At 36.2% G+C, this 67,159-nt stretch overlaps 1 protein-coding gene across 3 annotated transcripts; it reads right to left on the bottom strand.

Annotated features, from left to right (window-relative positions):
- Positions 1-6,513: 6,513 nt before the first annotated feature.
- LOC107671962 (protein FAM19A1-like) lies at positions 6,514-50,536 on the bottom strand. 3 transcript variants are annotated; one of them, XM_016464978.1, is made up of 6 exons: positions 50,295-50,536; positions 49,268-49,397; positions 14,946-15,086; positions 7,989-8,113; positions 7,433-7,505; positions 6,514-7,174 (listed from the first exon to the last, which is right to left on the bottom strand). In XM_016464978.1, exons 1-5 carry the CDS (start codon positions 50,301-50,303, stop codon positions 7,479-7,481), a joined length of 432 nt encoding a protein of 143 aa, XP_016320464.1. In that variant the 5' UTR covers positions 50,304-50,536; the 3' UTR covers positions 6,514-7,174; positions 7,433-7,478. The 3 variants fall into 3 exon arrangements, with proteins under 3 accessions (XP_016320464.1, XP_016320463.1, XP_016320465.1); XM_016464977.1 differs by lacking the exon at positions 7,433-7,505; XM_016464979.1 differs by lacking the exon at positions 7,433-7,505 and having other exon boundaries at positions 14,946-15,083.
- Between the last annotated feature and the right edge of the window lie 16,623 nt (positions 50,537-67,159).

Here is a 67,159-nt window from a genome sequence, read left to right as displayed (position 1 = left end):
ACACACTGCCTGTCTCTTCATTTTCATCGGACTGACTTAACACACCACCTGCGAGTGGAGGCAAGTAAACATGAAATTTAGAGCAAAACAAGCCCTGTTTGATATGGAAATAGAACAGAGGAGTGTGAGAGTGTGTGTGTTTATCTGGATGTGTGAGGAAAGACAGATGGAGAACCAGACTATGCTGGAGCCCATGTGCTCCTGAGTTGTAGGTCATTTTCATATTAGAGTTTACTAAAATTTTGATTCCTTTTTTTCCGGGTTTGGGGACATAGGGGGCTCAGCTTCAAATTATGACTGTAAAAAATGAAATTATGTATTAGTTTGCTTACACAAACACATGTTGGGGATCACTGCAGGTTCCAGTCTGTTATTAATTCACACCAGGGTCACCGCTGACTGTTTTGAATGATTTATCATGAGGCTATTTAAGACGCATGACAATTCACGGAATTAATTTGGTTTACATTCCAAATGTAAAACTCTGAGATTTTTTCAAGTGTTAATGAATAAACATTCATTATTGAGGTGTCTCTCTGTATCGTTATTTAACCATGAGGAATGTGGGTATTTTTTCACCTTTTCGCTCTGCAGTGCCCATAAAATTATGCCTGACAGTTTTAAGTGGCAAGAGGGAAGATGAATTTGAATGTTTTTCAAAATAAACACATTTCAATTTTAATGACACAGAACTCTCCTGGAGAGAGTAATTGTTCTGTGTGGAGATTCAGAAAACGGCATTACTTATGCATGCCGTGCCTGGCATCTGTCCCCTGGGGAGGGCCAGCTTTCTCCTGTAGTGTTTTAGAAGAACCGAGGACAGTGGATGTAAGCATACCTGCTTGAATTTAAACGGTGTTGACGTCCATAATGAACTTAATGGTGGGGTGCTTGAGTTTTACATTCACACTCATCTGTTTGCGTGGCATCGTCAATAATAAGAGTGCAGCTGAATAACTCGATGTGCCATTGTTCGCATACTTTAAAATAAGGAAATGAGGAACTCATGCCAACACGCTATGCCAGCATCTTATTACATCCAGCAGTGAGCGGAGGAAGACAGAGAAAATTGTTTGGCTCTGTGGGAAATAAAAAAATTCAAATTATGAACTATTTTAGACCAGCAATCTACCATTACCAGGTTCAGTTGGATCCATCTTTTTGGAGGAGAAAATTAGCGGGAATGGATGTGGGGACAAAACATATCCAAAATGTGTGTTCATTGGTCAGATAATAACCACAAATCCTTACTTACATCATACTCACAGTGGGACAGAGGAAAGGAAGGAGAGGAACACATAATGTCACATCTGTGTGCTATTAAAGACATAGTCCATCTATAAATTAAGATTCTGTCATTGTTTATTCATCCTCATTCCCAACTTGTATGACTTTCTACCATCAAACACAAAAGAAGATCCAAGCTGCTCTTTTCCATACAATCAAAATGTGGCAATGTCTCCAAGACATTTGAAGAAACATACCTACAAAGCTGCCTGAAAAACAATGCGCAAGTGTACCAAGGACAAAAGCTGTTTTAAACGCAAAGGGTGGTCACACCAATTTTTGTTGGTGAAAATACTAATGGCTTTTTTTTTTTCGCTAAATTTCTCCAAATCTTCTCAGATGAAAACACAAACTCATCTGCATCTTGGATAACCTGAGGCTGAGTACATTTTCTTTTAATTACAAACTGAATTGCTATTCTTTTAATTGCAAACTGAATGTAGTTTACAATTAACTGTAAATACGTTATAGTATAGATTTAGAGAATTGGAGAACTTCTAAGTTGAGAATCGTCCAGTCAGTGGAAATGAATTAACTGTACAGGTGTTTAGCAAAATTAATTGAGCAATGATGCGCTCCATCTGTTTTGGGATTTGTCTTTTTGTATGATTTAGAAAGATGTATCCGAGTTTCCATACATGGATTGAGTCAAAGTCCAGAAATGTATTCTATTTAGTATGTTTTTACATGCACATTAATCATAAAACTCACTCTTATTGATGTGTAGAGCAACGCAGACAAAACTGATTGGTTGATCGTTTTTATTAAACTTGTTTTGTTTTGTTTCTTGTTTTATTAAGTCTTGTTTTGCTTCACATCTGCTGGGATGTTCTTCTTGTGAGGGAATATGCTTTTGCATGTGGCTTTGAATAGAGTTGGAGTGTGCTTATTATTTTAAAGTGGTAAATTGTTTTTACAGCCCTATACATTTTCATTTGTGATGATTTTTATTGACTAAAAATGTTTACAGCACAGTTTGTTACTTGAACCAATAATTACAACACTAAACTGAGCCCCATGCACAATAAATTATAAATAAAATAAAGAAATTGACCTTATTGAAAAAGGCTTGGGGTGTTCTAACCTCATTGAACATGTTTGTTTATTTATTTATTTCACTATTACCTCAAAATTGTGCTCGCTTTAAGTTTTGTGTTTCATGAAGAACTACTCAGACTCTATAATGAGCTGTCTAGGATGCTTTGGGTGATTTCCTTTTTTGGCTGCTCCTTCTGATCAAGTGTTTTGGTGTGTGTATGTTTGCAGTTGAGAGATACCTGTCTTGTTTGTGTAACTGGGTGTGAGAGGAGGCTGTGAATTAAGTGACGCGAGAAGGTGAAAATGAAAGGTGAGAGCGAGTCTTGGGTTCGCATAGTCTATCACCACAGCCTGTGCTGTTCTGATCTTCAGGAACCATGATTAAAAAAGAATAATGATGGCTGGCATTTTAAAAAACAACTCAGACAACTGTGAGATTTGAACTGTGAGCATTTGCGCATGCCTTAAACATGTTTCAAATTTGGAAATCTCTGCTTTTTTTCTTCTTCTTTGAATTATTCAGTGTTACCCGTTACTTGATTTGGAACGACTCAGAGGTAGTGATTTTATTGCTGCTTGCATGCACATTTCCAAACAGCACACGTTGACAGCTCCTGACTCTCTGCTGGTCATTAATAATTGTGATTGAGAGCAGGGTGTGTAAGAAGCTCCTGATGTCAGGTTAAATTAGAGTCAAAAAGAGGGACTTTACCAACAAAAACAAGGGAGCTCATGTTGTGATCAGCACTCATGCTGCAGTTAAACACAAGTAAGCAGACACTGTTACATTGTTGACCCTGTAATTTGTTTTTTTAAATAATAGTTCATCCAAAAATGAAAATGTGAAAATTTACTCACCCTCAGGCTATCCAAGATGATGAGTTTGTTTCTTAATCTGAACAGATTTGGAGAAATTTAGCATTACATCACCAATGGACACTCTGCAGTGAATGGGTGCCGTCAGAACAAGAGCTGATAAAAACACCACAAGTAATCCACACAACTCCAGTCCATCAATTAACATCTTGTGAAGTGAAAATCTGCATGTTTGTAATAAACAAATCTATCATTAGGATGTTTTTAACATCAAACTATTGTTTCCGGCAAACATATGAGTCCTCTATTCATAAAACTATCCTTTTTAAGATCAATTATTTCATTTCATACATGAGAATTTCAGTTAGTGCTTTCTGTATTTCTTTTGAATCTTTCATAGAAAAAAATACCAGCTAGTTATTTTCAAAAGGATCCAATTTGCAATCTCGTTTGCCGTCCTTTTAAAGTGTTATATAAATGACTTTTTGTAATGACATTGAGACTTGCAGAGAAGACAGAGAGCCTCACAGGAGCGTTTCAGACTTTCCAGACCTAGAATTGTCTCTCTGAGCAAATATCAGTGCAGTTAACTCTGTGGCAGTGAGGAGGACATCGCTGCTTTTATCCTTCAAAGCTCCAGCGGCTTCATTGTATCAGAAACTGCTTTGAATTCTTAATAGCCTCATTAGCTGGACCTCAAAGAGCTCAACAAGCAACCATCAGCATGTGTGTTATGTTTTTTCCAACACTTTCTGAAAAACTCACAGTGCATATGAATACCTTTGCCTTTCCAAAAAAATAAAAAAAATAAAAGCACTGTAGGTTGGAAGTGGTAAAAGGACATGGTAGAAATCCTGGGAAATATGTGTATGGGTTATTGACATGAAACACTACAGCAAAGTTAATGTCCTGTGGTGTGACATGCTACACTTTCCCAACTGTGTTTAACTGCTTTTTTCTGTTGTAATTATTTTTCTTTTCTGTTATAATTATTATGCATGCTGTTTTTGTGAGCTCATATTACTGACAGACTGTTTCAACTATTTAACCATTTAACATGAACTAACAGAGGCAAAAATGTGATTAAAAAGTTATTTTTTTAAAGAAATGGTGACCCACATATACACTTTCCTTTATAAAATTATGACACTGATTCAAAAGATCCATGGACGCGTTGTCAACTACCCATATGCATGTGATTAAATTACAGAAGGAATTGCTTGTTTGAGAGTTTTGATGATTTAATGGCTAACTTATGTGGCAAAATGTCCAGTTTCAGTAGATAGAAATCTGAAAAATTGGTAGGTGTTTTATAATGAAGCAATATCACACAGGCAGAAGGGCTGTGATTCATCCATATGAACGAGGCTGCAGTGGGAGATATTGCTTTTATACAGTTCAGCAAACAAGAAACATGAATATTAGACACAGTATTGTCAGTTACTTGCTCTGCCAACGAAAATATGAAAATCAGTCAAATCAGAATCATTTCCTAGCAATGGTGTCCCTGAATGAGTGCTTTTGAACGAATCAGAGTAAACTATACAGTGACTCACTCATTACAGCAGGCACATATTTAACTCTTAAATGAATCATTGTTTTATGATTCACACATAAAGACAGTAGCTATATATAAATATGCATACATCCCTACAATATAGTAGGCAAAAAAAAAACGTATTTGAAAAGATCAGTATGTCTTTATTTCTCAAAACAAAACAAAACAAAACACTATTTCTAGTAAATTTCTGAAGTTTGCATCAGGTGAACACTTTACTATCCCATGAGGCCACGGGAGAGGAGTTGTGAATGGCAGTAAAGCAATGCAACTGATGCTAGTAGGTCTCATGACAGTGATAACATGACAAAGGCCTACGACTGGATTACACATACTATATAGAACATATTTTTTAACGGTCGCAAAGTACTTATTCTAAAGAAGCACCTGCTCACTAGGGTATGCAAATTCAGACACAACCATTTCCTGAATGAATCAGTTCTTTTGATCAAACTTGAGTAAAATGATTTAATGAGTCACTTGTTTTTAATGAATCAGTTTAAATGATTTAGTGATTCACTTATAAAGACAGTCACTTGTTATGTTTCTGAATGAATCCATTTTTAACAAATTGGTTGAATGAATCATTCAGTGACTCGCCCTCTCTCGCGATGATGTGAACTGCGGGAAGAAACACTGTGAAATCCCCACTATTAATGCACAATTAATGTTTTGAACATGCAAACACAGACAAGTGGAGTGATACAAACAGTGAAAAGTCCCAGTGCTGCTGGGCTGTATCATCAGCACTCTTGGAACACTGCTCAGCCAATCAAATCTGAGCACGGAAACTATTGTATAATGATGTTGAAGACTGGAATTAGATCAGCTTATTCCTTCCATTTATGTTCTTAAAAATAATACTGTGATTCCTCTTGATCTTTTCAAAAACACAAAATAACTTTTTCAATTTAGCAAAAACCATACTAGCAAAAGCTCAGCCTGTCAGAGATAATGCTGATATTTGCTGAAGATTTCCTTGTATTCATTTTCCACTCTGATATTCTGTAGTCAACTGTTTGAAATTCCACTAAAGCTCCGCTGAAGGTGAGGGCTAAAGTTCATCCTCTGCTGTCCCATGCGGAGGACTGTAAATGTAGTGATCTGTATTCACTCAGCCTGTAGTTAGAGCCTCCTTTCTGCATGCCGACAGCAACACGGAGGCTCTTATGTTCACGGCTCCCTGCTTAAAATGCTGGAGCTACATATTCAGAGTGAGTGCGTGCTCTGGCCCTCAGCTGCTTCGAGCAGAGAGGACTATTTCTGAATGTAAACCACAGGTAAATGTCCCAGCGGGTGTCAGAATTTCCACAGTGTCCTTCAGTGTGGACTGCTTGCCTACACATTCAAAGACCCTCCACCCGCTTACCTCGGGTCCATTCAAATGACCAGATCCCCCAATATACAGAATGGTCTTAATAGGTCTTGTACCATTTAATGAAGGTATATTTGAACAACGGAAAATGAATTTGATTCAGAATATTTAAATGTCATGGTGTTTTATATGTGCATGCACCAGCATATTTCAATCAGGCTTCATTAACTTCAGTAATAAATCCACAACTTTTATATATTGCTGCAGCCAAAGTGACGGTCTATTAGTTTTTCATTAAAAATGTAAATTCTCAGAACACTTCAGCTAAGCCTTGATGACTCAATTTGTCAAAATATTACTGAAGCCCAAAAATAATAATAAAAACAGCATCTTTAACCAATCAACAGAACAGCGGACAAGAATATGTAAACAAGACTGTTCCTTTGCACTTTCCCACCCATTAAATTCACATTAAATTATTGTTTATTGTAAGTCAAATACATTTGTAACATCATTCTCACCTGTTTTGAATTCATTTTATTTATGTAAAACATTTCCTTCACCTATTTTTACAGCTTTACAGAAATCATGCTGAAGACTTATTTGGTTTTAGTATCACCACCAGAATTCATTCTGAATCTGATATAACGTTCCAGGAAACGGAGGAACATTTCCGGACTGGATCGGTCATTCCATGTACATGTGCTCCTCAGCATTTTGCTCACAGTCGATGCACAAAGTGTCTTAATTAAACTTGCTTGATGAGGATCAATCCCCTTCTGAAAATCCACATGAACAGGAAGCCAGTTTCACTACATACAGTAGCGGAGACATAGGAACATCCAAGAATATTACAGTTGAAGATTATTTCAGGCAAGGTATAGCTGGTTTGAGTGCACTCCACACAAAGGGATACGAGTTTAATTATCCAGGACTCATTGAGAGGAAACAAATATTTGACAAATGTCAAACAAAAACAAAACAACGAAAGAACCAGCAGTGTTCAACGGCCACAAAGATTTTCTTAGAAAGTCTGGTGTCCGTGTTACTCAGAGACAGATGGATTTATGAGCAGACGACTCCATTTCAAGTCATTAAACACATGTCTGTTGGTTTAGAGTTGAGAAGACTTAATTCAGCTTGTCATCTTGGATGTTTCCCTGAAAAAGTACAGTAAATAAAAGCTGGATGAGTAATACGAAAGCAATCTGAGAATGAATTTCATGTTTGAATAATTTGCAGCAACATAACAAACAGGCTAACTAAATGCGATTGGAATTATCAGAATTTATTATAAGTTCACAAATGGACCATAGTGCCTATGCCTCTGAAATCCATAATTTGTCTGTTTTCTATCAGTCATTTTATGCCTTGACTGAATCACAATTGTGACAGAAAGAAGGAATAATATCAAAAACCTTCGTAAAGTTCCTCCGTTATGAGCTTGCAGTAACATTACATCTGCTACAAGGATGTGTAAGGGTGGGTATTCTGTAAAAAAAGAAAAAAAAATTCACATCTGCTATAGAAATGACCTTATTGGTTACCCGAAGAAACACTCTGATTGGCTACTTTTATTTAAAACAATTATTTGAGTGTCATTTTCTGCTTGAGGGAAGTTACATGACCGAATCACTGCTATTTTAATAAATATTGGATTTCTAGCGAGATCCAGCAGTGTGCAGCTCTTCTATTTTTATAATACTTCCAGCGTCCAACACACCTGCCTGCAGCCATTCAGGTGTAGGAGGGTTGTTTATTTATTGTTCTGTATTCTGTTTTTTATTTATAAAATATTTCAGTGAAATAAAAAAAAAAAAAAAAAAACACACACACAGATGGGGCACACACACACACACACACACACACTTATTAACATCATGCAATCACACGCTGCACCACCAAGAGTCTTGTATTGTTAAATACAATAGCTAAAGTAACACAATAAATGCTTTTGGTTGCTCTAAATCTTACCCTGGTGGTTTTGATTTTGTTTCCAGAGTAGCACATCCAGCCGGAGTTATCTGGTAGAGTCTTGCATTCCTCTCCCTCCAGACACGGCTCCATCTCACACCACCACTTCCCAATCACTATGGAGGCTGTGAGCAGATCATAATTGGGTTAGACTCTCACTGGCATCTGACTTAAAACAGAGTAATGTTCCATTCTCCATGATCGACTGCTCCTTGACCATCTGACATATAATATTTATATGTCAGAGGATGCTTCTGACATAACTGACTGCATTCTTAACTGACTGCATTACTCCCAAGTGTTTTAGTATAGATCTGAAGCATTTATACTTTAAGCAATTTAAGCGTTGTCTAAATTCAATTCAATTAATTTTATTTAATTTTAAAATAAAAATTCCGTCATCATTTTCTTTCTTCTGTGGAACATGAAAGAAAATATTTTGACAAATGTTTTGTTTTGTCTATACAGTGGGAGTCAATGGTGAGTAGATTTATTCAATGAACACATAATAGCATATACAAAGCACACTTACTGTACATATAATATGTAACTATAATATTTGTCATTATTGTAATATGTGACCCTGAACCACAAAACCAGTCTTAAGTCGCTGGGGTATATTTATAGCAATAGCCAAAAATACATTGTATGGGTCAAAATTATTGATTTTTCTTTTATGCCAAATATCATTAGGATATTAAGTAAAGATCATGTTCCATGAAGATATTTTGTAAATTTCCATTAAAAATATGTTAAAACTTAATTTTTGATTAGTAATATGCATTGCTAAGAACTTCATTTGGACAACTTTAAAGGCGATTTTCTCAATATTTTGATTTTTTTGCATCCTCAGATTCCAGATTTTCAAATAGTTGTATCTCGGCCAAATGTTGTCCTATCCTAACAAACCATACATCAATGGAAAGCTTATTTATTCAGCTTCGAAAAATTGACCCTTATAACTGGTTTTGTGGTACAGGGTCACATATGTGCTTTGTCAGAGGAGGATGGCTTTTTCCAGAAGGATCTGGTTCCTCTCAAGGAAGCTTTTCTCTTAAACATTTTATGGATTTTTGTTCTTGCCACAGTCGCCTTTGGCTTGTTCATTGGGGCTTTAAGGTACAATTTTCTATAAAGCTGCTTTGAAACAGTATGTTGTGAAAAGCACTATACAAATAAAATTGACTTGAATCTAATTTGCTTGAATAGCCTCAATGGATGTCTGCGGTCAGTAGGAGCACAGCCATTTCGCAGAGTGGCACTTTATGAAATGTATTATTCTGAAATGAAATCCCATGCCGATTCATTCACTTAAACTGCTTCACCTTGTAGTCTTAGGAAATCTTATGAAGAATTACATGGTCCGTATTCTATATTTATATAAAATAAAGGTAATTTTACTGCCATTACAATGGAAAGTTTTACATCATTTCAGTTGCTTGAAACAGAAGCATCCTTGTAAAACTATCACTTTTCCCACTTTGTGAAATTTATGATCATTACCAGATGGAGAAAAAGTAGAGACCATTAAGGAAGCAGGTGCTCAGGGGTTTGAGAACATCTTATCTTTGCATCAGTATGAATATGTTAGAATATGATACAATAATGCATCACGGTAATGCTATCTAACATCCAACACCAAAGGTTTAAGGAGAGAGTGTGACATGAAAATATAATATAATGCACTTACGTTATTAATATTCTGACAAGTATGTGACAAGTTTATGACTTACTCCTTGTCCGTGATAATGGGTGAACTTAAGTCACATACATTAATATTGTAAAACCCAAAAGCACTCAACCAGTAGTTGTCTCCTTGCAAACAGGGCATTAAAATTTGATTTGCCTGTGCTCAACACTTTCTCCATGGATATTTTTAAAGGGTGAACAAACATTCATGCTTTATAGACTTTGCACGCATGTAATAGTCACAGCACTGGCTGAGGCGAACCTAACACTGTTCCTTCCCGTTTTTGCCAGTTCAGCATGGACTGGACACAGAGCAATAAAAAAAAATCCATGGAAAACATAACCTCAGGCAAGAGCTCTGTTTTTTGATAAAAATTCACTTTACTGAGGCCTCTTATCCTCCAAAAAGTAAACAAAGTCTCATACATAACATGTGGCCTTCGATGTCATGTACTCCTTTGACAGAGAGAGAGAGAGTTAGCCTTCAGCCTCATATCCTAGAATATCAATGTGATGAGAGGAGAACGAGAACATGGACCAGTTTCAATGGCCATCATCTCAGTGACACCTCAGTAAATGTGTCATCTCGGTTTAACTAGGAACCAGAGATCATAAAATGCAACAAAATGTAGCATTTTTAATCCTAGTTACTGCTAAAATATTATATAGCTACTTCAGTAAATGTTACTGCTGCAAGACCATAATAAATGAAAATAATTAAGAAATTAATGTAAATAGTCACTTAAGTTAATGTTACTGCTGCAAAAACTAAATACATTATTACAAATATTAGTTTATATTATTTAAGTTTATATAAAATACTAACACTACTTCTGTTAAAACTGATTATTTAAATAACTCATAAGATTCGAAAGTAATCATAATCAGTTAATAATCCGTTATAAGAAATAATAATAATATGGGAACTTCTTCAAAAACATGGTTAAAGCTTCCAGAATCTTTCTGCCGTTGTTTTAAATAACTTTTTTGGCAGAATCTGTATATATATAATATATTAGCCTATCGTTACTTGCAGTTACTGCTGGAACGATTACATTTAATGAATGTATTACTTAATTACTTCAGTTTAAATTACCGTTTCAAATCGTAAAATCATTATATGGGATACCTTTAAAAATGAATGTAGGAAGGATTACATTTAATAAATGTATTACTTAATTACTTCAGTTAAAATGACCGTTTCATTATCATTATATAAAATCATTATATGGGATACCTTTAAAAATGTGGATAAAGCTTCCAGAATTTTTTTGCCATTGTTTTTTAATTACTTTCTTGGCAGAAATTGTATTTTTTTAAAGGTAAACCAGCAACAATATAAAATTCCAAGTAAGTTAAGGCATCTTTGGACCAAATGCCTTTGCTTTTTCCCGTTGCTTTAAATAAATTGTAAGGATAAAAGAAACTCAGATACTTTGATCTTCTGAGACAGACAATACACACACAGTGCATTAACATACAGTGATTTATTCTGACTTACTCTGAAATTATTTTCTCAAGTAGATTAAGTGAAGGCGTATGTTTCCGCAACTCTGCGTCTAGGGTTAAGTGCATACTAGATCTCAGGTTAGATGGAACATGGCGCACATCAGGTGATCGTGGAGCCCACGCATAGATGCCGTGAGGCATCCTAAGCGACATAGATTCCTAATGAACGAGTAAATATAAAGTAAAGAGTTAACTAGAATAATCAAATGTCAGAATAATAGTAATAATTAAAGACAGACAAACAACCAATTTGCCTTTCAACCTAAATTCGAGGTCATACTAAAATGGAGCCAGATTAGATAATAAAATGGAGTCAGATTTGAGTTAAACCTAAATTGAATAACTTTACGCGCTGAAAAGACCGAACACGCGAGAAACCTTCATCCACCACTGGATACCTTCCTTGGGCCAAGTGCGTGGACCTTACAAAATCAAGACTTTTTCAGAGCACAGACCATCCTTGTGTATTTTTCTTTTTCTTTCTTTTTTTTTTGGGTAACATATCAATTACAGAAATCACACACACACACACACACACACAAATATCAGGAAAAAGTCCCATCCACACACACACCTCTGCCTCTGAACTTTATTAGACCAGAATAGACAACACACTACGGCCTTTAAAGATGGAAACAGCAACTGCCTATATATTTATGTCTTGCAGAGTTTGTACAGAATTTTTTTTTTCAAATCATGATGCTAACCCTTGATTTAGCCCTTGCTTTTTAATGAAATACAGCCTCAGTCACCGTTCATCTTTTTTCCATACAATGACATCGAATGGTGACTGATGCTGTCATTCTGTTTAACATCTCCTTTCCACAGAATAAAGAAAGTCACAGGTTTGGAACGACATGACGATGAGTAAATGATGCTAGAATCCCTTAAAGCTAAGCGTTTAGGTGTTTTAATCATAGACTGTATAAAAACATGGACGTAGTGTCCGTGACGTCACCCATAGGTTCCTGAAGAGGTTTTTGAAGCCTAAAGTGGGCAGAGCCGGCCGTCGCCATCTTGACAGCACGTCACTCCCGGATAATCGAAAATGGGCAAAAAGGCGGGAGCTGGTTGCTGAAGCCACGCCCACCTAGCTCGACGGTGGTGACAGCAGCGGCAATCCACCTGTCACTCAAGTGGCCACGCCCTTAATTATGCAGAACTTTAAGGCTTAATATAATTTAAACGGATGACTTATAAAAAAATTCACCCCCCTCACAGTTGTCATGAAGGGCAAAATTAGCTATATAAACCAAAATCATTTTTTGAACCAGGCTATAAACATGTTTTTTTTCTGCTGTAAAGTTGGGCATTTTAACATGGGGAGTCTATGGGATTGACTCCCTTTTGCAGCCAACCTCTAGCGGCCAGTTGATGAATTACAGTTTAAGTCACTTCCTTGTTGGCATCACGAGAGAGAGCGGGAGGTTGCCGCTTGGTTTTAATATCCAAAAAATGACACATTTTCAACTTTGGGAATAGAATATCCTAACGAGCTTGAAATGGGGAAAAGGTTGGATGCTCCTCCGCGAGATTCAGTGAAAGTTAATGTTCTTTGATTATCTCTGGGTGCGTTGCGAGTGAGATGTTCTCCCAGAAGTGTTAGTTTACAGCAGCTCGTTTGTCATAAGGACAGAGCATTAATAATGAAAAGCCCTGAGGATCTGAGCTTTTCTAGGGCAGGGACACTGCAAGAGCGACCCTGAACAGAGTTTCTTCAAACATACCACACCTTAAAAAGCTCCACAGTCTTTTGGAGCACCTTGCAGCTTTACACAGCTGCACAGAGTGTGTTTTAAGCACAGCTGCACTGTGCAAGCCTGTTCACACACTGCAAAGCTGCATTGAGATAGTTCAAACAGTCGAGCATCTGTTACATTTCTAACAACATAAAACAAATGACATCAAAGATGTATAGGAGTTTAGTTCTTGGTCAGAACAGATTTGGTGAATGTGTGCTGTCAGAATGAGAGTCCAAACAGCTGATAAAAACATCACAATAATTCACACAACTCCAGTCCATCAATTAGCATCTAGTGAAAGGGAAAAGCTGCATTTTTGTAACAAACAAACCCATCATTAAAGGGGTCATATGATGCGATTTCAAGTTTTCCTTTCTCTTTGGAGTGTTACAAGCTCTTGGTGCATAAAGAAGATCTGTAAAGTTGCAAAGACTAAAGTCTCAAATCCAAAGAGATATTCTTTATAAAAGTTAAAAGTCAACCACGCCTACCTAAAACGGCTCGTTCTAACACGCCCCCACGTCTACCTCACTATGTGGGAAGATTTGCATAACGCCGCCTAAATGTTCACACAAAGAAAGAAGGCTTAACTTTTATTCTCGCAGTAGTATTGTTGCTGCCGCCACGTCGTGAAGATGCTGTGTTTTGTTGTGAAAGCGAAACTACTTTGTTTGGCCTTCCAAAAGAGGACGATATCGCTTCGTCATGCCTGGAGCTGATCCGTGCTGGTCGCTGAGGAAATACATCAACTTCGCCAGTTTCAGCTGTTTCCATGATAGAACATCATTATAGTCAGATCTGAGCCTTATGCAAAACTCTTGTTTAAATCTCTCACCACAGTTTTGAATTCTGGATAAGACTGATCTCTCTGTATCACAGTGTTTCCAAGGGCTGACATTCACTGACCATACATACAAACACACCACAGGATAAATACTTAAAGGAACAGAGCGTCTTCACGGTAGTCTTATTTGAAATGTCACAGTTACTACAGTTCCTTCAACTAGACTTACAGTAATTAAGTACTTTGTAGACTCAGTCCTGCACATGGTGGTTAGAGTTAAAAAATGCAGACATGGTTTTATGTTTACACGGCGCGATGCAACACAACGCGTAAAAATACAGTATAAGTCATTATAATCCGTAATTATGTCCCCACTGGATGCAACAAATGCCTCGTTTATAATGGGTTTTAATGTTTTTGTCTCGTCGCTCCGGCCGTACAGGGCATCACAATGTGGTAGTGTGACATTTCCGTCACACACTTGAGGTATTTGGCCAATCACAACGCACTGGATAGCTGGCCAATCAGAGCACACCTCGCTTTTCAGACCGATGAGCTTTGTAAAAATCAACGCGTTTCAAAAAGGCGGGGCATAGAGGAGAAACAATAATGTACAGTATGTGGAAAATAATGTGTTTTTTGAAACTTAAACCACATAAACACATTTCATTACACCAAATAATGTTCTTTTTTAGCAACGTCATTTGACCCCTTTAAGGCATTTTCACTTAAAACTGTCATTTCTGGCCAAAACAAAAATCTAAACAAAAACTATAATCCATTACGTTGTCCTCTCACATTAAAATCCACCAACATACATACTTGTTTAGAACTGTTTTGGACTATTTTTGCTTGTAAACTGTGATTGGTCTGTGCATATTTCTCTCCTGATTCAGACGAGATGGTATTTTCACTGAAGAAAGCAATTTTATGGATAGTGGACTTAATGATGAAAAACGTCCTAATGATGGACTTGTTTATTAAAAACATGCAGCTTTTTACTTCACAAGATGTTAATTAATGGACTGGAGTGGTGTGGATTACTTGTGGATTATTGTGATGTTTTTATCAGCTGTTTGGACTGTTTTGGACATTCTGGCGGCACAAGTAAGAAACAAATCTTCACCTACATCTTGGATGACTTGGATGTGAGTACATTTTCAGCTAATTTACATTTTGGTGTAAATTATTCCTTTAAGACTGCATCCATGGTTGCCATGTCTATTCACTTACCGTCAACACAGGAGGGTTTATTCCTGGTGGTTCCTGCCACTTTCCCTGGTAAACAGGAGCACTTCACTGTCTGAGATCTCTCTTCAATCTTGTTTTTGTTACAGCACCTGTGTGCCGCAATCACCTCGCATGTCCCTCCTTCTGTCGAAAGACAAAGCCATTAGTAAACAAACAAAAACTCCTGACTCGCCACGTGGATCTACATTTACAATCATTATCTCATGCATGTCATCTTTCATGGTCCCCTTATATTGCCACATAATTCATCATGCATTTCAATGTAGACACCGCAGACACTCCTTAGGGAGGATGAGATGAGCTAGTGCTTTAGAAGCAGAAGAGAAAAGACATGAGGGCAGGGGCGTAGATTACGCGGGGGATGTGTCCCCCCCACTTTTAATATCATGTAAATTCGTCCCCCGCACTTTTTCGGGCAAGTGTGTTCGCATAGAGGTTTTCAAGAGCCGGTGTGAATAAATATAGATTTAAATTCAAAGAGACAGGATAGACTGTGCATGATCTGATGTTTTATTCGGACCCAGAATAAGCGAGATCTGTCCCCCTCACTTCTGAAATGATGGCTACGCCCCTGCATGAGGGAGTGAGATATATATGAGAGATGAGACACATATTTTGTACAGGTATATATACCAAATTTTATTATCTGATTTTAATATTTTTGTCTCTTTTTTTTCCTACATTGTTCTTACAGTATATTAACCTTATTACTTTTTCTGTTATTTGTTTTCCTTGTCACTTTCCTTTATTTTTTCATTCAGTTCTTTTGATTTAGTTTATTTGTTCCTTTATTTTATGTTCCCATTGAAGTATTCTTCTTTACTTAATTTATTATTTTATATTTCTTCCTTGTCCATTTTTAAAAGTTCTCCTTCATTATTTCTTTATTTACATACCATTATTTATTTATTTATTTATTTTTATTTATGCCTTGTCCCTTCCTTTTATTTTCCTTCAATTTGTCCTACATTAAGTTAAATTTTTTTTGCTTTTATTTTCTACTACCTTTCTTGTATATTCCCATTATTTGTCCTTTCATTTATGTTCCCATTATATTCCTTTATTTACTTAATTGATTTGATTTTTCTTGTCCCTTTTTTAAATCACTCCTTCAGTACTTTCTTATTAACTTTACTATTTCTTTTTATGTTTTCCTTTTATGTATTCCTTGTCTCTTTCTTTTATTTTCTCCTTTATTTCTTTCTCTATTTTACCTTATTTATTTTCTGAATTGTCTATTTCGGTACAGCAGTATGCTCTGTCAATACTGTAAATTCTAACAATCATGCTAATAAAGCATTGCTGACTCTAATGGAAGAGAAAAGGCTCTGTAGGATCAGGACAAAGGGAATTATGGGTAACTGCTGCAATTTGTCTTAAGAGCACTTTAACAATGAGCGATCTAAAATAAACCGAAGTCCTTTAAGAATGACGGCCTGTAAGTTCCTGTATTCACAGTGAGATATGACAAAACACTGCTAATCCAGCCTTTAGAGACAGATAGATCAGAGAGAGATGAAAAATCTTCAGTTCATGAGCAGATTGGACCTATTGTTCACTGAACTGAGCACCATTCTGCAGTGCTCTCTGAATTCAGGGTTACCTGAATAGACTGTTATTTTAACAAAGATATTCAGCAAATACACTGAACAGCAAAGGGAAGACTTGCTACCATTTCAAAGCATATAGGCTACTGTACATTTGTGTCAAAAACAGATTTGTGCGAAAAGGTGAATCAAATGACAAAACCACATCAGCCCTGAGAGAAATGAAAAACTCATTATAAAACTGATAAAACAGTTCAAGTAATGTTTATATCAGTGCAAAACACCCACATAGACCAATTATTAAAGGGATAGTTAATCTAAAATGGAAAATTGTCATATTAACATACTCTCATTTCGTTCCAAAACAGTATGGCTTCTGTTCATTTTGAAGATTATCCTGATCAATCTTTTTTTTAATAAAACAGAAGTGAATTGTGAGGGGGTTGTCAAGAAAGCAGCTCTATTTCATACCCAACAAACAGAACATTCCCCTAATGTTCCCCCCTTTTTTTGGCACAAAATAAGAACGTTCTATAGGAATGTTCCCTGCAAGTTCTTTTTTAAGAACCTTCCCAGAACGTTGCCTGCAGATTATTTTAGGACGGTCATTTGAAGAGAACATTTCCCGAACGTTCCCTGCAGGTTATTTTTAGTTTTGTTTTCATAACCATGTAAACTCATTAAAAATTTTGCATATGTTTCTGAGTGATGACCACCAACAGACAGATAATTCTAATGCGGATATGTGCATTTTTTCATAAATAAACTATTTGCAAAATAGTTTGCAGATGTCTAAAATAAGCTTTTAATAAAGTGTAGAAATTAAAGCAGTCAAATCGCATTATAATGATCAGATCAATCTAATTATATAGCTAAAATATTAATCCAAGTTAAAGCGTAGTCTGCAAAAGAAAAAAAATCATAAACACCTGGGTTTGTTTGTAGCCCATCTTCTTTCTTTACTGCACTCCTCTGATCTGCACGCGCTTTCTCCGAGATACTGCTTTCTCCTGTCTTAAGGCGGGCGGACACGGTGCGATTCTGAAGGTCGGAACGTCGTGAGCTCTGGCACATGTCACGATTGAGTTTATCAGAAAATCGTACGGAGGCAGTCACACACGACACGAATTTACTACGATTTTACAAACTCTGACGTAAGCATTACGTTTCGCGCCATTCATAAAAATATGGATTCTGAGGACGAAATAGTTTTCTTTGTGGCAGGCGGCTTGTGACGTCCAAAAAAACAACAAAGACAAAGTACATGGCTAAGAGAATGGCTGAAAAGCAGAGAAAAGCATGGACTTTCTGTTCTTCATAAAGAACTAGAGGGAGTAGCCTAGGCCGTTTCTGAATTTCTGCTCGTTTTGCCGGAAATACAACAGGCATATTCATTCATAAAGCTGAATGGCAAATTTGGCACATTCGGAATAACAAATAAAAGATAGAACTGTATAATTAAACTAAAATTATTATAGACTATATGGTTTTTGTCATCTTCTGATTGGTCAACTTCAGATGGATCGCAAAATCTTCTCGTTCAACCGCACATACACCACGAATTTAAACCGACAGCATCCGATTTTTTTTTACATGTTTGAAAATTATCGGGAGGACGGGAGGTGCTCGTAACGTCTCGGATCGGCCCGTAATTCTTCTCACACGGTACGAGCCGCGACCATGCGAGCATCTGCGATTTTCTCCCGAGATAAAAAAATCGCCTGCGAGCTCGTACAACAGCAAAAATCGCACCGTGTACGCCCGCCTTTAACACAGAAAGCGGCGCAGTCGCGTAACTTAACGGTCATTTCATTTTTCTGACCTGTGCACTATATTTTAAGTCTGATGAAGTGACATTAGATTTATGTGAGGAAAAACTTAAATTAAGGTCGTTATTCACTGAATGTTTGAAAATCTCCCTGCATACATTCTTGTAACAAGCAAGCAGTGTCGTCCGATTCATGAATGAATCGTTCTTTTGAGTCGGAAGTTTTAATTGAATCGGTTGATTCAGTTCACAAAGCCAGTCTAAATGATTCATTCGCTGATTCGGTTCCCGAGTTCATTTCACTCACTCAAAGATCCGGGAACAAAAAATAACATCACCAACAATTTGCATTTCAGTCTGTTTCTCGCACAAAGCTATGGTATGACTTCAGAAGACCAGCACACGATTCAAATAGACCACTTTTATGGTGTTTTGTGTTATTTTTAATGCCTAAAAGCCCGCTGACCGTTTACGTATGGAAAGCAGCAAATATTGAAAAGCTTCTCCCTTGGTCTTTGGTTTAAGAAAGAAAGTCCTGTTGATTGAGAATAACATTATGGTGAGTAAATCATAATTTTAATTTTTGGCTTAATTCTTTTCAACTTTAGCACCACCAGCAAGCTAGTCGTCAGGGACTATTTAACGTAACGTACAGCGGAAAGATATGGCACCTGTTGAATTTGCTTGATAAAATAATGATACAGGTTTTTAAATAAATAAAATGACGTTCAATTTTTTTCTAGTGTTTATGTATTTTTATGTAGCAACATATAATGGATACACACCAGCGTCATCTAGCACGCCCTACCAAATTGTGTAATTTTACAAGAAATAATACAATAATTAAAAAAATTAACCTTCATCTTCAGTCCAGAAAAAAAGTGGTTTTCCATCCTAGTCCTCTTACAGTCCTAAGTGGTCAAAAATTATCCAGATCCAGTAAGGAAAATTGCATAGTACAATATGTGCACATGCTAACAACACAGTTCCAGTCATGGCCGTACTGTAACTAGAAGGTTTGGCTTCGAGGAGTCAGACAGACAAATAGCATTGTGGAAATCAGGAAACAATAATGCTCCACTGAGAACTATTGTGGATTGTTGAGTAGGCCTTGTTTGTGCTTCTTTAATTATGAAAAATACTCCATTTCCCGGTGGGGCTTCAGTCAGAATTCACAGGGGTTTGTTTTCTTTAATGCCTAGTCTTAATTACATAAGACAGACCCAGTTTCCGCTTTGAAAGAGAGGGAGAAAATGCAGGAGCTCCTGACTAAAATATCTTCACTCCTCAATGAGCGTAAACAGAGCAGTGGGCCTCTCATTCGAGGATTTGAAAAGAGTGGGGGAAAGGGGAGAAAAAAATGTTAAATGCACTTTTAAAAAATCAATAAAAATGTAAATAGCTTCTCTGTCTCCAGCTTCTTAGGCTCTCATTACCTCTAGATTGAAGTTAGTCAAAACAGGAGGGGAGAGACACACAAAGGAAGACAGGAACAGAACACTGCCTGTCGACTGTTTTAACAGCACATCAGAATATTTTAGAGCGCTTCTGAATGTTTAAGCAGGTGACAGTGGACAGCTCAGATCCATGCAGGGACGTGATTGCTTTTTGTATTCTGTCACTTCGTGCGACTCGCTAAAAATTGATTGCTGAACCTCAGGGGCTTAACGTTATCTCGTATAGGCCTCTGTGTGGCTCCTTCCTACTCAACATATCAAACAGAGGTTCATAGGACTTTTAAAGCTGTGGTAAAGCACTGTCAAGCAGCTTTCATTAACTGGACCTTATGTCAGTGTGTGTGCGGTCATACTGTACACTGGAACCAAAAGTCTGAGGCCACTAGTGAAAATTATGCTGTTTTGATTTTTTTTTCATTACAAATTGAGTGAAAAGTTGAACTGAAAAATTACATTATTTTGTTGTAGAATTTGTTCTCTTTTTGCTTTAATAACTGCAGCTCTTGAGCTGCATGAACTCCATAAGATTGTGTAAAACCTGGTATTCTCCAGCATGATTTGAGATGATCCAAAGAGCATCTTGAGCTTTAGTGGAAGCAAGAACATCTGACCATCTGTAGTCACATGTTTACTTATCTGATTAGTGACCTAGAAATAGTGCAAAATCTCAAATAGGCTTATGTCTTAATCATTTTACGTCGTAACGTAGGGCTACCCATTTTGTGGGAAAATCAAATTGTGATTTTTTTTTTTAGATAAATATTGTGATTGCAATTGTGATTATATATCAACATGACTATAAAAAATAATAATAACTATTACTAAATAGTAAACAAAACAAGAAATATGACTATTGTCATATTTTTCTGTAAAATAAAAAATGAATATTAAAAATATAATAATAATTTTATTTTACAGTACAACTGTAAAATTAATATACTAATATTTAAGTCTGTCTTAATTAATTTACAAACTGTTGGGAAGCTTGTTGGTGCATGTTGCATTCCTACAAAGCAGATGCAGAGAGGCTTTTGTGTGGAATTTTACTGTGAACCGAGCCGCTTTGAGGCGCTGAAAACACTGTATCATGAGCTGTTTCCGTGTAAAAGAACACAGTGCTGCGCTTCACTCTGAAACATGCAGCACAAATATTTGACTAAATTTTACCCTTTGCGATTTGATAATTGCACTAAGCAAAATTAAGATTTAGATTTTATTTTTATGAATCATGCAGCATAGCATTTATTTGTCCTAAAATGGTTTATGGTCAGATTTAAATTAGATTCCCATATGCTCAGATTTTGGACCTCACTGTGTACCGTCAACCAGACTACAATACTGCATTTTCCAATTCCTTATACCATTTTTAGCACTTTTGGATCTCTTTTCTGGTTCCTTTCATCAAATTTATATCTGAAATTAGATCCGGTATCCATTTAAATGGAAGAAGCCAAAAGCAGTCTAGCACTTTTGCTGCCATAATGTTCACTAACCTCTGCTGGAACGTCTCAAAAACATCCCGAAAATTCAAATTAAAAGTCTCGTGTATAATTCCATGAAATGTTAATGACTAAGCAAACTTAGAAAACCTACAGAGTATCATTGAATGGTGCTGAGTATCATATTTTTAAAAGACATAACATACGGTCACCCTGAGGGAGTGTGGGCTACACGGCGGATGCGCTGATAGCTGCTGTGGTAGGGAATCCTGCATCATACTGCTTACTACAAGGGCTATTTCAGGCACTTATTCAGTTTAATGGATATGAGACCAGGCCATCGGGGACCAATAAAAGCTCATTTTCCTGCAGCAGCCAGGGTGGGGAGAGAGAAAAATAGACAGCGTATTTCACACGGGCTATAACTTTGACTCTTCTGCTGTCTAATTAGCCAGCTGGAGTGTGTGTGTGCGTCGTGTCTGTCTGTCTGGAGAAGGCGTAGTGTGTGCATTCGGCCTCAATTGTTCCATTCATCCACAGCCATCTGCGTGAGAGTTTCCCCTGACTGGCAGGTTATATCACAACCTCTCAACAGCAAACAAACACGCTTTCAGAGGATAAACAAACAGCGACAGATGAGCAGGCACAATACGGCTCTGACTATAAACATATGAGCCTGGACAGGAAAGATTTCAGTCACATGCTGCAAAACAGCTAGAAGCGAAACGGGACGATGAAAAGAGGAGCCAGTCTGGGTGAGGAGACAGAAATGCTGCACACTGAAAGCAAAATCCTGACAGGATCTGTTCCCTTATAGTTATGCTCCTTAAGACGAATTTACGGTTGAAGTGTGTAATTTGTTTGATGTCTCTTATCAGAATTGATTGTACAGAACCATCTATAATAAAAATTACGTCACCTTTCTGACAGAAGTGTAAACAGTTTTTGGCACTTTGTGTGAATGAATGGTTCGACGTGTCAAAATCTGGCTCAACCAATGGTGTAAGTTTTTGGGCGGGACAAACTGTTGACAAATACTGATAAGCGGGGCAAAGGGATGGTTACAATTTCTTGGGAAACCCTTTTGGGAACAGTAAGTGCTTGCAAGGCAGCAATTTATTATTATTATTTTTTTGTTGTTAAAGTGTCTATGTATACTAAAGTGCAAATAGCCGGTCTATACTAACTCCGCCCACCATTGTCTGGTTGAGCCAGACAAAATTACAAAAGAAACCCATCCAGAACAGAAGCACTGGCATGCAGAGTAATGGTAAATGTAGATTTTGACATGATGAACTTGAGTTCGATCCCATTCTTCTCTCTTTTCCGATTACATATCAGTTCAGAGAGGCATTCATTTTAAATAAAAATTAAGAAAATATTAAAAAAGTGGAAATAAAGTGCCTAATGGGTATTTAATAGGCCTAATTGAAATTGGATGTGGTTGTGTTGATCGGACATGATGTGTGCAGCTCATATTGTTACCATCTTCCTGGACCTTTGACTTGAGGACAGTGAGCAGATGGATAAATATGGTAGAGGTGTAGGAGTGGGTTAGAGTTAGGCATAGGAATAAGATAGCAAAAATGTAATAAATAAAAACTTATATGTATTATTGTTAATATTTTTTGTTGTTGTTATTGCATGCTGTTTTCTAATGTAGTACAATACACTGAGGTGGAAATAGTATTTGCCAGTCTTTGCAAGTAAAAATAGCATCTAACACTTTTTATACAAAGAAATACTGTTATTTTCACTTAGTGTAAATAGCATCTATCGCTATTAATGTTAATAACACTTAACACTATTTGCATTTAGTGCAAATAACCTTGTTTTCTCCACAGTATTTTGCAATTAATTCAGCTTGCTTAATGTGCAGACTCTATTTTTGGTAAATAATTTTAGCCTTAGGTGTGCTATTTATTTATTTATTTTTACAAACATTTATATTTTATTATTTATATACTCTTAAAAACACTGGGTTAAAAACAACCCAACTTTATTTTTACAATAATAATAGCTTTTTTTCATGAATTACTTACAGACGTAATTTTACTTTGAAAGTAAAAAGAGCCATATGATGACAATTGCGACAAAAACAAAGCCAAGGGGCTGCATTTGTTTGAATATTTCTCTTTTTTAAGGTCTCCTTCCTTTTTTAAAGTCATCTTTCAAACCCAGTACACACAGAGACTGCTTCCTTACAGTTATTTTCTGTCACTTTATTATTCATCCTATCTCCCTAAACCAGGTCTGTTTAAATCGAGCCAGCAAACAAGAATGTCTCAAAGCCCAAAACCAGAAGGTTTCTTAAGGTGACCTTGGCAGAAGACAGGTTTTAGCCATACACTCTGACAGTGCTGTCAACAGCAGTTGATGAGAGAGCAGACTGATGACATGCAGAAAAATCACAAGCTCCACCGCTATTACACACTGGCCAGGGGTGTTTATTCCTGTGGGTGTTACATCACAGAATGCTGTCACTCTTCTGGGAAAAGCTGAAATTGGTGAGTACTGTTCACTGATGAATTGCTTTATCCTCGCAACCCTCAAAACATATTTGTCACCGACAGAAAAAATCCTGTTTCTCACAACCAAGCTGCTTCCACCAGGGCAACGAATGAACTCTGAGGCAACAAACAGAGGTTATCTATTCCAGTGCACATGAAACGCATCCCTAGCAGTGTATTTTTACCCAGAGGAATAAAGGCTAACAGGGGTTTACTGCTACAGAAAAACATCCACCAATAGAGCAGAATTATTACCCCGTGAAGGAAAAAAATAAATTTAATCAGTATTTGTACACAAAAGGTTGGAGTCAATGAGATTTTTTAACAATGTTTTTCTCTTATGCTCACCAAGGCTGCAATTATTTGATCAAAAATACAGTGAAAACATATTGCATATAAAATATCTGATCAAATGCACATTATTATTCTTTAGTTTGGGTTAAACAAATCAATTTTGCTTGGTTGGAACAGCAGCTACGCTAATTATGTCTCTTATTTGTTTCTCTGTTTTTGCCATGGTTTTACACAAGCTTCAGTCTGGATCCAGAACACCTGAGAAGAGATGATGCCAACCCCTCAGAGGACCTCAGATGATGCCAACCCTCAAACAACATACAGAACTACCACATTTTGCTATAAGTTTGATTGCATCATATAATAATTGTTGTTAATTTTGTTTGATTACGTCTTTAATTGATTTTTCCGTACATTTCTGCCATATGTACATTAACTGACAGTCACCACTGATAAGCTACTACTAAATATTGTAGAAACTTAATTTGCTGTAAATTTGCTTTGCAACGATTTGTATCGTGAAAAGCGCTATACAAATAAACTTGAATTGAAATTGAATTGAATTTAAAATAACTCTTTTCTATTGTAATAGGTTTTAAAATGTATTTATTTACATTTATTTTTGTGATGACAAAGCTGAATTTTCAGCAGTTTTCTCTGTCATGTGATCGATCAGAAATCATTCTGAGTTGCTGCTCAAGAAACATTCCTTATTACTGTATGTTGAAATCAGTTGTAATGATAAATATTTTTGCAGAAACTGCAATAATTTTTTTCAGGATTCTTTGATGAGTAGAAATTTTAAAAGAACAGCATTTTTTTTTTTTGACGTAGAATTTTTATTGTAACAATGTCTTTACTGTCACTTTTAATCAATTCAACGCATCTTTGTATTACATTTTACATAAAGTATAAAATAATCTGACCCCAAACTTTATATTTTTTGTTACACAAATTTGCTTCCCAAATATTATTCTTTAAGCATGTTTAGATTATGTCTCTCTTTCTGTAAAAAAAAATGAAGTATATCATTTTTGCAGCAACAATAAACTGCAAAGGCCTTTTTCTTCTGAGTCGTGTGAGAATTATCTTTGTACAGAAGTCATTCTCATTCACTGTTGTATTGAGGTCTGGCCTCTGACTGAACGATTCCACACTGTAAAAAATGACCGTGAATTTAATGGTAAAAGACTGTAAAAATGCTACAGTAAAAACCTGTTAAATGGTTAACGGTAAATTCCCCTACTATATACGGTGAAAAACTGTATTAAACATTACATGTATTGGACATTAATTTTACGGTAGTATACCGTTTTTGGAAGTGAAAAAGACCGTATAATTTACAGTGAATAACCGGAATTCCCTGCGTTACATTTCAAATTTGATGTTTTTTTGTTGAAATAACTATGTTTCTTCTTAGTTTTTTCTTATCGGTTTTGTATATTAGGGTTGTGTGTTACACCTAATGTTGTTAAATTAATGTTTCTTGCATTATTGCAGTTTCATGTGTGTTACCATGATGGTGTTTAGTGTTTGTGTGAATGACACTGTGCACCTTCTATATATGTTCTTATTTAAAAGCTGCTTGTGATGGGCTTTGGTTCATCATGTGACTTTCTCATCACCACCTGCATTTGGTGGTTATCAGTGTATCACAACGGTGCAAAACAGATTTCAGTACTTCAGTAGGTTGGTATATTAACATTATATCAGTTAATGCAATTACGGTATTTAACTGTAAATTTAAGTTAAAACCGTAAAACCAAAAACGTTGCTACCGTATTTTTTACGGTAAAATTCCGGCAACCACAGCTGCCGTTTTTTTACCTTAAATTTTACGGATTTTTTTTTACAGTGCAGGACATTACACACTTTGATTTTAAGTCACTTCAGTGACTTTTGTTGTAAGTTCTTCCTGTAGGAAGATGAATCATCTTCCATGTCCCAGAGCTCCTTACTGCGCCACCAGTATTTTTCTACTTTGCTTTTGATTTTGTTCTCTATCCATTTTCCTTTCGCTTTTTTATGAGTTTTCTGGTCCGTGCCGCAAAGAGAATCATGCCTCAAGCGTGATGTTGCTTCACAGTAGGGATGCTGTGCTCATTGTGATGTGCTGTGTTAGGTTTGTTCCAATATAGCACTTTGTATTAAGGCCTGAAAGTTGGAATCTGGTCTAACTACAGAATCCTCTTCCAAATTGTGAGTCTCTCCTACACGCCTTTGGGCAAAACTCCTGCTGAGATGTGATGTGTGTGTGTGTGTGTGTGTGTGTGTTTTTCTCCCAACAAAGTTGTTTTGGTTGTACCAGGCAGATTTCTGAACTGTGTTTGCTATTGTTGTCTCACATGCACAGTCTTCCATGTTTATCACAGAGGACTGTAACTCTGTTGGTGTTGCCGTGTTTGTGTTGGTATTAATGACCTCTGCTTCTGTTTCTCCTCTCACCCAGACACTGTTTTGGAGAACAGCCAGTTCTGGACGGATTCATAGTTGTTCCTCGTGTCCAAGCCATTTCAGTGATGGAAATCTCTCTGCTCAGAGGTACATTAAGTTCTTTGGGTTGCCTTCCACTGACTGATATTTTTCAAGAACCTTGTCTCATAATTACTTTTAGTGTTCCTTGGTGTTTCTTTTGAAATACAATATCTCAGTGCAGCTTGAAATGCACTCAAATGGATTCCTGTCAAGTCATTGTGTAACTTGGCAAAGGGTAATTAACTCTTATAAAAGTCATTTGTCAAGCAAAGGGGTGTATAGTACTAAATTATTTTCTTTATAGTTTATTTTTAAATTAATTAATATAATAGCAATTTTTTCCATTACAGTGCAGTGAGTTTAACTAGTTTTGCTTTAGAAGTTTACATTGGATATCAAGAAAACCAACAGAGAACCAAAATCTGATTTATTGCTCAAATCCAATTTTTTTTCTTGGCTGTTTACATTATTTTTGTTTAAATTATTTGTGTGTGAACTGTGAACTGATCATGGTCCTGAACCGACTCGCATGCGCAAAAGAACTATAACAAAGACGGCAAGCAGGGCTCTGTCATGCAGAAGGCCATTGAAGTCAGTGTTTACACATGAATTTATAAGGTGATATACCGTGGAAGCCTACGAATTTGTGCACAGGCTATAAGGAGGACGAAGACAGGGTCGAGGAGATAATAATTAAATATTTATGATATGACCGAGTTTTGCTGGTATAGAGCTGTCACTGTAATACTTATGAGTTCTAACACCTGACTGTCGCTCCACCGTCTATTTCAGCAGCTGTCTTCCATATTCACCAGTGACCAAATAACTACTGGTATATAAAATCTTTGGGAGGGATTTTGGATTTTGGAGATCACATTGCAAAACATCAGACCTGTACCTGATTTAGGAGCACATTTGGAAATGGACCACATCAGAATCGAACAGATGTTGAAAGTAAAAAAATAGAAGCCTATTTCCATCTCAAACTAAAAACAGAAAAGGTAATTGTGGACTTAGGTTTAAAATAAGTAATAAAGACAGAACGGTAGATAGTCGCAGTTATCATACAGTATATAAAGTCACAATGCAAGACATAAAGTCAAGGTTGAGAAATACACTACTGTTTAAAACTTTGGGGTCTGTAAGATTTAATTAATTAGTTTATTTATTTATTGCTTTTATTCAGCAAGAATGCATTAAAATGATCATAGGTGACAGTTTTCTATTTCAAATAAATGCTGTTCTTTTGAACTTTCTGTTCATCGGAATCCTGAAAAAAATGTATCAGTTTCCACAAAAATATTATGTATAAACGTTTCCTGAGCATCAAATCAGCATATTAGAAGGATTTCTGAAGCATCATGTGACACTGAAGATTGGAGTAATGGCTACTGAAAATTTAGCTTTGCCATCACAGGAATAAATTACATTTTATGATTTATGAACATTTATTTATAGTAATATTTCACAGTATTACTGGTTTTACTGTATTTTTAATCAAATAAATGCAGCCTTGGTAAGCATAAGAGACTCCTTTCAAAAACATAATAAATTGCTACTGAACCCGAACAAAAATGAAAGAGATACGCAATTGCAAACGTCTTTTTTCTATATAATTGTCAGGTGGAAACTTTATTATATTATACTGTTGCTCCATCATATAAATCTGGAGATTAATTACTTTTTACAGACTTTCATAGACTCTGAAAACAATATGCACTTCCATAACATGCTAGCACTAGCTGAGAACAAGCATTTGGGAAAAATTTTCAATCTCTCTGCTGCCGCTGCTGGCATGATGTCAGTCTGATGGAGTCATGCTGTTCAGAGCTTTGAGATGAAGCTGATTCACAATGAGAGATTTCACATGAAGGGCAAACGGAGAGAGACGCCCCAGCACACACCCCTTTAAAATGCACGGCACCACGTCTTAAACAAAATACGAATAAAAAGAAAGATGGTATTGAAAGGTATACTCAGTAAACAAATGCAAGATGTATTCTGTTGAGGCATCTCTTCACCTCTGCCCTGAGTGTGGTTAAACACCGAGGCAGAGCAAGGCTGTTTTCTGACCCCGACCACTAAAGAATAAGATATTTGAACTGACTAGCAGCTAATGCATTTTTTGCCACATCTCTGTAAGCAACTCATCTGTGAATATAATTTTTTTTTTTTACTCGTTCCAGTGGCTGTTGGGCATGGTTATATATCACGGCTAAAATTATGCAAAAACTCTGACTGGGCATATTCCATTTATTATCTCTGTCGTAGATTCATTTTCCCGAAACAATGCTCTTTCAAATGGCGGGTAGGTTTTTTTCACACTACGATTTTTACAACACGTGTATTTTACACATGGGTGAGGCAAATATCAATAGCGGGACTGAAAGCACGAATCACAGAAGACAAATGAAAGCTGGTGGTTTATAAAACTACACATGCCTCCGAGCACCACTATCCAAGCGCTGAGTGAAAAACAGCCTGCCAAGGGAGGCCTGTATAAAACCGCCAATGTTTTATTAAAATGCCGTGCAACTACAAAAGGCGAGAGCTGGTGTTGTTTTAGATGAATAAGAATGGCATGAAAAGGGGTAAAGAGAGAGGGGACTGAAGAAGAGAGAGGGAGGAGAAGGAGAGGGGAAAAAATGATAGAGGTTGGGGAAGAGAGAGAGAATCCACATCAGTATGCGTTTCCTCAAAGGCCGTCAGTAGGCTGTCACATTTAGAGGGGACTGAAGCTTCAGACAGTGGAACTGATCTGGGGCATGAAATCATATTCTGAATCTCCTAAAGGACCTTAAGAGAAGCTGGTCGGCCAAAAAAAATGTGGGTGCTGTTTGTGCACTAGATTCACCAGCAAACTGGCACATGCAGCACTGCCAGCACTAGTGATTTTACACCAAACTTCAATGTGAGAGACATATCCGAGAGTGATGGTAGTTGACCATTACTAGTAGTGGTAGTTGTAGGTTACATTAATGTGGACATTCAAACACCATATCTATATGGAGATGCACATGAATCCGTGTATCATTCGTTCATTCGTTTTTTGATTTAATATTGAAAGTAGAAAAATGGAAGAAAAAAAAGGCTCCTTTTTCGGGTTTTTTTTTTCAAAAAACGAAAAAATGAGAAATCGGCTTAAATTTTTGTTTTTCGTTCAGGGGTAGAAAAATTAATAAACAGCTTGAATATTCGATTTCTACATGTGGACTGGAATTAAACGCCCCTTTCTGCTGATTGGTCAGCCGAAGATCAAACCATCATCTGTCAATGCCGTCATCAGTTCTTCCGAAGTACCACGCAGCAGATTAATAGTCCTCTGCTGCTGCAGTTGTACGGATTCTTAACGCATTCATTGCAATTACATTTCATCTTATATATATAATGTTTTTTTTTTATTAAACCAGGCAAGCAATCTCATTTTATTTATGGTAATTTATAGGTTTATATAAACATTCACAGATTTGCAAACAGAAATATAATTTTAATAAACCCAACAAAATTGCAACTTGATGTCTAGTGATCACCTTACTTTCCATTGTATGGAAAAGAGTGGCTTTTGACAACTTTTGTTGTTTTCCAATAGAATAAAATAATGAATTTGCTGTATTGCCATGAGAGTGGGTAGATGACCAAATATTCAGTTTAAAGGGTTAGTTCACCCAAAAATGAAAATTAGCCCACAAATTACTCATACGTCATCCGCCCGGAGCTGCTTCCGTGTAGGACTGGCGCAAGCTAGATTAAAGTGATTATTAAGTTTTGAATATGGATATTTTTCTTACAAAAACGCATCGATTCGCTACAGGAGGCCTTTGTTCACCCGCCGGAGCCATGTGAGACACTTTTTTTTTAATGGATGGGCGCATTTTATTTAACTTATTTTGGACTGATGCATGCAACACCCGCTGAGTGGCATTAAATTTAAATTTTTAATATAACTCTGACTGGATTCGTCTGAAAGAAGAAAGTCATATACACCTAGGATGACTTGAGGGTGAGTAATTTGTGGGCTAATTTTCATTTTTGGGTGAACTAACCCTTTAAAGCAGATGATCTGCAGAACAAGGCATGAGTCAACTGGCCTGACTAACTTTAGACGTGTGGATGTGTTCTGCAACTTAATTATAAAAGAATTAGAATTATTTTTGAAGTTCCATTTGAAATCCAAAAGCAAGTGCCCCGTCAGGTTTGAAGCGCATGACGCTTATGTGCTTGTTGAACATTTTAATTTCAACACCACGAGTATTAATAGAGAGTGGATCCTCCATTTGCTTCTATAACAGCTTCCACTCTTCTAGGAAAGCTTTCCACTAGATAACGGCTGTGTGGAATTGCTCCCTTTCGGTCACAGCCATCACTGAGGTCAAGTGCTTTAGATTCTCAAAGGTGTCCAGTGGAGTTCAGGTCTGTGCAAAGCAGTCGAGTTCTTACAGAACCCAGACACCATAAACCATTTCTTACGGACCTCACTGTGGGTGCAATGTCGAATTCCGTCCCTGTTAATCTCTGTCTAGGGAAATTGTGTCTGTATGTAATGGGTGCAGCTGAAACAGTCAGTTCTATCTGGTTGATCAGTATGTGATCTGCGTGCGAGCGATTCCCTGTCCTCTTTCTAATCTCTTCCTCTCCAGCATCCCCCAGTCTCCACAACAGAGCTCATCTCATCTCCAGAAGAGGCTGGCGTGTGTGTGGAACATTTGGACCTGGCTGCTCTTCACACAGCTGTCTCATGCTCAAGCGTAATCACCACCAACATGACAGACCTAGACAGACAGCCTTGTGGCCCGAGTAATTTTGCCGTTAATTTCGCGAAGAAGTGTTTCAGACAAACACAATTACGTGACGAGATTGTCTGCCCACATGCATGAATAACCAGGAGATGAGAGCTTGAACTGGTAGAACCGAATTAAGCCGCTCTCGGTTATGCTGCTCTGGATGCATTCAAGCACATAAGTATTATCTACTCTTTTTCTAAAAATACACAGCTTCTGAACCCTGTTGAATACCTGTCTTCATGGACAGAGCAATCTGTTTTCAGTACTGCCACACTGATCAAAGCGGCCCACTCGTGCTGTATAAATGCGTCGGGCTCAAATTGTCCAATGTTAACACTATCAAACACACGCGCTCTGCTTTTCCTCCGTACTCCATTCACACCTCAAACAACCTCTGTCTAATCCCTTCATCCTCTCATAATGAGAGAAATGAGCTCGGGCTGCAATAACGGCCTCGTAAGTCCATGAAGGTGAACTCGACAATGTGTGGGTGCTAAAATACACATGAGGAACTGAATAACAACAACGGCCCTAATCACGTACCAAGCCCCAGATCGGGTTGCTCATTATCTTGCTAATTTATGAAGTTTCCATCCCTTTTGGGCTCATTTTCCAACTCAAGATGTTTTCTTCGGAAATAATAAGGTAATTAAATATATATATAATAATGGTAATTAATTTTACAGTTTATTCCTGAATAAGTCTTATTGGAAGAATGCAGATTCAGTGAAAATGCGTCTCATTGAAATTTATCTGCAGTTTCCCAGTGGACTTGAATGGAAAATAACAGCATATCTCAACAAAACATAATGCGTATCGTATTTATGGCTATGACATGGTTTACCACTCATTTTGTTTTAAAGTCCAATGATATTCAGCTTTAATGAGTCCTATGGCCATTGTGGGTACAAATAAAAAGGGTTAAAAGAAAAAAAAGAATATGAATATAACAATATAAACATGTACATTGTGGTTATGGACACAGGAGATCATATTTGTGAGAGTGTCCAGTTTCATTATTCCTCAAAAGAGATCATGCATCTTGCCCGTAAACCATCATTACCGTGTATTACTGACAAGCTAATCATTTTGCATCAGAGAAGCACTAACAGCATTCTAGCTGTGATTTAGGTAGTGCTAATCTTGCCGTTTTGCTTGCAGGGCATACAAAACACAACTCACAGTGGGCCTTTTAAACTCTCATTACGAATATTCACATGGCCTGGGGGAAGAACACTGAACTGATGTGTTAATTCAAGCACACTGATTTCACAACTCTGTTTAATTCCTATTATCTCTCGCTTTTTGCACATTTAGTGGGGAATTGACTTCTATTTTCTGGTCATTTCCTGGTGTGATGAGTTTTTCCCTCACTGTGGAAATATGGTTCAAATCCTTGCAAATTTTACCAGTGGCGTAGGGTTATTTTGAATTTACTGCTCTTGATTGCATATCGAAATGTTAATCTCATTAATGTTTACGTTTTCTTGTAATGTGAGCAGGTTTAATAGTAGGGGAGGCTGGGGAGTGATGTAACATGGGGTGAGTTTAACCAATTAGAAATGAGGTAGCGGGATGAAATCACCGCCTTACATTACCGTTCAAAAGTTTGGGGGATTTTTTTGAAATCTCTTGCTCAGTTTATTAACTCCTCTTCAATGTCAAATGATCCTTCAGAAATCAATCATATGATGATTTTCTGCTAATGAAGCATTTCTTATTATCAATGTTTAAAATAAAAAATAAAAAAAAGGAAAATAAATCTTACTGACATCGACCTTTTTAATGTTTTTGAGTGTATATGAGCTTCCTTAGGACTTCTGCTGAAGTAAAATGTAGGATAAATATAGTTTTTTGGGATGCAAAACAAAACAAAGCTTCTTCAACCTTCATATAGACAATTTATCAGATCAATGCTTTGTCATGTTGACTTGGAAATATATGTGCTATAACAACCATCCCCTGATAGTATCACTGTTCACAGCAACACTTACTAAAGTTATAAGCAATTTTAATATATTATATTTAATTTTATGATGTTTTCAATGATATAGGCGATTGCATAATATTCATTTTGATCAGGTAAATTTGCTTACAACAATATATTAATAGATAATCATTTAAATTGCATCCCATGTTTTGTAATATTGTTTCAGCCCTAGTGTGAAAGGTTGTAACAGCACTCTTTGTACTTGACACTAATTTATACCATTTATGAAAAAGTATTAGGTTGTACCAGACAACTATGGGAATATTATATTAAAGTCTGACACACATAGCATAAAATTACACTGTGCACAGACATTAAAACTAAATGTTACATTGCTGCATCATTGCAACTGTCCACTATTAATGCTTGGAGTAATCATTAAAAGTTCAACATTAACTTGCTTGACTTAATTTTTAATTTGTCTATTATTGGGACAATTTACTCTCTCTCAAACATTCCGCATATGAATTTGCTGTTTTTTCGCCCCACAGATAGAACACATTAATGACACACTAACCTTCTGTCCATTTCCACTGTATGCTGTAGAATTCATTAGCTCGCACTGAATTCTTGAAACTGGAGGCCAGAAAGGAGAAAAGTCCTGCCCTTGCTGAAGTGAGTCATTATGTGTATAAATGAATTCAGAATTGCCCTCAAACCCATAAGTACTAAAGTGCTCTCTTCTATTCATCTGAAGGGCCCTTAGTGTGTTCAGACGTGTGCTTAGGGCTGTGTGATATGGACAAAAAATGTAAACACTATTTTTTAATCTATATTTTGATTTCAATTTTAATAACGATTTTGACATAATATTTTATTACACACATGCTTTTACATTCATAAATGCATTCTGGTATTTTTTGAAGTTCAGAAGGAATCCAATTGCTTTATCAAAAAGTTGTAATTACATGTCTCTAGAACAGACATATAATAAACACATCTTGAAATCATCATTAATAAAATGCACTGTAAAACTTAAGTAAGGCTCTAATGTTCTGCTTCACCAAATATCTGAAATAGTTGCGGCTTTATTGATAATTTTTGTGGGCACCGTATCTGTGCATAAATGATACGTGATGTCGTTGGTTATTTCTTTATGCCTTTTTTGAGCTCTTTTATTATTTTTTTATTATTAAAGTGGCTTAATGTCCTAAAACAACAACCAGGGACAACCAATTTTCTCACACATTTCTTTTGTTATAACGGAACCATAATCCGGAAATGGAAAGACAATGTTAAATGTTTTCTCACCCATAGAAAACTGTTGCAGAGAAAATGCTTATGCATTAATGTGACTTAATTCATTAAGACAATGATATTAAAAGACTAAATTTGGTACACACTTTAATACTAAAAAATTCTACTGTATCTACAGGAAAGAAGATGAGCCCAGAAGTTGAACCAAAACATGCAAAGTTTTGCGTTGTGTTTTCCTCCCATTTAAAAAAAAAAAACATTTTAAAGTGGCTTAATGCATCGTAACAGGAATGTCTGATTGATTCTCAGATGTTACCCCAGAAATTCTGATTCATTTCATCCTGAACGGTCTTCTCTGTTATATGCAACATATTTCAAAGTATAATTCATTTTAGTGATTTGGTTCATCCTGAATAAGGTGACCAGATTTATGAAATGGAAACCGGGGACATTACTAGTTTTGTGGTCCAAAATTTTTTTAAATCTCACGTGTTATTATCTACAGCAGTGAATCTCAACCTTTTGGTGTACCGGACCCCAGTCCAATTCAGAACCATCCTCAAGGACCCCCAGAACAAAATTGACTCATCTATGTATCATTTGTGTCTTTGTGAGGACCAAATGCAGTCAAGTATTATTCAAGTTAGTTGACTTGTCCAGTATTTTGGCCATTTTTCTTTCATGGGAACATGTCATGTCAAAATATACAAAATGTATACAAAAATTCATACTTTATACGGACCCCCTGGCCTTGCGTCAAGGACCACTAGGGGTCCACGGACCCCTGGTTGAGAAACACTGATCTACAGTATAAATTTAAAAAGGGGGACAATTAATTTTAATGAGTTTCTGTTGTTTAATTGTTGTGGGTTTTGTAATGATTAATTATCAAACTAGCCCTAACTGGTTTAAATATAATTTACCAAAATTCATTCTATGAAAAATAGTAAATAGTAAGCATAGTAAATAGCAAATAGGTCAAAACATTATTATAACTAAAATTGAATAAAATTGTGACTTTACAAAACACACATTACAAAAATGAAACAAACATGAAAACAGTAGAAAAATGGTATTTAACATTTTATTTTTAATATTTAATGTCTTCATTTTAGTCAACCGTTTCGTCCTGGACTGTCTTCTCTCTGTTATGTGACATTAGAAATTCTGATTAATTTAATTGAATCAGTTCATCTTGCACAGTTGCTCTGTTTTATGTTGGAATGGCTGATTCATTTTTTTAGTGAATCGGTTCACTGAATACCTATTTCAGACCAATTAAAACTTGTGCTGCGTTACACTACAAGTGATGTTGAACGGCTTAAAATTCATTGCGCAAGATTTTGCTTCCTCTCAATGTGGTTTTCATTTTCCTGCCTGCACGACGGTTTTTGATTGTTTACTTCTCTGCATGGCTGATGGCTGCAACTTTCGCATGCAAAACAGTTAAATTGCATTGCCACATCTACTGCTGCAGGTATGAAGAGGAATTGTATGAGAGAGAGTAGGTGTGAGAGTGGATGCAAAAGAGGAAGCGAGAAAGAGTAAATGAGAGAGCCATATACAGAGAGATGGCATGTTTATTATTGCATGGGGATCCACTTATTGGGTCTTTGTGGCTGTGAGCGACATGTGAGGACGAAGTGTGGTGTAATTAATTAAGCTGTAGGCGACCGAAATCAATTTTTCTCAACCACCGCCTGTACACTTTCAATTACTCCTGCTGTTTAAACAATTACACACAAACACATTCTTGACACACCCTCTGAATTGTTCATCAACTCCAAAAGCGATTTTTGACTGCAAGCCACAAACTCAAACTGGTAACTGCTATAGAAGACTCTGAGAAGTGGAGATGCTTTTTTGTTTTTGTGATCAGTGTTGGGAAGTAACTGAAAGTAGAAATCATTACCTAACTAATATTCCTTTTGAAAGTCTGGTCCATTCAAGTGAAATGGAAGGTCTTGAATGGTCTTCTCTCTCATAAAGTGTGTCACATTGGAAAGTCAGTTTTGTTTTAAAGATTTAGTTTGTTCTCATTTCATGCAAAATGTGATTTATTCAAGTGAAAAAAATCAGTGCTTTGAATCTTGATTTGAGCCTTTTTAGGCTTTTTTAAACAAAATGTAGTTAAATGGGTGATTGTCAGGACATTTTTGTCCAGATTGCAGTAAAGAAAAAAAGAATATTATAAGCCTGAAATTGTAAATTAAAATTGTAGATTCTTTTATTTTTATTTCTTTAATATGCATTTAGTGAAGGAGTTTGTTTAAAAAACCTGTATGATTGTGTATCTAGGGCAGTATGTCTTTAAAAATATTATATAGTTTGACCTTTTTTATGAAAAGACAAGGTTAGTTCAGGTCAAATAGATTAACCCCAAGAAATTGAGTACTAAATGAGTATAATTAACGGCATTCAATATGTAAGGAAAGTATTTCATTACATTTAATTTGACATGTCATTTAAATCAGTTAATTTTTCTATTGAAAATGGTGTTTGTTTGATGGATGAATGAAACCAACATGAATACAGAGATTACATTTCTAAGAACTTGGCACTTGCACTGGATTTTTGAATTACTGTATGCCTCCTTTTCGTCTCTGACATATTTGTCACAATACAAATAAGAACGTCAGAGAAATGTAAACATTTAAAAGATGAAAAAGAGGAATTGGGGAGATTCGATCAATTATAAATAATTTATTGGTATTGTGTGAACAATATGTAATCATGTAATCAATGTAATCATATATAATCAAACATGTATATTATTATTTTTCCTTTTTTTTTTTTTGGTTTTGCACAGGTTTCTTATTCATCCCACAACAGTGGTTTACAAATCTGCCCAGTTACACAAAGCAACACTAATATTCTGTCCACATCATGCTGGACTCGTATATTGATTCTCATCAGCTATTCCCAGAATATGATTCACAAATCACAGATGGGTTGTTTCCTTACACACAAATTATGCAGAAAATTTCCATGGCAGGAAAGTTGAATTGTAAGCGAGACAGCACCACACTGTCCTCCACACCTGAGTCTGTTGCTCTGTCTATATTTGTTCTAATTCTGGAGCTGTCATGTTTTGTTTCACAGAAACAAATTTAAAACTACAACAAAAAACAATAAGGGCAATGTTTGGCTATGCATCAGCAGCTCAGTTTCTGTTCCTCCCTGCTGAATATCTGAACATCAGCCTGCAATATAGATTTCTCACTTGCACACTGGAAATTGTTTGTTTTGAAACTGATGGCACAAACAAGCCTATTAAACTTCAGCCGTTTGCGAGATATGAAATCAATTAGAGGAGATTAATGGATAGAGCAGATCAGTGTTTTACTGTGCTGTGAAGACTTTGATTACCCCAGCAAATCCCCCTTGAAACCACAAATCATCAAACGGAGAACGCAGCTTCATATCATCAGTTTAGTGTAGCCATGACAACATCAGTAATAGGTCACTTTAAGTTCTACGCTTATTGCATCATGGGAGATCTGGAGAGCATTAACACATTGAACCAGAACGAGATGAGAGATAATGTAACAACACAACATACAGATGAAAAGTAGAAATCCTCAATTTATATCAGTTCTCTGGCTTTTCTTTGTGACATTTAACATATTTAACACACACACACATATATATATATATATATATATATATGCCATATAAACAGTTCTCACTGATCTGTTTTCATGTTGTATTGTTTTACAGAAATTAATCACAGTGGACTTAATTTGACCTTGTTGCCACTGATATATAGAAAAAGACTCACTTTATTATCTTAAGTGAAAAATGGTCTCAAAAAATAAATAAATAAAAATTAAAAAGCAAAATAATTGCTTTCTTAAGTATTCACCCCTATATAAAATATATCTAAACCATTATTGGTATAGGCCTGTAAATAATTGAATATACTGTATATTAAAAATAAATTAATTCATATTAAAAAATTACCTATCTATCAATTTTTCACATTGTATATTATAATGTTTTGATGCCTGAATTCACTTGTAATGTTTAAAATGTTCGTTTAATGTTAGTTTCATTTTTTTTTTTTTTTTTTATAGAACTGACTCAAATCTGCAAGACACCTGCACCTTGAGAGAAGAAGACCTCAATCATAAAACGACAATGATAAAGTCTTGGATTGGTCCAAATCTCAATCCAACTGAGAATTTTTGAGTGGTTTGAAAAAGGCTCCACTCACAATCTCCATGCAGCCTGTCTTGAGCAGTTGTTCAAAGAACAATGGGGAAAATTGCAGTGGCCAGATCTAAATCCACATAGACTCAAGATTAGAATTGCTGCCAAAGATGGATCTACTAAATACTTGATTTGGGCTTGAATTTCTTTTGCATATGATTATTTTTGACTAATTTGTAGAAATTCTCACTTTGACATACAGTATAAGAAAAAAAGCCTGTTCATCAGTGTGTCATAAAAGTCAAAATAAATCTTCTGTGGTTCAGTGTTGTAAAAAAATGAAACATGAAAACTGAATATTGATTTTGTGTTCAATGACTATAATTAAATTTGACCAATTTGTTTCTAAGGGGGTGAATACTTCTTTCATAGGCACCATCAGTGTTGGGGAAAGTCACTATTAAAAGTAAATGCATTATAATATTGCATTACTCCATAAAAAAGTAACTAATTGCATTACTTAGTTACTTTTTATGGTAAGTAATGCATTACATTACTTTTGCGTTACTTTTGTCACACCTCAATAAAAAAAAAACCAAAAGTTATATTTTTGGCAACTGTAAAAGGCCCTTTCACACCAAAAGTGAAATCAATAAGCCTCAGGCTGAAGTCTGCACCTCACTCCCAATTTTTCTAAACACATCGACAGGAGAGGTGTCAGTGAATAAATGGGAAAACAGAGTAACTTGCATAACTTATTTTAAAAAGTAACTCACTAGTTACTTAAAGTAATCTGATTACGTAACTTGCTTTACTTGTAATGCATTACCAACACTGGGCACCATATTGTTGATACTGAAGATGTAGTGTTACTTATAGTAAATATATGTTTGGCTTTGACTATGCATGTTTAACAACTTGAAATGATGAAATAGGCAATAATGTGCAGAAGTTTTGTGTTTTAAAGAAAAGAAAAATAAATATAAATCTGTCTCTTGGTTCAGGTAGCTCAACAGATGTCACATGTCTAGTAAAACTCTGATGTAATAAAGTTGATATAGGACTTCCTCCGTGCTCTGGCAAGGGTAGAATTCGGAGGTAATATGTGGTTGTATGTGTCTGGTGGCTTCAGGTATTGTGAGGTCAGATTGGCATTCATAGAAGCGCTGTCTGGAGCAGAGAGAGAGAGTAGTGTAACAGAGAGCAGATGGAGGACAGCCCAGGGGCTGAGACTGTATAAAGAAAAGAAAAAGAAATATAAATCTGTCTCTTGGTTCAGGTAGCTCAACAGATGTCACATGTCTAGTAAAACTCTGATGTAATAAAGTTGATATAGGACTTCCTCCGTGCTCTGGCAAGGGTAGAATTCGGAGGTAATATGTGGTTGTATGTGTCTGGTGGCTTCAGGCATTGTGAGGTCAGATTGGCATTCATAGAAGCGCTGTCTGGAGCAGAAAGAGAGAGTAGTGTGACAGAGAGCAGATGGAGGACAGCCCAGGGGCTGAGACTGTACGACTCTCCCATTGTTCCTATAGGCGAGCTGGCACTGTCAGGAAGATTGGATGGAAGCGGGAGAGATGGACGGAACGTCTCTGCTAAAATAATGTGCCTTTAGGAGCTGTATTATATAAGGCTATTTAACTGTCAGTGTGTGCTGGCGTACATGCGGGAAGATAACCTTTGTTTTGCAGCAGATGAAAAACACATTCCATGTTTGTTTTGATGTAGCTACACCATGGCCTGCATCCGTCGGTGCGTGTGAGGGGGAATTATCACAGATGACTGTCTTCTCTCTTATGCCGCCGAGATATATTTAATACAAAGAAGGACAAGCAGGATGCCGTGCCGCAGTCGAGCCCTGATTCTGTCAGAGGCACTTTGTAGGAAAGTCTTCAGGCGGCTTCGGCAGCCTAGAGCTGCAGATGGAGAACCGGCATCCAACGTCACCTCTGTTACTGAGCTTTATTGAGCCCTCCTGGAGATTTACTCCAGAGAAACTCTAATGGCAGAGCGGAAACCAGATGACGCTTCGATTCAAAGAGATCCAGGCATGTCTTTATTGTAGCCTGGGAAAGATGTGAAATATTGCCAGATCTCCCGCAATGAGTGCATTAAACTGTTAACAATGTTAAAACAGCGTTGGGTTGGACTGTTTGTTTGTTCATTTGTTGGCAAATAAATAGATTTATGTGATACCTGGAGAGAGCTATCCGTTAGAATTCCCATTTATCTTAGCGGCGGTTGCTCGGCTGGCATCGGGCCAGGTCTGGAAGTACATGACCTGGAGGCTGCCATCTTCATGGGTGCTCAGTTCTGCTGCCAGGTTGTTTTGAGCCAATTAACTGAACTTAAACGGCATGTGACTAATGACTGTAGAGCCCAGAGGAAAATGATGTCATGATCACACTGATTAGCTGATGGCAACACAAAAATGTCGCGAGTTGGGAATTTGGAGCAAAAAATATATTTAGGAGCCTCTTAAAAAGAATCAGGCTCTGGTTAATCATCTACAGTAATAAATGAAATATTTGTGGTTGCTTGTAAAATGTTTTATTATACACTTCAGCTCTACATTTTTTCTGAATGTCTGCAGATATCTCCCTTTTTCATGCTTCTTTCATAGAAACCTTGTTAATATTATATTGATTTCATTTAATTGAATTCTATAAACAATATAGTTAAATATGATTCAATGTTTTATTAAGGAAAAAATATATAAAACAGACAAATCTATTTGTCTTTTTTCCCATACTTTTGTTTTTAGGATGACGTTTTTCATGTTGAAATAAGAAGCGTCTATCCAGCTGCATCAGTTTTGCTAATTCCAATTTATCATCCATATCATCTCGCTTTTATGCATTTTTTTTTTACCAGCAAAGTGAACCAGAAAAAATCCAATGTATGAACCAACCTGCACTGTACAGATGAATTATCCTATATAGTGTGATAGTTCATACTGCTAGTTCACACAATATGCTCAGTCAAGCAGCAGTAATAAGACATTTAATATTAATTTCAACAGAGATTTTAGTAGATATTTACCTGTGAGAATATCTGTACTGACAGGAGATGCTTTTAACAAAGAGTACACTCTATAAAAAGAGTACAAGACCTACATACAGCAGTTGACTACACTGAAGAAGAAAAAAAAAAATTTCTTAATCAGTGTTTTTTAGTATCTGATAGTTCCTAAAACAAGATGCATTTACTTGAGAGACAAAATGAATTTTAATATTAATAATTTTGTTAGATTTGTATTTAATTTGCCAGTGAAGTAAGAAAAAAAAAGGGTTTTTTTTTTATTATTATTTTTTTTTTACATGAGTATACCAACCATTACTAAGACTAGTAAAAGAAGTGCATACCTTTTATAGGCATTGATCTGATATGTATAGGCCTATATTGTATCATCAATTGTTCAAGCCTCAGCTTACACAAATAAATGGAGATGTGGTGTGATGTATATCTGGTGCCTTATATGACCATGTCTGGATGTATGTTGATACATATTGCAACATGTTATACATTTTCACAGCTTCATGTCCAGGAAGAGCTACATTGATCAAGAACCTAACAAGTAAAGTGAATCTGACAGACAATCTATATTTCCCAGAAACTCCACAAGATTGATATGATATCTGCCCTCTAAAACCACAGCAAGAATCTCATAAGTCACAGTTGTGTTGCTGTTAAAGTAAAGAGGCAGCCGAACCACAGTTATCGGATTAGCCTGCTGTTATTTTCAACGTAATACAGTTAGCCGCCTGTCTACTATTAACACTTGCACTTCTCTGATCTACCCAGGTCGATTCCGGTGTGGTTGGTTTTGTAATAGCCTACTTGTCCTTGGACTTAGTGATGGTCTCCCAGTGGCCCAAGAATCTGTGTCTGTGTTTGTTTGTAAAAGGTTGGTTCAGGTCTCGGGTTTGTTAAAGATGGGTTATTTTCTACATCTGGAGAGTTCAGACTCATAACACTAAAACATGGCAGCTATGCATGTATGACAAACACAATTTGCTTAGTGCTGTTGCAGCTGTCAGAGCTGAATAAAGACCTGGTCTCATGAATCACCCATCCTCATCTGTCTGTCTGAGCCGGAGAGCATGAACAGCCGGCAGCACATCTGTGAGAAGCGCTACACGTTCCTCTCTCTGTCTGTCTCTCCGTCTGTCTTTCGTTCTGTGCTTTTCACTCTCTCTATCCCTCGCTTCTTACCCATCTCTACATTTAAAACACATATAATCATCGATTCGCATCGCATTGCAGCAGTAAGTAAATCAGGACCTGTGAGCCCACAGAGCAGCCGATGTACACACATCATGTAGACACTATTAACTGTATGCACTATGTTGTTTCAATGCATATAGCTATAATAATTCAGATTCCTCAATGTGTTTTGCAAAAATGCTTGTCATGTAGAATTTTTTGTCTTTGTTAGATAGTAATAAAATTAAATTGTTTTACTGTTAACTGCACTTTATTTTCTAGTTATTTACTTATAGCAGCTGATGATTTAGAAGTATTGCACATTCACAGAAAATAGTTTACTATTTACTGCATTGCAAAATAAGGTGGATAGAACAGATAGTTCCGGTCCTGGCTCCAGATTGGTCAATACATTGTTCCACTTCCAAAGAAGGGTGCACTCAAACCCCTCACCAACATAAAGCTCTATACTGTTTTCTGTCTAAATTAAAACTAAAACTCAAAACTTTCCGTAAGTCCTTCGCTCTGTGCTTTTCACTCTCTCTATCCCTCATTTCTCACCCATCTCTACATTTTGAAATACATATAATCATCGATTCGCATCTCAGCAGCAAGTAAATCAGGACCCTTGAGCCCACAGAGCAGCCGATGTACACACATCATCTAGAAAAAATAAAACAGATGCAATCACTTGCACTATGGGCATGGCGTTTCAGTGCATATATATAGCTGCAATATTTCAGATTCCTTGATGTGTTTTACAAAAATGCTTGTCAGAAGTTAGATAGATATGTAGTCATCTATATTCAGCCTTTAAATGATTGCTTTTGATTTATTAAAGCAATAAGCCAGAAGAAAGTGTGCTTTGCAGTGATTTTACCTGTAAACTTTGACTCTGAGTGGCTTATACTGTAGCTTCACAGCACTATGATAAAAGACACCAATGCTTAATACACAGTATAAATGTATTTTGTTTTTGTTTATAATATATATAATTATTTAATATTTATAATAGTTTATAGAATTATAATAGATATTTAAATACATATTTAAATAAATGTAAATTTATTGCCAATTATTTAAATGAGTATAATATTATTTTTAGCATTATAGAAGAGATAGTTCCAATCCTGGCTTCTGATTGGTCATTACATTGTTCTAGTTCCGAAGAGGGGGCACTCAAACCCCTCCCTCGCATTAAGGTGGTGATCCCAGTTGTGTCGACCAATCACAATATAGAAGCAGCTTTGACCTGTTCATCACATCACTCCACAACTCCCATAGTGGATCATTATTTTTATTGCATAGCGTTCTGTTATTTCAGGGAGTTCATCTACTAGTAGGAATGCTCCGATATTAAAATTCTGGCTGATATCAATAATTATTTTCTTGTTATGGCAGATAACCGATGAATGATATTGAAGTTCTATACTATTTTGTTTGAATTAAAAATTGAACTAAAAACTAAAATCAGTCATTTTAAATGCTGCAAGTTTCTTTAGAAATCATAACATTATAATGTACATTATGAAAATGCATATTATTTTGAGATGTGCTAAAGATTACATTTATCAGTGTAATTCAATTATTACGTTTTATACGTGAACCTTACATGAGTGTTAGATGAGGGCAAAGCTTATCTAAAAATAATAAAAAACAGAATATAAGAATTAACAATTAAATATTCAACACTGTTACAATATATATCCAATATTGTCTGATACCAATCAATTATCTCTCACTTAAGCTAGTGACCATATAATGTCCATTCCTATCTTCTAGTGTAATTATTCCCTTAATGAATTTGCTAAAATAATGTTTAAATCAAAAATTGTGTCCTTAATATTTTTATTGTGTGGTTGATTTTAAAATCTATGCTGTGTCTACCAGCACCTTTTATCTATGACTGTATTCGCTATGTTGCACATCTTCTCAAACCTTATTGCTTCAATTTTGTTCATTTTTCTAACTATAGGCTGTTTGCAGTTGCCAAGCGACATTATTTTGGCACATTAATATGTGCAGTTTATACTGCATAACAGTCAATACTGCATAAATCAAACATATGCTCTCATAAACCTTGACCTCCAGGGAAATTCAAATACAAAATTAAAATTCGCAGTATAAAAAAAAAAAACATTTTCGCAATGGATGCAAGCTCAATTCATCAGTTTGTGAACAATACCGTTTTGCAATTTCCTGCAGTGATCTTGGTCACTAGTCACATTGATGGTTTTAATGAAAGCAACGGTACCACAACAATTCATGACCTGTCAACCCTGATACTCAGGACAATCTACCAGCCTCAAAGCACTCAATACTTAAACAAATATCTCTTTGTAACACAACACACACATGCACACACTCCCACCCTCTCCAAAGCCACAATCTCACCCTGACTGGAAACAGCATTACAGTTAGATATCACACTTGTCATAACATCAGAAATGTCAACATAATCACACAAGGTTTGAAAGCAGAGCAGATGTTGTCAGTTTGGCTGATCTTTAAGCATTTTTTTCTTATATGATTGGCAGTTTGAGAGAATGTTTGCTGAGCTTGATATTTTTACAACATGCAAATGCATCCTGGAGCTACTACAATCGGTGCCGGTTGTTTGTGTTTTTCATATAAGACAAGTGGTAAAAGTAAATGGCTGTGAAGATGTAGTTTCAGAAAACATTGATATCTCAAATTCCTTCCTTTGGAAATGAAGTAGTGCAGAAAATATGACCATAAATTGACATCTTTTGGAGAAATAATCTCTTTGGAGCAGAATGGGGACTTAAATATGAATTATTCAGTGCCTCTTTTTATACGCAGTCAAGAAACATCTAAATGCCTCAGTATTGTTCATCTTTTGAGAGAACATATGGACACTTAAACGTAATCTCTGTCCATTCATTCCATCCAGCACCAAATGTGAATTTTATGCAATGTCACCAAAGCTCATAAAATCCCAATCTGTGCAGTTTGTTTATCTGCTTTGATATTCAGATTTAGGGTAGTGGAATCCCAGAGTGCTCAGTACTGGTGAGCCAATATATAGCCCTCCATTTAGGATGAACATGTGATTGTTAAGAAATACTACTGTGCTCTGATAAGTCTCTTAGCTGGAGCTCAATTGTTTAATCAGGGCTAGCTTTCCTAACATTGCTCTATCTACACTACTCTATCATACATCTAAATAGTCAAAGTATTTGATGTCAAAGAGGCAAAACTCCACCGACCTTCTACTTTGAATCAAGAATAGCATGTACCTCTATAATTGTTCTATAGTCTGTACAATAAAATCAATTCCAATTCAGGATCCAATCCCACTAAAGTGCCTCTAGCAAGATTAGTTAAGGTAAGTGGTACGGTCGCAAATTGCTTTTAGCCCTCGCATTTGAAGGTGTGAGGTTACAAGAAGCATTTGTGCTCTGTTTCAATTGAGGTGAACCTTAAAACTACCCCAGACCGCCGAGATATTAGATAAACAGGATTTTCTAATAGATTTACATTCTGATAAAAATGTCTAATATCCTCTTGACCCGATGTGTGGAAGAAAAACTGTAATTTTTTTACTGTGATGGGCACAGGGTGCACAGCTTCTCTCACTCTGTTATTCATTCATCATTCCTTCATGTGCATATTATAGTTTATTTGAGAGAAAATTTCATTTGTAGTCATCACTCTAGTTTTTTTATTTATTTTTTAGTTCCCTAATTTAAAGTGTTAGCACAACCTGAATACACTATTGTTGAGGATGCAGTGTACCTGTAGGTATATTTGAACCTGAACAAATATTGAAAATTCCTCTCACACCCCAGGTGCTTGTAAACTTGGCTAACCACGAGGTCAGAGAGCAGTTCTCAGCTGGTGTTTTGCATGTTCTGATAGGGATAAAAACAAAAACAAAAAAAAGTATTTGTTAGATGGAAATAAAAAATACATCTAACCATATAATTGTGCTTAATTAGCATAGTAATGTATGAACTTGGAAGAAAAAATTGCTGATGTTAAAAGGCATGACTCCAATGCAAATGCATCGTCCATTTACAGATGGTAAAAGTTAGCCAAATTAGGCAGAGTTACTTGACATGCCCTTGATGTCAAGTGCTTGACTCCTTGAAAAGCATAAAAAAAACCTCTGCAAACCCGACATCATTAAATACAGACCAAAATGTGTTGTGTGCAGTGAATTACTGGGTACCGAGAGCTTGAAACCATCAAAACAAATCTGCTGCTGTGTTGGGTTGCCACTTGATAAATGTCCAAATCTGGGTCCTGCAGCAATGCCATGTTGAGAACCACTGTGCTAGAAATCCATGTGTGTCTACTTTCCTGAATCAGAGTTGCACCAATGGGAATTCAACTAAGAAAAGGATTTGTTGAAGTTGTGTGCACTACTTAATAATACACTGCCTAACAAACCAGTGATTAAAACCTTCACCTGCAATTAATTTTGATTGTCCGCCGTGGTGGATTAACCAATGGAAGTAAACAGCAGCAAAAAGCCCCCACACCATCTTCCATTTGCAAGTGTCATATAGAAAAGGATATAAAAAATAGCTTATATATTATATTATATTATATTATATTATATTATATTATATTATTATATTGTTTACATTTTACTGTACACGTAAAATATCTAAATACTGTATATACTCTCATATTGTTATTGTTTATTTTTCTTTAAATATTCTTTGTTGAATTATTATCATTATGAAAATTCTTCAGATTAGCTGCTCTCTTAAAGGGATAGTTCACCCAAAAATGAAAATTCTGTCATTAATTATTCACCCTCATGTCGTTAAAAACCCGTAAGACCTTCGTTCATCTTCGGAACACAAATGAAGGTATTTTTGATTAAATCAGAGGGCTCTCTGACCCACTCATAGACAGCAACGGAACTGAAATGTTTCCAGCAGGGCCGGAGTGGGACTCATTTTCAACCCTGGAGTTTCATGCCTTAGACCGGCTGTTGGGCTCATGATCAATAAGTTGTTTGCATTGGCCCAAACCTATTTGGCAAAATCAAAACTCGGACGGTGAAGGGAATTGCGGTTAGCGCGAGTCCCGCTCGTTGTGAAGCGGGAGCAGCCGGCAGAGGATTGAAGGATATAAAAAATAGCTTATATATTATATTATATTATATTATATTATATTATATTATATTATTATATTGTTTACATTTTACTGTACACGTAAAATATCTAAATACTGTATATACTCTCATATTGTTATTGTTTATTTTTCTTTAAATATTCTTTGTTGAATTATTATCATTATGAAAATTCTTCAGATTACAACCAGTGTTGGTTTGGGCATGTCCAGCAAGAAATTGTAACTTTGTGCAAATGAGCAGCGATTAAATAAGGCAATACCAATAGTGTTACATGCTTAAGTGTGGTTCTAATAGACATTGCACAGATTACATTAATAACATATTTACAGCAGCACTCTCTGAGAAAAGGTACAAAATCTGTGGGCGGAGTACTTTCAAAAGGTGCAGCTTTGTACTTACCTTACTTGCTTTTGCATATTAGTACCTCATATTGGTATAGAAAGTGTACATATTAAGACTTAAAGGGATAGTTCACCCCAAAATGAAACTTCTGTCATTAATTACTCACCCTCATGTCGTCCCAAACCTGTAAGACCTTCGTTCATCTTCAGAACACAAACAATATTTTTGATGAAATCCGAGAGCTTTCTGACTCTTCATAGACAGCAACGCAACTGACACGTTCAAGGCCCAGAAAGGTAGTGAGGACATTATTTAAATAGTCCATGTGACATCAGTGGTTTAACCATAATTTTGAATAATCGAGAATACTTTTTGTGTGCAAAGAACAGCTGTTTATGCAGGGTCAGAAAGCTCTCGGATTTAATCAAAAATATCTTAATTTTTGTTCCGAAGATGAACAAAGGTCTTATGGGTTTGGAAGGACATGAGGGTGATTAATTAATGACAGAATTTTCATTTTTGGGTGAACTATCCCTTTAATTTCTTTATAGGAATTGGACATTGAAAACAGAAAGTTTGTCTGTCGTCATCATTTTAGGCTTTTATTCATATAGAAACACTGATCAAAGCACATATATAGAGCACATCAAATATGGTAAACAGAAACTCAGACATGCTTGCTTGAACTGTGAGAACCAATGAGGTTTGTTCTTGCATGTCACACAAGCATGTCTGAGCTTCCGTTTACCATATTTGATGTGGTACATCAATGTGCTCTACTATATGTATGCGCATCAATCAATGTTTATATGGGGGAAAAAAGCCTAAATTAAATCTCTTCGTCATATAAAGCGATTGTTTCCCTTTAGAAGATTTGTATTAAACTGCTCGATTTATATACTTTTGCAATCTCTTTGTGTTCTTTTTGATGCATGAAATCTTTGGTTGTGTGGACTTTCAGATTGAGATTGATAAATCATGCTGATATCAGCGTGAACGATGAGGCAGGAGATGAAGAGAAGGAAGGACTCACCGAGGATCTGTATGTTGGTTCCGGGTGGGGCCAGGTGCTGCTGGATGGTCTCATAGAAAGTGGCCTCACACATCAGCAGAACTGTCACACTGACCCACACCCACACCAGCCACGACATCCCAACACTCCTCTGAAGATACACAGAGAGAGGTCAGTAACTCACACACTCGCTTTTCATCTCTCACTTCCATTCATTCCTTTTTAAGTGCTCTGAATGCCATGAGGTCCATTCAAACCTGGTATTTCTAATTAAATCTGAAAAAAGATATATTATCGTTTATGCGAGTCTGACAGAACTTCCTCACACTATAAAAAATGATTAGGAATTTGTAAATAAAGCTATCATTTGAGTATGCTTTACAGGTAATTACTATTTCAGTTTTTATACTTTAGTATTTCACATTTAATTCAGTGTTGCTTTCCATTTCTTTGTAATTGTTTGTGAAATGCACTAGCAATTTCTGTGTGAGAAATTAATTCTACACCAAATTTTTTTCAGTGCAGAGAAAATCTCGCAGATCCAATCTGCATGTAGACAGACTTGCTTTCAGCCTCTTAGTGTGTCTATTAGGCCACATTTAAAGATGAAAGTGCCAATCGGTTTCTTTTCCTCAGCCACCTGACAGTCTGCCTCCATCCTTGAGTCTCCAATTGCTTATTCATATTCATAAATTAGAGTTATGACTAGGCAGTCACATTTTCTTCAGTTATCCACATAGCATGCACTGAAATTAAATGTCAGACTATAAAACTATAAAAACGTCTGGAGAACTTATGAAAAGAGCCAGCCATTCAGTCTCACGGCATATACTTCATAATGTAGGCTATAATAATCACTGGATGCGAGATCAGATAAAGGTATTCATGCTGATCTTTCAGTGCACTCCTTTTTCACAGAAAAAAACAACCATTTTCCTTGCATCAAGGTAAAAACATGTTATACATTTGTTTTCTGAACATTTCTATTGCATCAGCTGCATGCTGATACTTGGTAAAGAGCTAAACAAAGCTGAAACAACTACTGTACCTGTATCATTCACGGACAGCTTTAGGAGAACTCAACACTTTGTCCTCAATCCATCCATTGTGAGGTGTCCAGATATCCCCGCATCCAGGTATTGTCGTCTTGTAGAAACTCTCAGTTCTTCTGGCTTCTCACTTTGAAGCCTGAAGCTGAAATCAGGGACACTGTAGGACAAACAAAGAGCGAAAGAGAGAGAGCGCTATGATTCAAGCACGGCAAACCCGCTCTTCTAACACTAGAATCGTCTCTTCACTCCCCTGAGCCACAGAGATGATTTTCCGCTTCACATTTAAACACAACTGAAGGGCGGTACTCTCTCTCTCTTCCTCCCTCCCTCTTTCTTGCTCTCTCTCTCTCGCTTCACTCTCCCATTCCATCTCTTTCTCTCTCACACACTTTCTCTCTGTCGCTTTCTCTTAGTCCCTCACTCCATTTTTCTCTTCCTACCTCCTATTGCACGTAATAATTTTTTCCCGATACACGAGAGCTCCTAGCTTCAAGCTATACATGATCTCTCATCTAAAACCTGCCTTGATCTAGCAGTCACTGGAAACTGGGAAATGATGCCGGGCATTTGTATCTTAATATATTGTTCCAATGGGTTATGGTGAACTGACATTTATCAAAAACTTTTTTTTTCTTTTCTAGCGCAACACAAATCCCCCCCTTGAGCAGTATTTTTCACTCAGCATGCAAACAGATTGTGGTTGTGATCTCAGTAACTCTCAGGATTTTAAGCCCCCTCTATCCTCAGCATGTATTTGAGCCCAGACCTTGACAGACCTTGACAGACCTGGGGTGTATTCCAGAAAGGAGGTTCAACAAACTCTGAGTTTCCAACAAAACCCACTTTCTGGAATACACCCCTGGAGTCACTTGCTTGTCACCAACAAATTGCAGTGTTTTGCACAACAAAACTCTTTTTTTTCTCTTTAAACTGAACCAGGCTACAGACAATAGACTTCCTAAAAACAATCAATTAGCTCTTTTAAAGGGACAAGCATTAAGTGCAGAAACTAGTGCAGAATGTCTCGTTTCAATTTGAACTTTGAGATTAGAAAAAGGAGTTGTTTTGGAAGTGTACTAATTAATTTGAAAGACAATAAATCAATTTTCCAACTGTGATTTTTAGAGAGTCTTTGGCCACTCAGACTATCCTCCTCGCTGTGCATTAGGATGATATAGACTCACGTCCACTTCCAGGCAGATTCCTAGCATCTCCAGATGATTGGAACATCTTAATTATTGCCCTGATTGTGTAAATGGGAATTCCAATGCTTTAGCTCTTTTCTTACAGCCACTTTCTGTTTTGTGGAACTCAGCAGTCTTTTGCTGCACATCAGAACTATATTCTTTGGTTTTTTCTCATCGTGATGAATGATTAAGGGTATTGGTCTTCACAATTACAACAGGACGTCATGGCTGGAGTCTGGACAATTTCAAAGTGTAAATGTGAATGGGAAAATACTTCAGTTATATTTTATTCAGAAGAATTTCTAGGGGTGCTAACAATTGTGGCCAATGTGTATTAGAAAAAAACAATGTACTTCCTAATAAGGTTTCACCCCCACTATTCATCATATATATATAATATTGCATGTATATACTTGCACCATTAAAATTTAAAAGTACAAATTAACAAAATGACATCCAAATAATATGTTTTATCAACCACGGATCATAGCAGCAATGTGCTTTAAAAGAGAACTTACCTCAAGCTGTTCCACCTGGGGTAGCCTGTAATGGGATTTGATGCTCCTTTATGAGTTTGTAAAGCAGACCTTCAGACCATGGTTATGTGTTGTGAAATTGCTGGAAACCATCACTACCATGGAGAGCTCCCACTCAGCCTGCCTACTAACTCCTTTCCTGGCCGGCTCACTTCCACCTGCTAGCTCCTGCAAACCTGATATCCCTCCCACTAAAGACTAGTCACTGCAGTCCTGCTCACATGAGGGAGCTGCTTCTGAATAACATGTATCTCAAACAGACACTGTTTCCCTGAGTGGAGTTTGTCTCTTCCAGAGCAACAGCTCTATACAGCCTCTCGCTTTAGAGAGTAGTTCTGCCAAACCAGGGCTCCTAAAGCTGTCTGAACTGAGACCTTGAGCCACTCTCTGCCAGCTGGATTTTTCTTCACTTTTCTTGTAAAGTCTGAGTTAAAATTTTGGACAAGCTAGAAAGTACAAGCACAGTTTGTGCTAAAGTCTTAATGTTACCCATTCCCTTTTAAGTCCATGTACAACTTCACCCAAACCAGACACAATTGTGAAAAGGGTTTTAGAGCTGTCTTTGAAATAGTTTGAGTGCTTACCACCAAGTAATGTTCAACTCCTGTCAGAATCTGAATAAAAATGTTCTTTAGTCCTGTTCCATTCTTTCCATTCCATTCGGAACATTTAATTATTTAAAACAGTTCAAACTCTGAAAATTTAAACCAAGAATTTTCCTGTTATGGAAAACTTGCACCAGATTTTTTTATTTGTTTGTTTGTTTTGGCCAATATATAATTGTATTTCCATATATATCCAGTAGCTTTCAAGCCTGCAATGCTGTTAATTAGTTTAAACTAAACATATTTTTGTACTTATCTTTGACACCTCTATTCATTCCATACCTCTTAATATTTTGAGAATTTATCACTGTTCATCTACAATTCACAGAGGTCTTGTCAGATTTTCTTAAGAAGGCTGAAACAATTTTAGGGAATGTTTCTTTCTTACAGCGTTTTTTAAAGATCTTATATACAGTAGTATCATGTTTCTAACTCATTTTTTATTTCGTTTTTGGAGTTTTTTTATTGTGACGTGAAACTCAAGCTGTGTGCTATAGCTTGGGTTTAATATCACACAAAAGGCTTGTGTTTTTGGTTAAGGGTTGTGATCAACACGCTGTGTATGAGGTGTTTATGAGGAAATATGCTTTTCCGTACAGTAATTAGAAGAAAGTTGCAGCGTTTTATACTGTGAATTTTGTGATGAAATGAAGTGTGATTAAATGACATTTCGAAAATCTTCAGTTTAATTAAAAAATTGTATTAGAATGAACTAACTACCATTAAATATAAAAATATAAAGAATTTAAACTATGTTCTGAAATCTCTGGACTTTTAAATTGCTAGAGAGATCTTTATGAAGCTTTATTCTGAGAGCTGCACTTGAGCAATTTTAGGAAGATAAACCCGGTGAGATAATACAGCATCAGCATCTCTCCTGATTCCCTTGTTACCCTCAATCTATTGGAGGTGTGTTTAGAGAGACAAAGCACCAGGATATAGTCGAGGGAATACAGGATCAGGATGTAATTCTTTGGGTAACACTGCAATAGAGACATTTCAGCAAAACCAGGCCACCCCCCACCCTCCCCTCCCCCCCACCCGAAATGCGATCGCGAACGGACCGGAGCTAAGGACGGCCCTGTGTGTGGGCACCGAGGAGCTGAAGGTGAGCTGAAAAGCAAGATGTTCTTTTTATGAGCTCCAGGCATCTGGCACCTGCTCTGATCTCTCAAGGGAGGGATAGATGGCCTGTGGGCCTCACACACACTTCCACACACTCATCTGACCACATTGCACATCTCACTGACAAGTGGTGTCTGAGAATGGATGAGAGGGACTTGATGTAAAGAGAGAGGAAGATGGAAGAGGCTTGGGGGGGAATGAGGACTTGAGGAGTAGTGATGCGCCAAGGGCAAGTATGTGATGGATGATGGAAGGGATGAGTTTTTGGAGTGATTGTCAATGGCCATTTTAGCCGGTACTGGCAACTGATAATCCTCAGAACCACGGACAGCGGCAGCCTCCATTCAGCACCGCTGCTGAGTGGACAGCTCCCACGTATACAACAGCTACTGTAGACCATCAGCTCTAATTGGTTGCAGCTCAATCGAGGAGAGATAGCAAGTATGAGCACATGCTGTACGTTAATAAGCATTGCACTTTGTCCTTTGCTGGTGCTCCCACAGGCGATGAATAAGAATGTGGTTGCACAGAAGAAATAGAGCGCAATGAATCCTACACAATCGGGTCAATGACAAATAGGAGTGGCCACCTTAAAGAAAAGAAAATATCATAGAAATGTACTCTTTGAATTCATTTTGTTTTTGTATGGTTTTGATAAAAACATTTTCAAGAAAGGTAAAAATCTCATGTGGGGTAACCTTCAGATTATAATGTATTTTGTTTTTCTCTTATTTGTGACTGTTCATATTAATGAAAATATTTTTATGTAATGTAAGAAATATTTTATACTCCATATTTTACATCCTGAACTAACTTTGTCATAAAAAGTTCAAATTATCTGATATTCTAAGAGATTTATTTGATTTATTTTGCAGAGGTCCTATCTAAGATATCATTTCCTGTTTTATGTGTTTTTTCTGTAGCACTTTGACTTGTTTTTACATGAATTAATTTTTTAAAGAAATAATAATAATTATAAATAACTATTAATTAATTATTAATTAGGCTTTTGTTATTTTATAATATCAGGACAGTTGTATCACCATAACATTTTTTTACAATAAAAATAACGTCTTGGCTTTTCTAAAGAAATTTATATTTTTAATTAGCAAGGATGAATCATGAAGGATGAATTAAATTAATCAAAAGTGACAATAAATACATTTATAATGTTACAGAATATTTCTATTTCAAATGTTCTTTTTGATATTCTATTCATCAAAGAATCCTGAAAAAAATAGTATGGTTTGCACAAAAATATTAAGCTGCATTCAATAGTTGCAAATGGTTTTCAGCAATGATAATAATAAGAAATGTTGAGCATTAAAATTATTTCTGCAGAATCATGTGACACTAAGATTGGAGAAATAGCTGCTGAAAAGCTTTACCATCACAGGAATTAATTACTTTTTTTTTATTTATTTAGAAACAGTTATTTTCATTTGTAATAATATTTCTCAATATTACTGCATTTTTGATCATATGAATAAAACACATTTTTAAACTATTTAAAAAATCCTACCGACTCCAAACATTTGTTCTGTAGATACATAAAAAGAAATGTTAATTCAGAAATGAGAACATGTTCATCATAGTAGAGATGTGTTGAAGTAATTTTATGAATAAATAGATCCTGACAAAAAAAAAAAAGGCTCCACGTCATTTACCCAATCACAGGGTAAAGCGGTAGTATTTCACACCTGCTCCACCTCTGCTCCAATCATGCCTTAGAGCCCAAGTCTATCTCATCCTGTCCTGTTACAAAAAGAGTTTTCCAGCTCATATCACATCACACCACATTGCCTCATCCTTGCTATTGAGTCTCTCGATTGCTGTCATTTTTGACTGGCCCAGATAATGTGCTTTAATGGACAGTCCACAATGGATGCCCTTCTTTTAAAGCATTTGAATGTGCAGAGCATTTATTTGGGAATTAATGGACCTAGGTGCTCCATTTCCAGCTGAAAGACAGAAGCAGGCAGATGGAATGGAATATGAGTGTAGAGGTTCTGTCCAGAATGCTGATGAACATCTCCAGAGAGAGCATCTGCTCCAGCTTCTGGCCTTCGCTCCACACTAATGAACCTTAAATCAGATGCCCTATCAGGCATTGTCCTGTGGGATATCACATTTCGTAGAAGGCATACTGTATGTTTATGAATAATTATCTGTATAATGTTATTCAGGTGCAGACTAAGAGTGAGTAGATAAGGACTTTTCTCATGTCACATTGAGGAGAGCTTTGAGAACGATGAAGTAATTTTATGAATAAATAGATCCTGAAAAAAAAAAAAAAGGCTCCACGTCATTTACCCAATCACAGGGTAAAGCGGTAGTATCTCACACCTGCTCCACCTCTGCTCCAATCATGCCTTAGAGCGCAAGTCTATCTCATCCTGTCCTGTTACAAAAAGAGTTTTCCAGCTCATATCACATCACACCACATTGCCTCATCCTTGCTATTGAGTCTCTCGATTGCTGTCATTTTTGACTGGCCCAGATAATGTGCTTTAATGGACAGTCCACAATGGATGCCCTTCTTTTAAAGCATTTGAATGTGCAGAGCATTTATTTGGGAATTAATGGACCTAGGTGCTCCATTTCCAGCTGAAAGACAGAAGCAGGCAGATGGAATGGAATATGAGTGTAGAGGTTCTGTCCAGAATGCTGATGAACATCTCCAGAGAGAGCATCTGCTCCAGCTTCTGGCCTTCGCTCCACACTAATGAACCTTAAATCAGATGCCCTATCAGGCATTGTCCTGTGGGATATCACATTTCGTAGAAGGCATACTGTATGTTTATGAATAATTATCTGTATAATGTTATTCAGGTGCAGACTAAGAGTGAGTAGATAAGGACTTTTCTCATGTCACATTGAGGAGAGCTTTGAGAACGATGTTTGTTCCGCCATGTGGTGTCCTTTGAAGTTGACTCACAGCTTTGCCCTCTCGCTTGGACTCGCATCTAAATGGGTTTTGAGAGGCCTGTGAAAGTGAAAGTCACAAAGTGATTTGAGCGTGTAAGAGGTCTAAGTGACATTTTAAGATCACATGGAGTGGACAGGGACACTCTGACACTGTTTGGCATAGATGTTCTGATGATGTCATAAGATTGGAAGTGAAGCTTTTTCTGAGATTGAAATGCAGTCTCTAGAGTCTTTGTTATTCACGCTAAGGGATTTTTTAAACCTCTTCATGAAAGTGCATTTAAGATGTTCAATAATATTAGAATGCACTCGGGAAAATGATTGTGTGCTGAAGTAAAAACAGCAGACAAGATTTGGTACTTTCTACAGTGAGTATATTTGTTGTAGTGTAAACTTGAAAATATTGAACACCATTAAACTTGACAAAAAATTTTTTTCAGTTTTAATTTCTACAGACTTGAATTGAGTACATATGTAGTATATGTACTCAATTCAAGTCTGTAGAAATGAAAACTGAAAAAAATTTTTTGTCAAGTTTAATGATTTGTTTTGTGAAGCATTGAGCTTGTCTACTCAAAAAGTGAAGATCTGTGTGTAGGTAGGTGGGTGTCTTATTTCTTAAAGGGATGCTATTATGCTTTTTCACTTTTTCAACTTTAATAATGTAAAATATGTGTAAAATAATGTGTTTTTCGAACAACCTAGTATGAGAGCCTGTTCTAGTACACCCCCAAAACAAAATCAAGACTTTGTAAAAGAGCATAATAGGACCCCTTTAAACCTACTCTACCGTTCAAAAGTTGTTTTAGTAAAAATTTTTTATGTTTTTTAAAAAAGGCTCTTATGCATTTATTTATTAAATGAAAAATGTTGATGCATTTATTTATTTATTTTATGAAAAATACAATTTAAAAGAATGGTTTTCTGTTTGAATATATTTAAAGTGTAATTTATTCTTGTGAGGGCAAAGCTACATTTTCAGCGTCATTACTCCAGTCTTTAGTCAGTGTCACATGGTCCTTCAGAAATCATTCTAATATGCTGATTTGGTGCTGTTGTGCTGCTTAATATTTGTGTGGTAACTGATGCATTTTTCCGTGCATTTTTCCCAGAATTCTTTGATGAAATATAACATTCTAAATATCTTCACTGTCACTTATAATAAATGTAATGCATCCTTGCTGAATAAAAAAAAAAAAAAATTTTTCCTTTTTTTTTTTTTTTTAATCTTACTGACCTTTTAAATGGTACTGTATTTTAAGGTCATGTTGTATCAGTTTAAACAGCATGCATTCAGCTCTTCACATCACTGGGCGGCTTGAACAGCGATTTAAAGAAAATCTTATCTTGTACAGCAATTGAATGTTTGTATACTATATCTTTCTTTTAACTGCTATTTTAGGTTTGAAGTGCCATTACATCACAATGCAATTTACAGTGAAATCCATAAACCGTAAGGTTTTAGTTTGATTTATTTCATATTTTAAAATATTTAAAAAAATAATTAATTGTTATTGAAATATGCTCAGATTATGTGCAAAACTTGTTTTTACTTGAATTTTACTTGTCATTTTATTCAGTTTGCATCTGAGCTATAATGGGTTTGAATGTTTTTGTCTCGTCGCTCCGGCCAGACAGGGCATCACAGTGTGGTGAGGGGCGTAACATTTCCGTGACACACTTGAGGTATTCGGCCAATCACAACGCACTGGATAGCTGGCCAATCAGAGCACACCTCGCTTTTCAGACCAATGAGCTTTGTAAAAAATCGACGCTCATTTCATTACACCAAATACACAAAATAATGTTCTTTTTAGCAACATCATATGACCCCTTTAAACTCAGCGGTGAGTGTTGTATCATCAGCTTTACCTTTTCAACACTGCATAAGCTCCCAGATACCTGATTAATTCAGATACATCTCTTTCTGTGGCAGCGGCACAATGACATTCTAAGTGAAAATGTCAAGGTCACTGTGCTGCAGAATAAAGCTTCAGTCCGTTTCTTTCGCAAGACTTGTTGAAATGGCTGAGTTCTTTGCTTGGTGTCTGAGGCTTTCATTCCTGACACAAAGCACCTGACTAGAGCAGACGACACACTTATTTCTCACATCGGCGAGGTTCTTTAATAACACAAGCGTGTAATGGCTGAGACCGTCTCGGTATTTGTTCACATTCAAGGCTCACTTTGGTGGACATGGCACAAATTACATCAGGTTGTTTGCATCTCATCACTGATCGAACTTGAACTATCCCTGTTTTTCTAGTCTAAAACAGATATATTGGTGTGATTGTGTCTTGTGGAATGAGGGGAGAAGGACATTGCGTGTATCAGCAGGGAAAGAGCAGAGGCACGCGGTGATGGACAGATCTCGCACTGGGCCTGTCAGTGGAACATGCCTGCAGGGACACGCAGATGTAGAAGAGCTCCACTCTCTTTTAGCACACACCAATTTGCCAAACTCCATTTTGGGGGGAGACAAGGTGTCATTCTCCTAACACGAACTATAGAGTGACAGATTAGACTGGAGAAGATAACTATTTTAGGAAGGCTTATTGCATCTGGAACATCAATGAAATGTCACCTGATGGCTTCCTGACACATACTTTAGTGGCCAAAAATGTAAAATAAGAATGAAGTATCTTATGCTCACCAAGGCTGCATTTATTTAGTTAAAAATACAGTAAAACAGTAATATTGTGAAAATGTATTACAATTTAAAATAACTATTTTCTGTTTTATTGTATTTAAAATATCTTTTAAATTAATTTTTAGCAGCCATTAATAATATGATCCATCAGAAATCATTCTAATGTGTTTATTTGGTGCTTAATTATTATTGGTGCTCAATTATTAATAATTACACAATTTTTCAGCATTCTTTGATAAATATAAAGTTCATTCAACATCATTTATTTGAATTGTTTGTAACAATATAAAATTTTTTACTGTCACTTTCAATGGATCCTTGCTGAATAAAAGTAATAATATCTCTTTTTTGTAACCCCATTTTTATTAATAGTAGTGTATTATGGTTTCCATAAATTGATTTTCAACAAAAATGTAAAAATGTTTGTTGAGCACCTAATCAGCATATTAGAATGATTTCTGAAGGATCATGTGACACTGAAGACTGGAGTAATGATGCTGAAAATTCAGCTTTGCACCACAGGAATAAATCATATTTTAAAAATCATATTAAAATAGAAAACAGTTTTCTGTTTTCTTCTTTTTCTTTTAAATTGCAATCATATTTGACAATTTTACTGTTTTTTTTTTTTATCAAATGAATGCAGGCTTGTTCATTATAAGTGACTTCTTTCAAAAACATTTAAAAAAAAATCCAGTTATTCCAAACTTTTGGCCGCCAGTGTAAATCTGACCAAACTTCAAGAAAACAGCTTGACATCATGTGGCACTTGAATCAGGATCTAATGAGTATTTTCTGCTAGATCTTGTTTTCATAGTCTGAAATGTTTTTGATTTGGAGTGTCTCATATTTTAACCAAAAAGTGGAGTATTTACAAGAGAAGACGGGTCTAGTGTGCCATTTTTTCACCTCGTGTTATGTTTTTCAGCTTACATTCCTTCTTCCCTTATGCGAGTTACACAAAATTGGTGGATATGAGCCCTGAAATTGCATTCTCTCCCTGTGATGAAAGGAGATTGCTTGCCTAGCATGCCAGTTGAGGAAAACCAGCATGCACGACAAACGCAGTTGCCAGGGGAACATTTTTCATCCTCAAATAGGGGTGCGTGAGTCAGGTTTATTACTTTTGGGAAACAGGGGCCTGCCTTTATCTTCATGAAAAGACTCATAATTATTGCCCTGTAAATTTACGGTGCATTGCTGCAGAAGGCAGAGCGCCGAGAGGCTGCTGTTCCATTTGCCCGTAATGCCCCGTTGATAGATACGTGCCATCATCATTCAGTTGAGAAGTCTGCAATTTTTCAGAGGAACTGTACAGCAGAGGTCTTTTGAGAGACATTTCTCTCTTTTGTTCTTGGTGTGCGAGTGTGAGTGTGTGTTTGAGTAATGAGTGAGAGCAATTCAGCCTTCAAGTTCAAAGTGAGAACTGTGTTACTTACTAGAGGTACTCTGAAAGGTCCATTAAACCCCTAGGATGGAGCTGATTCATTTAGTTTGTTCAGAAAACTATTTGCAAAAGCTTCTTCAAAAACAAAATCTCTTTTTTTTAGACCAAACTCTTTAGACTTGTGTTTATTATGCATTATTATCTATTTGGAGCCAATTTACTAGACTCTTTTCCCATTACAACCTATTAAACTCTGTTATTTGGCTTTATGTTCAATTCTACTTCTGCCTGCAATAGTTAAACTACAACTATTAATGACTAGTCATTAATTATCCAAGTCTGCTGCTACATTATGAGTACATTTCCCACGTTAAAATGGATGCAAATATTCTAAATCTGACTTTGCTTTTACCATGTGACTTTTAAAGTTATTTATACGTTAAAATCCTTTATTTTATTTCAGCTTAATATGTACTGTCGTATATAAGGTATACTTAGACTGATGCAATGTTGGGAAAACTATTTGAAAACATTACTGTTGATATTTAAATCATTTTCTTATTTTTTCAAGTCAAGTAAACTTTATTTATATAGTGCTTTACAGTATCCAATACAGATTGTTTCAAAGCATCTTGACGGTAATAACAGGATAATAATAACAGGAAAATAACAGAATCGATGATGCATACTTCATTAAATATGAGACAAATTCAAATTCTGCTGTAAAACAGCTCCTAAAAGACAATAGTTTCATTATTCAGCTCACATCAGCTCAGTGTTGATTCACTTCGGTATAACTGTAATAACTAAAAGTTTATCAATTCATTTCAGCTATAAGCAGCTCTACAGAAGACAAAATACCAATGTTTTCAGCTTAAGTCAATTCAAATATATATTTATTTAAAATATATATATATTTATTTTTTTTTATTTTTTTTTACTTCCACTTAATGACACTAATTGCACAGAAGTTGCACATTTCAGCATTGAATTATTTAATTGGGGTTTTTCCATTTAGGGCCACTTTATACATTATTTGCATTGACAGTGTACTGTTAATTTTTTTAACAATTCATACCTGAGAGAATGGGAAATGTGTTTACAGTAAATATAGTTGTAATGGATCTTATCAGGTAAGCAGACAGAATACAAATGTTTAAAATATGCAACTATAACCATAGCATTCTAACAGTACATGTGCTACATCAATAAATATTAACTCATGTCATGACCAGTTTCACAGGTCTTTGCGGAAGTAGCTGGAAGTAATGCCAGCATCTGTAGAGCTCTGTTCACACAGAGCTGAATTCAGCAGAATATTTGTTGCTTGAGCTATTAAGTTGCTCCCGGCACTACAGCATCATTCCTGCGGATTCCCACTGGTAGCAACTTAACACCTCAAGTAACAAACATTTTTTACTGAACAACTCCTGAGCTAAACTATGAGCTCCACATTCCACATTCTTGCTTGCAAGATTTCATTAGTGTCTTTATTGTAAATATGTTTCCTGTTCATTTATAGACACTGAGGGATGAGTGGTTAATCAGCAGCACAGCACATGTGGTACATAGTTTTTAGACTACAGTTCAAAAATTTGTGGTCGGTAATATACTGTATATATATATACAGTATATATATAAGGGAAATAATATATTTATTTAGATGTAACAGTAAAGACATTTATAATGCTATAAATTATTTCAACTTCAATAAATGCTTCCATTCATCAAAGAATCCTGAAACAATATGGTTTCCACAAAAATAGGCTATTAAACAGCTATTTTCAACATTTATAATAATAAATGTTTCTTGAACAGCGTATTAGAATGATTTCTAAAGGATCATGTGACAATGAAGACTGGAATAATGATGAATGTTGAAAATGTAGCTTTACATCACAAGAATAAATTATATTTGAAAATATAATCAAATAGAAAACAGTTATTTCATTTGTAATAATATATCACAATATTACTGTTCCACGTTTTGTTCCATTTTTGGTTAAATAATGCAGCCTTGGTGAGCATAAGAGATTTTCAGAAACACTGAAAAATCTTACCAACCTTAAACTATTGAACTGTAGTTTATGTTGAATAATAGACTGAATATCTTGCTAGAAGGCATAACGGTGAGAAGGATAGTGATTTCAGTAACTTTCCAGTTATTGGGTCATCTACTCTGAACCAAACCTGCAACCTCTGAAGTCATAGCCTACATCTTAAATGTCTGAAATATTAGATTGCCACACCATTTCCAAATTAGTTTTATACTTTTAAACTATCTCTCTTTTTTGCCTTGAAGGACAATCACAGAAAATCAAAACAGCATAAAGCACATAGGAGGGTGACTTATGTATGGACATTTAATTGAACTTTGGTTCCAGCCACAGAAAACTGGAGTCTTTTGAAATAGATCGAGCCCTCCATGAGTGATACAGGTAAGATGCAGCTACCTCATGGCGGGAGTTTTCAAAGAATATTAACAAGAGCAAGATAATGACCTCTCCGAACTGTACTTTGTTTAAGACCATTACAATTACATTAGTGCTGAGTAGAAAAATGGGAGCCCTTTATCTTTAATTATCCCTTTAGTTGAGTGGATCATTCCACCAGCCAGATTGTTCAGGACTCAATTAGGATCTCGGCCAAGACATTAGCTGCAAATATGGACCTGCTTCACCCAGCGACCTGGGTTAATTATCTGATAACTGCATCCCAGTTCCTTTTTCGACGTTGTTTTACAAACCAAGGGCATGTTCTTCATCGTTCAGACGTCATTAAATTCACTTCTGTCCAGCTTCTAGAGAACCTGCCTTTCAAAGAGCGAGCGGACAGGCGTTCATTTCATAGTTCAGTGCTCAGTCAGGGGCGATGGCTCTCTGGATCCCTCTGTCTGTCTTCATTCAGTGTTATGTATTCAGAGCAGTCATGTAACGTGGTCTAATGTTCTATTCATACTCTTGAATACAGGCTCACGCAGCCTCATCATCTCATAGCCAGCGCTGACACAACCCGCATGACATGCACTGTTGGTCAGGTGAGTTATTCTCTTAAAGAGAGCGTCCATGAAGTCCATACATCGCATAATGAAGGAGAAGGGATTCGAAATGTCATCTGTCCAACTAAATAATCCGCGTCACGGAGTACTGGTTGCAAAATCGACGTACAAACTTTTCCCTATATTGGCTACCTGTGATCCCATTAGAAACGATGCAACATTGAATGATAAATGAGGTCATTTCAGACTGTGTATGATTTCCAACAAGAAGAGCCAATTTGACAAAGAAGATAGGAGATAGGAGAGCTAATCTGTTCCCTCTCCTCACAATGATTCATTCACTGAAGAACACTTGAAATGTGTAACAATCATCCTGTTTCCACAGAGCTGGCTGTACAGTTTTGTGTAATTGACTAAATAGTTTTGATTTCAGAAATAGGTTGCATGTAGAAGAACACCTGTTTTGCAATCATAATGTTTTGAGAGCTAATGCATATTAAAATGACAGAAGATCTCAATCTCAAGTTATCGCCCTCTATTTACTCTGACATACTGTATCGTATTGTTTTGGTTTTATTGTGACAGAGGAGATGCAAAAGCAGTACCTTGAATGATACTGATGTAATTCAAATAAAAACAAAGTTTATTATGTATAATGCATTATAAAGGGTTATGAAAGGGTATAATGTGTTGTTATTATTCATATAAATACTAATGTATTTATATGTTTTGTCGTAAATAATTATAACCGAATTTAAAATGCATAGTGTAATAATGAATTGATCGACGCGTTTCAGAAAGGCGGGGCATAGAGGAGAAACAATAATGTACAGTATGTGGAAAATACGTTTTTTTGAACCTTAAACCGCATAAATACATTTCATTACACCAAATACACAAAATAATGTTCTTTTTAGCAGCATCATATGACCCCGTAAAGTGTTACCAAAACAAAGATTTGTGAAGGTAGAATCTCGATATAATTGCATTAGAAATGTGCAAATATAGGCAACATTTTTTTATTACTAAACTGTCAATAATGTACAGTAAATGATACTGTAAGAATTGTAAAAAGAACTTGAGCAAATGTGTACAGTTACACCATTTACTATATAATACTGTAGTGCATGTACTAGTGTATTACTAGCTTACAAAATAGCAGAATTATGTTTGGTTTAACTATTTAGATATGTGATAATTTATGAACACAAATAATAATCTACAGGTTCACCAAATGGTTTGTTGATTAACCATTAAGATCATTTGGATTTATATGTGAACTTGTGCATGTGGAAAGTTAATAATATGAATATGAGACATGCATGGATGAATCTCTCAAAATAAGATTATTAAGATGCATTTAGAAAAATTATGAATTGAGAGTTGAATTTGAAAAGTGAATAAAGCAAATGGATAAAGGAAGAGTTTCAATTTTATGATTAATTTAAATGAAAATGTGTCTAGATAAACACTATGGTGAAAAATTACTTGGTCATTTTGTGCAAATCAAATTAAAATATCCCTTATCTGCATTTTTTTTTTTTTTTTGATAATTTAGGAGATTTTACTATGAGTAAATCTGACCTTTATTTGCTTGCTGTAAATAGTAACTCACTGTATTCTTCCAGCAGTTGTTTCAGGGCAGTTGAAGTGCGTCTACATGCATGCTCGAGTCTGTCACGTTAGCCCTAAGTATGCTGATGGCTGTTTTGAGGCTTACTGGCATGTCCTGTATCAGATTCATCTGACTCAGACTCTTTTGAATAATTGAGCTTCTGTTTGAATAGATTTCAATATATTAAAATTGATTGGACACACAAGTGTTATAAACTAGAGCAAAAGTGTTTTATATTCAGCTGCAAGTTTTCGTGCCAGTCTCTAAGGTGATTATCAATGCCATCCGATATTATTATGAGTTTTGTTTCAGTTGAGATGTGTGGAAAAGACGTGCGAACGCAGTTTGAGAGAAAAGGTGTGGCAGACAGATAGATGCATAGATAATTGAATGGATCTCTGAGGGCAATTCAGGTGCAAAAGCGAAAGCATATAAATAGGATCACCCCCTTCATCCCCAGATCAGTAACTAATTCATCAGCGATGTGTCTTTGATATGAATCATGTAGACGGGTTTGAAAAATGCCCGTGTAAACTGTACTCCAGTTACGACATTAGCCTATGCATAATTTACCCTGAACTTTGGGAAGGGGGGTTTTGGTATTTCAGTGGAGCGTTGTGTAACAGACCAGCCGTAATGCATTTAATAGCAACTCTTACAGCCTGAGTTTCTTGCTCTCGAGGGGAAGTTTGAGAGAACTGCACCCTGCTGAAGGAATGGAAAGTGGCTGAGTTTGGCCCTCCTTTGGGCTCTACATGAAACTGCTTTGCTAATGAAGTCTCGCTGACTACATCCCAGACTATCACGATGCTTGCGTACTGTGGTAAGGATGTCTTTGAAATACTAAGCAATTGGAGTTAGACTGCTATGAATGGATGAAGACATGTTCATGCTCCATGGCACTGACTCGCAGCTGGAGATGAGTATTTGTAAGCTCTATGATTCGGCCAAAAGGGTGGAAAACTTCAGCAGTTGCTGAAATTAAAAATGCATTTCTTTTCATGCAAGCCAGCAATACACATTTATGCTGATACCTTCTCATTAACAAAGTTATGATTTTCAGTGTTCATTTTCCAGATGCACACGGTAATTAAATGGACATGGTAATTATTTTGCAGGTGGAAAAGGATACAGATTTTGCATGCATAAAAGGCCTTGGGAGGTGTAAGAAATGTCCTATTAGAAAAGGTATACATGCATGTGTAATGATATTTATCATGTTTAAAGTGCAACATATAAGCATGCAACATATCCTGTAGCTCAAATAGTACACTATGCTGCAATGTCAAGGTCACAGGATTGATTTCCAGGGAATGCGTGAACTGCATATCATGAATGCAGCGTAAGTCACTTTCAATAAAAGCGTCTTTCAAATCTATAAATGTAATCTAGTGGTTGTCATATCAAAAGAGCATATATGTCCACCAGAGACGCTTTGTTATGTAAACCAGTGATGACCACTTTCAAAACACTGCTTTAACACTTTATTAATATTTTGTGTTCATAAACAAAAGTCATGATTTTAGCAAACTAGGCTGTTTTGAATCTTGATTTTGAAACTTTTCGAATTCTGATGGTTTGCTGCTAGAGGATGTTAATTTAGTGAATTCATGAACCAGTGTCTATTATGGTTTTATCTGATCTTCGATTAGTTTTATAATGTAGGTTCCGTTTTAATGACTTTCAGTAAACATGCACGTGGAATACAAAAAGGGAGGGTTCATTGTTTCTGATTGGAATTAGCTGCATGCATGGGTCTTAAATAAACACACAAAAACAAGCACTACAAATTAATAAACACATTTCATATTTAATGGATTACATTTTTGT

Source organism: Sinocyclocheilus anshuiensis, unplaced genomic scaffold, assembly GCF_001515605.1.
Source record: "Sinocyclocheilus anshuiensis isolate Anshui unplaced genomic scaffold, SAMN03320099.WGS_v1.1 scaffold1053, whole genome shotgun sequence".
Classification (NCBI taxonomy): Eukaryota; Metazoa; Chordata; class Actinopteri; order Cypriniformes; family Cyprinidae; genus Sinocyclocheilus; species Sinocyclocheilus anshuiensis.
Note: the sequence above shows the minus strand (reverse complement) of the source record. Positions and strands in the feature narration are given on the sequence as shown.

What these genes read in the sequence shown, in the direction of transcription:
- LOC107671962 (XM_016464977.1), bottom strand. An exon ending in AACCAACATACAGATCCTCG is followed by an intron (nt 15,087 to 49,267) that starts GTGAGTCCTTCC and finishes GTCTTTCGACAG; the next exon opens with AAGGAGGGACATGCGAGGTG. An exon ending in TAAACCCTCCTGTGTTGACG is followed by an intron (nt 8,114 to 14,945) that starts GTAAGTGAATAG and finishes ATCTGCTCACAG; the next exon opens with CCTCCATAGTGATTGGGAAG.